The following is a 72,089-nucleotide window of genomic DNA, read 5'->3' as shown; positions in this document are numbered from 1 at the left end:
GTTTGAAATTCACTTTACAATATAAATGTGAAATTCTGACATCACTTGTTGCATGCCCTCCCAAGTAAGTGAGCTCAGAAATCACTGACATTGGGGATCACCATTGCCTTCATTTACTATCCCTGAGACACAACAGGAAGTGAGGGAAAATTTCTTCTGTGAGGTCACCAAGGACACTTGCCCTTACTGAAAGATATCCCAAGGATTCATATTCTAGTGACAAGATTTCCCATTACTTTTAGCCACAGTAACAATGGTCAACAGGAGAAAAACTGAATGTGTATTTCCCCAACAGTGACACAGACCGCAATAAAAACCTGGCAGAGGTTCAAACCCCTCACCATTCTATTGAAAAAAACTATGTTTTAACTACATATGTGCTTTATTAACACAAATGAACAAAGTAATATTATAGGAACTGGTATCAGAATGCAGGAAAAATCCCCTACTAAAACCAAAATGCTATAGTGCATTCACACTGCTACTCATAGGGGACTTCAACCACTTGCCTATCTGCCAAAACACCCCCCCACAGATACAGATATATTTTTTTACCTTAAAAGAGAAGTATGGGATTAAAGAAAAAATAACCACATACTCAACTAGGTGGATGCAGCATTGGTCCAACGCTCCATCTGTCCCCCGCTGCCTCTAAAACCGAGAACTGAGCGATCAAAGACTGCTGATCACTCAGTTTTCCATCTTCAGTAAGCAGGTGACAGTCAGTCACCAGCTCTGTCCCTCCAGTGCTCACTGGAGCTCTGGGCAGTGGAGGGGGCATGGGAGGTTGGCTCAGTCTCCCAGCTGTGGTGTGGTGAGAGACTGACCCAGCTGCCAGTCAGGGATCTGGGTGGATCCTGACATTAAAGTCGGGATCCCTTCTGAGTCTGAAGTGGCTGAGTGACGTCAGGCAACAGCAGACTTTAGCTTGCTGTTGACAGAATATGGGTCACAGGAGTGCAGAACGAAGTGCAGTCCTGTGACCCACAGGAGAAGAAGGGATAAAACAGCTTTGGCCCTACTTCTCTTTTAATTCAGTGGCCAGAGACTGGTGTTAGTTTACATACAGAGCCCTGCCACATCTGTGCATTACTGCCCCTTGCCTCTGTCCTCAGGACACAGTCCCAGAGAAGTCTATAGAACACTAATGCAGAGGCTCACCCAGGATGTGAGCAGACTCCAAAGGCCGTGGCTGTCAAATCGAGGCAAAAATGGGATTGTTCAGGTCAGGGGCAAGAAGGAGAAGTACACATCCTTTCATTTTGGAGTGACTAAATTAAAATATTTGTTGGTAGAGAAACATCCTGTCATGCCTGTCATGAGAGAAACGATTTCTAACCTCTTCTGCAAATGATAGTTGCCTGTCGCGGTGATCCCCTGGCTCCAATTATTTCTGAGCTACTGACCTGTGGGAGCAAAAGCATGCTGCAAGTGAAATCAGAAATTCTCATCTGCATACTATTTCAGTTGATTTAGAAAGCACTGAAGCCAATGGATGAGATTGCCAGGCAGGCATCTTGTGTTTTGAGACGGTCATCAAAGACATCACACATATTTCAGAAGAGGTTCCCTATTAAAAGTTTGCATATACATACACGTGTACCTGGTAACCTCTGGTTTTCTTCTTGCTTTAGCCTAGCTCACAAGGACCAAATGTCGGGCGACATTGGCTGGTTCAATAAAAACCGTGCGACATTCAGCCCGTGTGTATGGCAGCTTGTTCTGTCGAAGGCTCATGACTGAAAAAGGTCTGACGACCGGCTCCCGGTGAGCGCTCTTAGCCATTGACCGGAGTGTTCCGGCAGGAGGGGGGGGGGGGAGACCCCTGTCAGAACACAAGGCTCAGCTGGGGAGATCGTTGCACCAACATCAGATTGTTAGTACATCGGCTCCAATCGGTTAGTTTTTTTTAACCCACCGAGTTGAATAAAAAAAAACACTAGTAGTGTGTATGGGGCTTTAGAATGGCAGCATCAGTGATGAAGAGTAACAGATGAAGTACAGAGAAAGCACTGGAATTTTATAACTAACATGTGACGGACACCAGTAGAATAAATAAGAAGTGGGCAAATATTCCCAAAGGGCATACTTTGTTTAGTCTGTGTTTGTCCAGATCTAGATTATGCAATAAATAGATGTTCATGTATAAATGCTGAATTCCAGGCAAACAACTGAATACAAATATAAAGCTTTCCAAACAAATTGTAATCATGCCCAGACAGCCTTGTCTTGCACAGGTAGGTCCTTGACCTCCCTGTAGTTAAGCAATAAGCCTGTGCCTGAACAGGAGCAGGATCTGGCTGGAGTTCCTAACAGTCTTAATTAACCACTTCCACCCCGGAAGGTTAACCCCCCTTCAGGACCAGGCCATTTTTTTGTTACTTTAACTGACAATTGCACAGTTGTGCAACGCTCTACCCAAATAAAACTGATGTCCTTATTCCACAAATAGAGCTTTCTTTTGGTGGTATTTGATCACCTCTGCGGTTTTTATTTTTTTTGTGTTACAAACAAAAGACCAATGTTTTTTACTTTTGGCTATAAAACATATCCAAAAAAAACGTTTTCATCAATTTAGGCCAATTCTTGGTAAAAAAAAAAAAAAAAAAATCCCAATTAGCGTATATTGATTGGTCTGTGCAAAAAAAGTTATAGCGTCTACAAACTATGGGATAGATTTATGGAATTTTTATATTTCTTATTAGTAATGGCAGCGATCTTTAGCGGGACTGTGACATTGTGGCGGACGAAACTGACACTAAGGGGTTTATTTACTAAAGCTGATGAGGGCAAAATTAGTCACAATGCTGCAGAGAAATGAATCAGCTTCCAGGTTTTATTGCTAAAGCCTAATTAAACAAGCTGAGGTTAGAAACTAAATAGTTTCTCTTCAGAATTGTAACTACTTGTGTTCTCTCAAACCCCTAAGTGACACTTTTTGGGGACCAGTGATGTTAATACAGTGATCAGTGCTAAAAAAAAAAAAAAAGAAAACAAAATGCACTGTCACTGTACTAATGACCTTGTTTACATAGGCAGACCGCCGTTCTGCCTCTCTCACAAATAATCACTGGATGCCGGCAAACATCGGGTCCGCCATACCCGCTAATGGCTCGTGTTGTGTCCAATCACAGCGGAAGCGGCTTGCCGGTAGAGCATGTGCGTGCGCCCCAGTGCAGGAAATTACACAAGGTATGTCATTTTGCACAGGAGGGGAGCCCTGCCACAGTATATCTGTGTGGGGCCGTCCAGAACAGGTTAATGATGTATGAATATTCCCACATGCTGTTAGTACCATTGCAGGGTGCCACACAAGGAAGTCCAATGCATAATTTAAAAATCAAAATTTTGATTGTGTGCACACTGCCAGGTTGAAGCACCTAATATTTTTTTTTGGATCCCAAACTCCAATGGTATAACAGCCATGTCCTCAACCACACTCTGTGAAGACACGCACATCTTGCTGGTGGCTGCAGGCATGTTGAGCTGGGAATTCCAGCACAAAGATCCTATTTTTGGAGTCCCCAGGAAAAAAAAAAAAGAGGCAAGTGATAAAACCAGCTGACATTCACCCTAAATTGCAATATTAGTTTTGAGTGGATTAACTTCATCTATTACATATCATCCAAATAAATTCATAGAAAGTCAATACTTTGAGTAATCGACTGCGTAGATAACTGCTGAGCATGAATCGGATTCTTTCTATTTCCATGTGATGGAAGCTGATCTTGAGGTCTCCCTGTCGCGCTCGTTGCAAATTTTGCTCCTAAAGTAGAAAAAGGTGTTTAGTTCTCAGACACACATCCATTAGCTAGAAAAAATAATCATCAAATCAATTACCATATGGTTCAGCTGCTCCATCACACACTCCACTATCTCAGATTTACTCTCCAGGAGTTCAGGAGCAAACTTCTCATTGAGCCAAGCCTGGGGAGATAACAGGACACATCATGAATACACTGTTGCACAATTCTGGATAAAATAAGAATCACATTTCGTTTGCTTATAATAAAGATCACAATTCTCTCACAATTCTCGGCGCAACATCCTCAATAGAATTATACAAAAAATTGGGCTACCTTTACGGTTCAGTTTTTTTTTTTTTTTTGCAACAACTGCCATTTTATTCTCCAGGGTCTCTGCTAAAAAATATATATAATGTTTGGGGGTTCTAAGAAATCTTCCAGCAAACTACTTACTTTTAACTTGTAAGCAGCAAGTGTCAGAAAAAGCCTTAGTCTTTAACCACTTGCCGACTGCCTAAAGGCGATTTACGACAGCAGTCAGCCTCTCACAGGCAAAGTTCACGCCGCTAGCCTGTGAGGCTCTAAGGAGCAAGCGCGCGCCGCTGGAGGCTCGCTCACGGACCCCCCCCCGCGCGAGTGACCGGTGGACCCGATGTCCGCCGGTCACTCGCAATTGTCCGTTACACCGGGAGAAAGGCAGGCGGCTAATGTAAACAAAGCCACCTGTCATTCTCCCCTGTCTAACAGCAGAGATCATACGGTCCTGCTATGTAGGACCGTTGATCTCTGATCCAATCACAGTTAGAAGCACACCCCTAGGGACACCCTTAACCCCTCCTTCTCCAATAAAGTTAACCCCTTCCCTGCCAGGGTCATTTTTACAGTAACAGTGCATATGTATAGCACAGATTACTGTAGTAATGTCACTGGTACCCCCAAAAGTGTCAAAAATGTCAGTCAAGGGTCCGATCTGTCCGCCGCAATGTCGCAGTCCCGCAAAAAAATCGCAGATCACCGCCATTACTCGTTAAAAAAAAAAAAAAAAAGGACAAAAATCTTTCCCTTAGTTAGTAAACGCAATAACTTTTGCGCAAACCAATCAAAATACGCTTTTTGCGATTTTTTTTACCAAACATATGTAGCATAAAACAAATTGGCCTAAAATGTTAAACTTTGATTTTTACATTTTTTTGGGGGGAATTTCATATAAAAAAAAATATTGTTATTTTTGCAAAATTGGCGCTCTTTTTTTGTTTATAGCGCGTGATCAAAAATCGCACAGGTGATCAAATACCACCAAAAGAAAGCTCTGTTTGTGGGGAAAAAGAAAGGACGTCAATTTCATTTGGGTACAGCGTCGCACGACTGCGCAATTGTCCATTAAAGTCACGCAGTGCCAAATCGCAAAATAATCCCTGGTCAGGAAGGGGGTAAAATCTTCCGGGGCTTAAGTGGTTTAACTGCCTTTGATCTAAAAGAACAAAATGATACGATGTTTCTCTTTTATGATGTGATAAACTTTGCCAGCTGTTTTTTTTTTTTCTTTGACAGCTGTGAGCAGAGAATGGCTCTGCACTGTTACATGAATCGTGGAAATGCTGGATTAGGGTCGTGAGGGGGGCTGAATGGAGATTGCGATTTTTTAAACTATTAATCGTGCAGCTCTACTCTGTACCTACTAGAAATACATGTAAACACTGATCAGATGGAGGTAATATTTGGCTCTCCTCCTGTCTTATGGTGCAAGGCAACCCCACATACACACAACATTAAGAAGGAGCTACAACCCTGTCTGAATGAACAGTATAGTGAACAGGAATACATAAACATGCATATCCTGACCACCGCCAAGATCTTGCCAAACATTTGTGTGAATGACATCTCTAATTATCATAGAGGTAAAGCTGAACTCTGGCCTTTCCTTCAGTCTTGTACAGTTGTAGAGGCTCCTCTCCTGTACTTAAATTGCCTACTCTGATTTCATTGCACACTGAGAGCTTCTCTCAGTGTGCATTAGAAACTGCAGCAGGTCAGATAGAGACTGCCTCATTTTCCGGCTGCAGGCTGTCCAGCATCATATAGTCAGGTCCATAAATATTGGGACATCGACACAATTCTAATCTTTTGGGCTCTATACACCACAATGGATTTGAAATGAAACACACAAGATGTGCTTTAACTGCAGACTTTCAGCTTTAATTTGAGGATATTTACATCCAAATCAGGTGAAAGGTGTAGGAATTACAACACTTTGTATATGTGCCTCCCAGTTTGTGTGGGACCAAAAGTAATGGGACAATTGGCTGCTCAGCTGTTCCATTGCCAGGTGTGTGTTATTCCCTCATTATCCCATTTACAAGGAGCAGATAAAAGGTCCAGCGTTCATTTCAAGTGTGCTATTTGCATTTGGAATCTGTCGCTGTCAACGCTCAATATGAGATCCAAAGAGCTGTCACTATCAGTGAAGCAAGTCATCATTAGGCTGAAAAAACAAAACAAACCCATTAGAGAGATAGCAAAAACATTAGGTGTGGCCAAATCAACTGTTTGGAACATCCTTAAAAAGAAAGAATGCAGCGGTGAGCTCAGCAACACCAAAAGACCTGGAAGACCACGGAAAACAACTGTGGTGGATGACCGAAGAATTCTTTCCCTGGTGAAGAAAACACCCTTCACAACAGTTGGCCAGATCAAGAACACTCTCCAGGAGGTAGGTGTATGTGTGTCAAAGTCAACAATCAAGAGAAGACTTCACCAGAGTGAATACCGAGGGTTCACCACAAGATGTAAACCATTGGTGAGGCTCAAAAACAGGAAGGCCAGATTAGAGTTTACCAAACAACATCTAAAAAAGCCTTCACAGTTCTGGAACAACATCCTATGGACAGATGAGACCAAGATCAACTTGTGCCAGAGTGATGGGAAGAGAAGAGTATGGAGAAGGAAAGGAACTGCTCATGATCCAAAGCATACCACCTCATCAGTGAAGCATGGTGGTGGTAGTGTCATGGTGTGGGCATGTATGGCTGCCAATGGAACTGGTTCTCTTGTATTTATTGATGGTGTGACTGCTGACAAAAGCAGCAGGATGAATTCTGAAGTGTTTCGGGCAATATTATCTGCTCATATTCAGCCAAATGCTTCAGAACTCATTGGACGGCGCCTCACAGTGCAGATGGACAATGACCTGAAGCATATTGCGAAAGCAACCAAAGAGTTTTTTAAGGTAAAGAAGTGGAATGTTATGCAATGGCCAAGTCAATCACCTGACCTGAATCCGATTGAGCATGCATTTCACTTGCTGAAGACAAAACTGAAGGGAAAATGTCCCAAGAACAAGCAGGAACTGAAGACAGTTACAGTAGAGGCCTGGCAGAGCATCACCAGGGATAAAACCCAGCGTCTGGTGATGTCTATGTGTTCCAGACTTCAGGCTGTAATTGGCTGCAAAGGATTTGCAACCAAGTATTAAAAAGTGAAAGTTTGATTTATGATTGTTAATCTGTCCCATTACTTTTGGTCCCTTAAAAAGTGGGAGGCACATATACAAACTGTTGTAATTCCTACACCGTTCACCTGATTTGGATGTAAATACCCTCAAATTAAAGCTGAAAGTCTGCAGTTAAAATACATTTTGTTTCTATCATTTCAAATCCATTGTGGTGGTGTATAGAGCCAAAAAGATTAGAATTGTGTCGATGTCCCAATATTTATGGACCTGACTGTAGCTCTTTTTGCCCCAGCGTTGCTGCCCCTGGCTCGCCCCTTTCATTAATTGGATTTCAGTTCATGAAGGCTCCTCATTACATATGGGGGTTACCTAGGGCAGCCTGCTTGCAAATGCAACCTGCCTAGGAACACCCGGTGATGGGCTTTAATTTAATTGTATTAAAAAAAACTGCAGCCACTACAAGCTTCTAATACTACCAAAAAATGCAAACAAGGCAAAACCACTTGAAATAGTTTTACATTAGTGGTTGTGCCTTTCTATGACAGCAGCTTTAAAAGTGAATTTTGAATATTACTGTTTTTGCAACCCCTGTATGTGGAGTATGGTGCAGGGCTACAAAAAAAAAAAAAAAAAAGATCTTACCAGCCATGCACAAATGTTAACCTTACCCTACCTATCACATGGAAAAAATAAAGCATTTCACGGACAGCTACCACAGATACTAGCTACTGACTTTTTTATTTTTTATAAAAAGGGAGCAACAACTGGGGACCAGCCATATCAGTAATGTACACAGTATGTGTGACCAGTATATTTGCACCACACAAGTGGCTGTGCTTCAGTCATATTCTATTAAAAAAAACCTCTCACCTCCTCCAGCCTAAAGTGGTTAAAAGGTCTTTTACCTTCATGCATTCTATGCAATAAGGTAAAAAAAAAAACCTTCTGTGTACAGCAGCCCCTCCTAATACTAACCTGATCTCCCCCCATCTCAATCCAGCAATATGCACAAAAAGCCTCAGCTCTCCCATGTCGCTTCCTCCTCATTAGCTGAAACAGCAGAGGTAGCCATTGGCTCCCACTACTGTCAATCACAGCTAGTGAGCCAATGAAGAGAGAGTAAGGCCGAGCTCTCTGTGTGACTCGGAAGCGAACCTGCTGCTTGCTATGGGGGGCACTTGACAGGAGTAAGGAGCCAGGAGCGCTGGCAGTAAACCTAAGAAAAGGAGGATCAGGGCTGCTCTGTGCAAAACCACTGCACAGAGCAGGTGAGTATAACATTTTATTTTTTAAAAAAATATTTAAATCTGCCTTTAAAGGGATTATTAAGTCTCGGTTTTTCACCTAAAAGGTGAAAAACCTTTTTTTGCTGCAGCTGCCCCCAGAGACCCCCCATTTTTTCTACCTAAACTCACCCTTTCCAGCGAATTGGATATCATTGGATAGATTGAAAGCAACCCAAGCCATTGGCTCCCACTGCGGTCAATAAAATCCAGTGACAAGAGAGTGGGGGGCAGGGCCGAGTCCTGCTGTCTGTGTCAAAGGCGCAGCAGTGGGACTCAGGAGTGTGCCTGCACAGGTGCCCCCTGATGAAGAGGATGAGCCAGGAGCGCCGGCGGGGCACCCCAGAAAAAAAGGATTGGGGCTGCTCTGTGCAAGACCCTTGCACAGCGCAGGTAAGTATGACATGTTTGTTATTTTTATTAAAAATTATTTGAACCTTTACAACCCCCTTTAATATCACTTTAATGTGTTTTGTGGGTATAATCTTTTTGCTGCTTCCTATTAAGAATTGCCTTCACTTCCTGCCCCAGAGGCACAACAGGAAATGAGGGAAAAGTCCTTCTCAGTTGCCAGCAGAACAGGTCTACTTATGGCAAGATATTCCTGTTCTAGTGACAAGATTTCCCATGAATTTCAGCCCCAGTGACAAGATTGTGAACCTCCGGTGACTGAGACAGCAATAAAAACTTGGAGGTTCTAACTCTTCCCTACTCTGTAATCAAAGCATCCTAGTTTTTAACAGAGACACTTTATCAACATAAAGAAACAAATTAAAATTGGAGGAACTAGTATCAGAATCCAGGGATAATCTACAATACAGAAACCCAACTTAGTTTCCATGAAAGGATATTAAAGGATAAGTGTACTTATCCGTTTTCCCATTTGCCTTGACCTAACCCACCTCCCCATACAAAGATGTATGCTTGGAAATAGTTACATAGTTAGTCTGGTTGAAAAAAGACAAAGTTCAACCAATGAAAGGGGGGAAAAAAACACATACAATCAATCCCATACACACAGTTGATCCAGAAGAAGGCAAAAAACCCAGCAAAGCATGATCCAATTTGCCTCAGCAGGGGAAAAAAATATTTCCTGATCCCAGAGAGGCAATTAGATATTCCCTGGATAAACTTTATCTATAAATATTAGTATCCAGATAGATTATGTGAAGTTAAAAAATAATCCAGGCCTTTCCTAAAATAATCTACTGAGCTGGCCAGAACCACCTCTGGAGGGAGTCTATTCCACATTTTCACAGCTCTTACTGTGAAGAAGCCTTTCCATATTTGCAGATGAAATCTCTTTTCCTCCAGACGTAAAGAGTGCCCCTTTGTCCTCTGTGATTACCTTAAAATGAAAACCTCAACACCAAGGTCACTATATGAACCCCTTATGTATTTATACATGTTGATCATATCCCCCCTTTTATCTCCTATTCTCAAGAGAGAATAAATTCCGTTTCTCTAATCTTTCCTCATAGCGGAGCTCCTCCATGCCTCTTATCAGTTTGGTTGCCCTTCTCTGCACTTTCTCCAGCTCCCTAATATCCTTTTTCTGAAATGCTGCACAAAACTGAACTGCATATTCCAGATGAGGTCTTACTAATGATCTGTACAGGGTAAAATGATATCTCTCTCTAGATATGATGTTTGCCGACACCACCAGTTTGTTTTGGGAAATAAATATGGGGAACGGCTATTTCTAACCTCCTCCTGAAATATGAATGTTGGTTATATTATAAAAAAAAGAAGCAGAAATTGGTGATCAGCCATATCAGTAATGTACACAGTGTGAGTGACACGTACATCTGCACTACACAGGTGGCTGGGCCCACAGTAGTGAGTTATATTCTATTACTACAATAAACTTCTCACCTCCTCCAGCTTGTTAATGAGTTCTGCAGGCGTCAGGACTTCTTCACTGCCAGCATCAGAGGCCTCATCAGACAGGCCCAGATCCTCTTCCATCATGGACAGTGAGGACTGGAAGGAAGAAACGTACTTGTAAAGTGCCATAACAATCTACACAGTTTTCTGAAATCAGGATCAGTGTGTTAGAATACAACATATAAGATTTCTCCATCCACAGAAACGATTGCTGCGCTTTCTAACTGGCCCGGCGGCGGAGGAAGGAAGAGGGGGGGGGGGGCGAACCTTAGAGAGATTTTGCCACAGAAGTCTCACAGAAGTGATGCCGGGTACCTTTCAAAAACAAGAACCCATCCCCCCCTCTCCCTTGAAAGGTGCCAAATGTGGCACCGGAAGGGGGAAGAAGCAGCTAAGCGGAGCTTTCACTTTTGGGTAGAACTCCGCTTTAACAGAAGTTGATCAAGTGAGTTGGGACAGCCACACACCCTTTTAAATACCAAACACGTTATACTTACCTCCTCTGTGCAGTTGGTTTTGCACAGAGCAGCCCGGATCCTCCTCTTCTCGGGTCCCTCTTTGGCTCTCCTGGCCCCTCCCTCCTGTTCAATGCCCCCACAGCAAGCACCTTGCTATGGGGGCACCAGAGCTGAGTCACAGCTTCCTGTGTCCAACCAGTAATGGAGCCGCAACCCGTCCCCCCCCCCCCTCTCTCTCCTGATTCGCTGGCTGGCTGACTGACTTTAAATGACAGCAGCGAGATCCAATCGTGCCACGCTGCTGTCTCAGCCGATGAGGAGGGGAGTCCTGGGCAGCTGAGAAACTCCTGCAACCTCACTGGATAAAGACGGGCTCAGGTAAGTATTAGGCCCCTTTCACACAGGCGGACCGTTCAGATCCACCTCTCTGTTTTTTTGGCGGATCTGAACGGTCCCCCCATACATCCCTATGAGGCATCGGATGTCAGCAGAGACATGTCTGCTGACATCTGATCCGTCAAATCTGGATGGATGGAAACCCTATTTTCCATCTGTCCAGCAGATCGGATCGATTGGGATCGGATGAGAAGGGACCGACGGTCCGTTTCTATCCGATTCCCCCATAGAGTGCTGCAAATACATGTAGGGGTGTGGGGTGGTTGCAGAGGGCCGACATTTACTTAAAGCGGTTGTATGCCACTGGACGTTTTTTTTCCCCCCTGCAAGGTAAAGTCATAATCTGCTAGTATGCATCAAATACTAGCACATTATGTGAAACTTACCATAGTACGAAGCTTTTCCAGTGCTGCAGGGGCTCCCATCTTCACCTGTCTTGTCCCTGGGTCTGCAGGCTCCGACTCTGACTGGCTGGAGCTGCGATGACGTCACTCCCATGCATGCGCACAGGAACCGCTGCTCATGGCACAGCACTGGCGGCCGTTCCTTCAGAGTGCATGTGACAGTGAGGTCACTGGCTTCACGAACGGTGCATGTTTAGGAGAGATTTACACTATCTATACCTTATTATAGGCATACCTATAGGTAAAAGTTAGCAAAGGAAGTTTACTTCCTCCTTAAATGGGTCACTTTCCCTGGGTGGTAGCATTTGCTGAAAGGGACATGGGGGATAATTCCTGCTGTGGCTGCAGCATGTGTACATCCCTGGCTGCTGCCTCTGCATTTAAAAAAGGACAGGGTGGTAAAAATGCAGCTCAACTGCATTGTTTTACTGCACCCCTACTATGTCTTATTGATCGATTCACAAATAATTCATTGGTTCCTTTTTTTTTGTATGATTTAAGTTCTTGCTCATTACTCCCATGCATGCACAGTCACTTTACTGTTTAGGTCTATATGTTTATTACGGTCATAATTTGCACATAAAAAACTGGTGCCTCAGATATTGTCTGTTTAAACACTCACTTTATTATTATTATAGTGTGATTTGTTAAAGTGATACTAAAGGGCATTATTATTTTCTTTAAAATAAAAAAGATATTATACTTACCTGCTGTCTCCTGTATCATGTCTGCAGTCTCTGACCATCTCCTGTATCATGTCTGCAGTCTCTGACCATCTGCTGTACCATGTCTGCAGTCTCTGACCGTCTCCTGTATCATGTCTGCAGTCTCTGACCATCTGCTGTACCATGTCTGCAGTCTCTGACCGTCTCCTCTACCATGTCTGCAGTCTCTGACCGTCTCCTCTACCATGTCTGCAGTCTCTGACCGTCTCCTCTACCATGTCTGCAGTCTCTGACCGTCTCCTCTACCATGTCTGCAGTCTCTGACCATCTCCTCTACCATGTCTGCAGTCTCTGACCGTCTCCTGTATCATGTCTGCAGTCTCTGACAGTCTCCTCTACCATGTCTGCAGTCTCTGACCATCTGCTGTATCATGTCTGCAGTCTCTGACCGTCTCCTCTACCATGTCTGCAGTCTCTGACCGTCTCCTCTACCATGTCTGCAGTCTCTGACCGTCTCCTCTACCATGTCTGCAGTCTCTGACCGTCTCCTCTACCATGTCTGCAGTCTCTGACCGTCTCCTCTACCATGTCTGCAGTCTCTGACCGTCTCCTCTACCATGTCTGCAGTCTCTGACCGTCTCCTCTACCATGTCTGCAGTCTCTGACCGTCTCCTCTACCATGTCTGCAGTCTCTGACCGTCTCCTCTATCATGTCTGCAGTCTCTGACCGTCTCCTCTATCATGTCAGCAGTCTCTGACCGTCTCCTCTACCATGTCTGCAGTCTCTGACCGTCTCCTCTACCATGTCTGCAGTCTCTGACCGTCTCCTCTACCATGTCTGCAGTCTCTGACCGTCTCCTCTACCATGTCTGCAGTCTCTGACCGTCTCCTCTATCATGTCTGCAGTCTCTGAGCGTCTCCTCTATCATGTCTGCAGTCTCTGAGCATCTCCTCTATCATGTCTGCAGTCTCTGACCGTCTCCTCTACCATGTCTGCAGTCTCTGACCGTCTCCTCTACCATGTCTGCAGTCTCTGACCGTCTCCTCTACCATGTCTGCAGTCTCTGACCGTCTCCTCTACCATGTCTGCAGTCTCTGACCGTCTCCTCTACCATGTCTGCAGTCTCTGACCGTCTCCTCTACCATGTCTGCAGTCTCTGACCGTCTCCTCTACCATGTCTGCAGTCTCTGACCGTCTCCTCTACCATGTCTGCAGTCTCTGACCGTCTCCTCTACCATGTCTGCAGTCTCTGACCGTCTCCTCTACCATGTCTGCAGTCTCTGACCGTCTCCTCTACCATGTCTGCAGTCTCTGACCGTCTCCTCTATCATGTCTGCAGTCTCTGAGCGTCTCCTCTATCATGTCTGCAGTCTCTGAGCGTCTCCTCTATCATGTCTGCAGTCTCTGACCGTCTCCTCTACCATGTCTGCAGTCTCTGACCGTCTCCTCTACCATGTCTGCAGTCTCTGACCGTCTCCTCTACCATGTCTGCAGTCTCTGACCGTCTCCTCTACCATGTCTGCAGTCTCTGACCGTCTCCTCTACCATGTCTGCAGTCTCTGACCGTCTCCTCTACCATGTCTGCAGTCTCTGACCGTCTCCTCTACCATGTCTGCAGTCTCTGACCGTCTCCTCTACCATTTCTGCAGTCTCTGACCGTCTCCTCTACCATGTCTGCAGTCTCTGACCGTCTCCTCTATCATGTCTGCAGTCTCTGACCGTCTCCTATATCATGTCTGCAGTCTCAGGGATGAAGTGGTGACGGGGGGGATGGGACGCGGAGGGGGGGATGAAGTGGTGACGGGGGGGATGGGACGCGGAGGGGGGGATGAAGTGGTGACAGGGGGGATGGGACGCGGAGGGGGGATGAAGTGGTGACGGGGGGGACGAGATGCGGACGGGAGAGACATGGGGGGGGGGGGGGGGGAACGCGGAGATGTCTGAAGTCTCTGACCCGCTCTTGTATCATGTCTTCAGGGGGACGGGACAGGGGTGATGGGATTGGGGGGGGGGATGGGACGTTAAGGGGGGGGTTGGAAGCGGAGACAGGGGGAAAGGGGCAGGAGATAGGACACATGGGGGGAGGGGGAGGGAGCAGAGACAGGGGGGAAAGGGGCACAGAGGTGTCTGCAGTCTCTGACCATCTCTTGTATCATGTCTGCAGACAGGGAGAAAGGGGGACACGCATTCACACAACTTCTTCCACACACATCCTCCCCCCTCTGGACAGCTGGTAGAGCCGCCACACACACAGTACAATATAACAACTGACCGACACACTCCGATCACCTCCACTCTTCTCTCTTCTTTCCCGCCAGCTCGTCTACTGACGTCACTCCAAGGAGGGATTCCCCGCAGAACCCCGCCTCCTCATAAATATGGATGATACAGCCTACCGCTATAGAGCAGAGCTCCTCCCACAATGTGCTGAGTGTACAACCTAAACATAGCCCCGCCCTGTCCAATGCCAATGTCATACACCAAGGATGCAATGCTGACAAGGGGCCGGCAGATGGCAGCCGTGCAGCACGGACTATGTGTCACGTGGAGTGTGGGCTGGGCTGTCGGTGTGTACGGAAGCTGGGAGGGATCAACACCGCACAACACTGGAGGAGCAATACGAGCCTGGAGGTGCCTGGGGTGAGTGTGCTGGACACTGTCCTTTGTGTCTATTCTCTATAGTCTACTATGTCCTGTCAGTCCAAATCCTGCCTGTCATGTACTCTGCACTGTCTCCTCCCATACAGCTCATCTCACTTTCACTTTTGTGTTGCTCTGTACTTTGTGTTGTCACCTGTGAGGACACTTCCTCTGCTCATTATCGGTGTCCTGTTTAAAATCAGCTGCTGGCTGTAGAGTATGTTGCAGAATTCCTTATTTCATGCCCAACTCCACATCCATATATATATATATATTTTTTTTTAATGGTTGCCTGAGTTCCTTTGGGAAGATTTCCCCTCACTTCCTGTCTGATTGTCAAGCGTCAGACAAAACCGGAAGTGAGGGGAAATCACTCAACAAAAGTCACACAATAATGACAGTATTTAAAGTAACTCAGTTGGTTAAGAAGATGTGAAACCGAAAGATATGCAAAAGAAGAGGCTTCATTGTCACCTGTTCCACCAACTTCTCTCCACCCACATCTCCTAATGTCCCACCACTCACTCCCACCAACATTCCTCCGTCCAAGACCTCCCGATGTGCCACCAACATCTCCCGATGTGCCACCAACATCCCTCCGTCCAGCACCTCCCGATGTGCCACCAACATCCCTCCGTCCAGCACCTCCCGATGTGCCACCAACATCCCTCCGTCCAACACCTCCCGATGTGCCACCAACATCCCTCTGTCCAACATCTCCCGATGTGCCACCAACATTCCTCCGTCCAGCACCTCCCGATGTGCCACCAACATCCCTCCGTCCAACATCTCCCGATGTGCCACCAACATCCCTCCGTCCAACACCTCCCGATGTGCCACCAACATCCCTCCGTCCATCACCTCCCGATGTGCCACCAACATCCCTCCGTCCAACATCTCCCGATGTGCCACCAACATTCCTCCGTCCAACATCTCCCGATGTGCCACCAACATTCCTCCGTCCAGCACCTCCCGATGTGCCACCAACATCCCTCCGTCCAACATCTCCCGATGTGCCACCAACATTCCTCCGTCCAACATCTCCCGATGTGCCACCAACATTCCTCCGTCCAACATCTCCCGATGTGCCACCAACATTCCTCCGTCCAACATCTCCCGATGTGCCACCAACATCCCTCCGTCCAACATCTCCCGATGTGCCACCAACATCCCTCCGTCCAACACCTCCCGATGTGCCACCAACATTCCTCCGTCCAACACCTCCCGATGTGCCACCAACATCCCTCCGTCCAACACCTCCCGATGTGCCACCAACATTCCTCCGTCCAACACCTCCCGATGTGCCACCAACATCCCTCCGTCCAGCACCTCCCGATGTGCCACCAACCTCCCTCCGTCCAACATCTCCCGATGTGCCACCAACATTCCTCCGTCCAACATCTCCCGATGTGCCACCAACATTCCTCCGTCCAGCACCTCCCGATGTGCCACCAACATCCCTCCGTCCAACACCTCCCGATGTGCCACCAACATCCCTCCGTCCAACACCTCCCGATGTGCCACCAACATCCCTCCGTCCAACACCTCCCGATGTGCCACCAACATCCCTCCGTCCAACACCTCCCGATGTGCCACCAACATTCCTCCGTCCAACACCTCCCGATGTGCCACCAACATCCCTCCGTCCAGCACCTCCCGATGTGCCACCAACCTCCCTCCGTCCAACATCTCCCGATGTGCCACCAACATTCCTCCGTCCAACATCTCCCGATGTGCCACTAACATCCCTCCGTCCAACACCTCCCGATGTGCCACCAACATTCCTCCGTCCAACACCTCCCGATGTGCCACCAACCTCCCTCCGTCCAACATCTCCCGATGTGCCACCAACATTCCTCCGTCCAACATCTCCCGATGTGCCACCAACATTCCTCCGTCCAGCACCTCCCGATGTGCCACCAACATCCCTCCGTCCAACATCTCCCGATGTGCCACCAACATTCCTCCGTCCAACATCTCCCGATGTGCCACCAACATTCCTCCGTCCAACATCTCCCGATGTGCCACCAACATCCCTCCCTCCAACACCTCCCGATGTGCCACCAACATCCACTGCTCGCTTGCTCCCCCAACGCATCTCTGAAATCCCACCACTTGCTCCTCTGTTGTCTCACTGCTTACTCCTCTGATGTCCTATCATCCTCTCCTTCTACATCCCACTACCCAACCCTTCGGCATTGCACCACTATCCCCCCCGTAATATGGTGTTTATATACAATGGAAATTTCTACATGTATACTTGTATATGCACATACAGTGGGTATAGAAAAGGATCACCGCTTTTAAAATAATCACATTTTGTTTTTTTGCAGCCTGATATGAAGACAGATGGTTTGTGATTTATCCAGCTAATTTCAAGAACAGAAAATCACTAAGCTGGGAAAAAGATCACCCCCCCCCCCCCTAAAATGACTTGTAAACTCAATCAGGTGGAGCTAATCACCTTCTCAATGGCACACAAAGCCATTTGACTTTCAACTGTGATCAGCTGTGGTCATTTTAATAAGCTCATTATGCTTTCCTGGAGCATTTTAGTCCCTAGTACTGAAACTGATGCAAACAATCCACTATGGGTGGCAAGGCACTGTCAAAAGATATCCAGGGTAAAGTTGTGGACAGGCATAAGTCAGGAGATGGATGAAAAAAAAAATTCAAAGACTTTATTGATGCCTAGAAGTACAGTGAAGTCTATTATTAAGAAGTGGAAGGGATTTGGTACAACACAGACCCTCCCTGGATCAGGACGTCGCTCCAAACTGGATGAAAGAGCCAGGAGGAAACTGGTCAGAGAGGCTACCAAGAGGCCTACAGCAACTCTTAGGTAGTTGCAGGAATTTATTACAAAGAGTGGTTGTTGTGTGCATGTGACAACAATATCACAAATTTTCCACAAATGTGGCTTGTATGGGTGGGTTGTAAGAAAAAAAAAACATTCCTCAAGAAAGGCCACATGGAGTCACAACTGAGCTTTGCCAAAACACACCCTGAAGATTCTGAGGCCACATGGAAAAAAGGTGTTCTGGTCAGATGAGGCTAAAATAAATAATTTTGCCTCAACACCAAATGATATGTATGGCGGAAATACAGCTCACCATCCAAATAACACCATTCCTACAGTAAAGCAATGGAGGTGGTAATATCCTGGTATGGGGTGTTTCTCTGCAGCAGGGACTGGAGCACTTGTCAGGATAGAAGGAAAAATGTATGGGGCAAAATATCATTAAATTCATGAGAAAAATTTGCTGCCCTCGGCCAGAAAATTGTCAATGGGAAGAAGGTTTACCTTCCAACATGACAATAACCCCAAGCACACAGCAAAAATGAGCGCACAGTGGTTGAAGGATAAAAAGGTGAATGTCCTTGCATGGCCTAGTCAGAGCCCAGACTTAAATGGTAACTCCACTTTCGTGGGGGAAGAAAAAACAAGATAGCGTATACAATTGCGACACAAATCATATTATAATTTGAATGTTATTAAAAATGACCTTTTCTTAATCTGCAGCCGCTGTAATTTTCTGAAAATGCAATGCAATATGCCCACCTGGAGGTGTTCTTTACACAGAATGTACTAACCACACCCCAGAAACATTTCCTGCTTCTGTGATTGGCTCACCAACTTTCCTAGAAGTCTGCACTAAGATACAAGACAGATTTCTGGCATCCCCTGCAACAAAAATGTCATTTTTGGTTCCAATAGGAACACGTCTAAAGGGATGCAGGCCCAGCAGCTTTCCTCATTAGAGCCCTGCAGCTGTCATAGCTGATAGATAATTATGAAACCACTCCCATTAGACCCACTCAGCACAGAGGAACAGGCAATGATTTCTTCAGAAAAATAAAAGGAAGGAATCTGCAACAAAGTTTGTTAAAATCCCTGCAATGTACAGAGATCACCCAGAGGGGAATGTTTTTTTTCTCAACAAAAGTGGAGTTACGTTTTAAACCCCATTGAAAATCTGTGGAATGACTTGAAGACTGCAGTCCACAAGCGGTCACCATCAAATTGAACTGGACTTGAGCAGTTCTGCAAAGAAGAGTGGGAAAATATTGCAAAGTCTAGATGTGCAGAGTTAGTAGAGACATATCCCAACAGAGTAAAGGCTGCCATTAAAGCAAAAGGTGCTTCAAGAAAATACTGACACAAGGGGGGTGATCCTTTTTCCAACTCAGTGATTGTTTTTAATTTTTTTTTTTTTCAGACATGTTGCTGTTATATCTTTTACTTGGATGTTATAAGTTGCACTGAGTAAATACAGCTGGATAAAACAAAAAATGTGTCTTCAGGCTGCAAAGCAACATATGTAACTATTTAACCACTTTACCACCGGAGGATTTTGCTGTCTTACGTCCAGGCCACTTTTTGCGATTCGGCACTGTGCGATTTTAACTGACAATTGCGCAGTCATGCAACGCTGTACCCAAACAAAATTTATGTCCTTTTTTTTTCCCACAAACAGAGCTTTCTTTTGGTGGTATTTGATCACCTCTGCGCTTTTCATTTTTTGCGATATTAATTAAAAAATGCGACAATTTTGAAAAAAGAACAATATTTTTCTACTTTGACAGTTAAAAAATATCCAATATATTCAATTTTTGTCATATAATTAGGCCAAATGTATTTAGCTACATGTCTTTGACAAAAAAATTCTCAATGAGCGTATTTTTAACCGCTTTGACCAGAAGATTTTACCCCATTCCTGACCAGGCCATATTTTGCGATTCGGCACTGCGTTACTTTAACGGACAATTGTGCGGTCGTGCGACGCTGTACCCAAATTAAATTTCTGTCTTCTTTTCCCCCACAAATAGAGCTTTCTTTTGATGGTATTTGATCACCTGTGCGATTTTTACTTTTTGCGCTATAAACAAAAAAAGAGCGTCAATTTTGAAAAAATAACAATATTTTTCACATTTTTTATACGAAATTCCCCAAAAGAAAAATTTAAAAATCAAAATTTTTTAACATTTTAGGCCAATTTGTTTTCTGCTACATATTTTTGGTAAAAAAAATCGCAATAAGCGTATTTTGATTGGTTTGCGCAAAAGTTATCGCAGCTACTAACTACGGGAAATTTATGTCATTTTTATTGTTTTTTTTTAACTAGTAATGGCGGCGATCTGTTTTTTTTTTTGCGGGACTGCGACATTGCGGTGGACAGATCGGACCCTTGACTGACATTTTTGACACTTTTGGGGGTACCAGTGACATTACTACAGTAATCAGTGCTATAAATATGCACTGTTACTGTAATAATGACACTGGCAGGGAAGGGGTTAACTCGGTGATCAAGGGGTTAAATGTATGCCTGGTGCTTACTGACGTGTGTGGTTGGAGGGGACTGTGTGACACAGACACAGATCGCAGGTTCAGCTATGCTGAATCCTGCAATCTGTCCCTGCCTGTCACATAGGAGATCCGCCCGCTTTGTTTACACAAGCGGGCAGATCTCCTCACTCGATCCCCGACTATCGGGGAAGAGCGGCGATGATCACCGCCTCTCCTCCCCTGGCCCGACTCCCGCTGTGTCTGAATACAGCGGGGGCGAGCCTCCGGCGGCGCGCGCGCGCCACCCACAAGGTGGACGATAACGATCCGCTTTGCCGTAGTACGCTCCATGTGAGCGGTCGACAAGTGGTTAAAGGGGGGTGATTTTTTTTTTTCTCTATACCCTTTGTAAAAGTACACATGTACATATATGCTTTGATATATAACTTGCATCATTGAATTATGGGTGTGTTTGTTCTCTGCCTCACTACAGGACACACCACAGCAGACGGAGGGGGATGTAGGCATTTCACACTTCTGGAAGTGTGACCCCTGTGAAGTTTCTACAGGCCATCGCAGGGGAATAGGTAAGTCTAAACCCTCTTGTCTTGCAGCTCTTGCTTTGCTACATCTTTTACACCAAGCGACAGTCACTTTAAACCTAACGAGGTTTTAAGAGTAAAAAATAAATTACTCTAAATGTTCCCTTGGCATTGTAAATTGAAGGTTAGTTCCATGCATACCTAATATTTAGATTACAGTTTGCAGCTGTCTTGTATGTGTGAAAGTGAGGTATTATCTCTCACTAGGTGAGGTGGTTTACTGCACTTAAAGTGGATGTAAACCTGATTCATGAAATTTGACCTAGGCACATATATCTGCAGTGTTTTCTTATATCTCTCCAAAGCCTAAAGTGGGGTACACACTAGTAGAAAATCTGCCGAAAATTCCCATTCGAGGTAAAATCGTATGATTTTCGGCTAGTGTGTACACAACTTTCCGCAGCCGATGACGACATTTTCAACGAAAAAAAACGGAGGGACAAACACCAACATTTTTATCGTCCGTCCCCAGAAGACCAATTTTCTTCTAATGTGTATGCAGTACATTTGCGAAAAATCGGATACGAAAGACCGCACATGATCTAAAGTTGCAGACGATCCAGAAGTCTAGGAACAAACAAAAAAAATCGGACGAGAAATTTCGTGAATATTATGCACTGTCAACTAAAAACGGTTATGATCGCTGAGCATGAGAGAGAAAAATCAGAGGATATTTTGTCCGATTTTCATCAAGTGTGTACGAGCCTTAAGTCCTGTGTGTTATCAGCATGATAACTTCTGACAAGTTCTCCATCAACAGAGATAAAACCAGGCCGAATTTTGTGTTGGGTGGGGGCTATAAATAGATTAGCAGAGAGCTGGTCTATTTACAGCACATTCCTTCCTTCCTTCCTCTGCCTATGTGAAGGGGGGGGGGGGTGTGCCTTTCTTCCAATCAGCTGTCACACAGTGTATGCCAACACAACACTCCCAGTGCTGAACAGGAAGAGAAAATTTTTAACACAATGTGCACTTTTTAAAGAATATAGCAAGCGGAAGGCAGCAGATATACATGTAAAACTTATGTAGGTAGATTTTTCTCATCTCTGTGTATTATCTGAGCCTGTTCACTTCACTGGGTATATGTGATGGTTTACATCCACCTTAACCTTTAAGTCAGACTTATGCCCCATACACACGTGCAGATTATCTGCAGACTTACCAAAACCATATAATATGAGGTCAAACCTAAACACTTTCAATTTGTATGCAATCCGGCAGGCCCTTGCACTACATAGAAAAGGTAAGTCTGCAGATAATCTGCACGTGTGTACGGGGCATTAGTGTTTAAATGTTCATTTGACACCAGCCTTACATCTATCTGCTCAGCAGCGGAGTTTTCCAGGAAATTATTTTTAGAATCAGTCCACGTTAATCTGATGTCTCCATGTTTAGTAGCTACTCCAGTAGTGAGATCTCTGTGCTTTTTGTTCCCAGATGTGCAGACCTGCTGCAGCTATTATGAAAAGATCCATTCTCCCTGCTGTGTTTTTCACATATTCTTAAGCCCCGTACACACGTACCGATTGTCGGCCGTAAATATTCGGCCGACGACCGATCGGCCGATTGTAGGCTTGTTAGTATGATGCTGCCGACAGCGCATTTTCGGGCGAAGAGAATCTGTCGTGCAGGCATTAAAATTTTTGTTGGCCAACACCAGAACGGCCGATTGTTCGCCAGTCAGTACAGATTTCGGCCGACAGCCAGCAGATTAGCAAAACTGGGCATGCTCCAGAAAAGAAAAAAGACAAGGAAAGTTAACCATCACATGACATCACTTCTGCAGTCGGCTGCTGTTGGCCGACAAAATTCGTGTGCAGTCTTTTGCAGTTTTCAACAGACACGACAGCCCTGGACAAAAGACGGCCGATCGTTCGGCCGACGATCAGTACGTGTGTACGGGGCTTTATGCAAGGAACTGTGGCAAGGAGATTTCTGCATTTGGTTCTGTGGGGGCTTTAAGAAGCTTGTGTGTGAATCGGCTCCGCAGACTCCACCGAAATAAAAACTCTTCTTTGTAAATAGTAGCATTCGTAACCTACATTTTTTGTGTCTGTATATACATTATCTCACAGAAATGAGTACACCCCTCACATTTTTGTAAATATTTTATTATATCTTTCCATGTGACAACACTGAAGAAATTACACTTTGCTACAATGTAAAGTAGTGAGTGTACAGCTTGTATAACAGTGTAAATTTGCTGTCCCCTCAAAATAACTCAACACACAGCTATTAATGTCTAAACCACTGGCAACAAAAGTGAGTACACTCCTTAGTGAAAATGTCCACATTGGGCCCAATTAGCCATTTTCCCTCCCTGGTGTCATGTGACTCGTTAGTGTTACAAGGTCTCAGGTGTGAATGGGGAGTAGGTGTGTTAAATTAGGTTTTATTGCTCTCACTCTCTCATACTGGTCACTGGAAGTTCAACATGGCACCTCATGGCAAAGAACGCTCTGAGGATCTGAAAAAAAGAACTGTTGCTCTACATAAAGATGGCCTAGGCTATAAGAAGATTGCCAAGACCCTGAAACTGAGCTGCAGTACGGTGGCCAAGGCCATACAGCAGTTTATCAGGACAGGCCCCAATCAGAACAGGCCTCACCATGGTTGACCAAAGAAGTTCAATGCACGTGCTCAGGGTCATATCCAGAGGTTGTTTTTGGGAAATAGATGTACTATTGCTGCCAGCATTTCTGCAGAGGTTGAATGGGTGGGGGGTCTGCTTGTCAGTGCTCAGACTATACACCGCATTCTGCATCAAATTGGTCTGCATGGCTGTCGTCCCAGAAGGAAGCCTCTTCTAAAACTGGTGCACAAGAAAGCACGCAGTTTGCTGAATACAAGCAGACTAAGAACATGGATTACTGGAACCATGTCCTGTGGTCTGATGAGACCAAGATAAACTTATTTGGTTCAGATGGTGTCAAGCGTGTGTGGCGGCAACCAGGTAAGGAGTACAAAGACAAGTGTGTCTTGCCTACAGTCAAGCATGGTGGTGGGAGTGTCATGGTCTGAGGCTGCATGAGTGCTGCTGGCACTGGGGATCTACAGTTCATTGAGGGAACCATGAATGCCAACATGTAATGTGACATACTGAAGCAGAGCATGATCCCCCTCCCTTCGGAGACTGGGCTGCAGGGCAGTATTCCAACATAGCAACCCCAAACCTACCTCCAAGACAACCACTGCCTTGCTAAAGAAGCTGAGGGTAAAGGTCATCGACTGGCCAAGGATGTCTCCATACCGAACCCTATTGAGCATCTGTGGGGCATTCTCAATGGAAGGTGGAGGAGCGCAAGGTCTCTAACACCCACCAGCTCCGTGATGTCGTCCATGGAGGAGTGGAAGAGGATTCCAGTGGCAATCTGTGAAGCTCTGGTGAACTCCATGCCCAAGAGGGTTAAGGCAGTGCTTAAAAAAAAAAATGGTGGCCACACAAAATATTGACAGTTTGGGCCCAATTTGGACATTTTCACTTAGGGGTGTACTCACTTTATTTGCCAGCGGTTTATAGATTAATGGCTGTGTGTTGAGTTATTTTGCGGGGACAGCAAATTTACACTGTTCTATAAGCTGTACACTCACTAATTTACATTGTAGCAAAGTGTCATTTCTTCAGTGTTGTCACATGTAAAGATATAATTTATTTACAAAAATGTGAGGGGTGTACTTACTTTTTTGAGACACTGTAAGGTCTAGAGGCAAATGTTCAGGATTGTTTGTTTTTTAATCAGTAATGTTTTTCTCCATCTTCAGTTTAATTACACACCCCAATCTTCTATTGCCTGTTCTTGTTAGGTCGGCCCCTTAATCCACAGTGAAGATGGCTCCGCCTTACCCCACCGACTGGGATGATGATGAACGGATGTCATTTCTATTCTCTGCCTTCAAAGGGACGCGAGATGTGAACAGCGTGGACTGGGACAGTAAAATGACATTTTGGATGCCACTGATTTTGCAGCATGCCAAGGCTGAAGGAATGGTCAGGGTCACACTGCGCCAACTGCAGTCACACTTCACCCGCAAGGGCAGCACTCCATTGGGTTTGGGAATGGTGATCCAAGAGATGCTCAGGTGAAGATTGCCTAATTGTTTGTATTTGGACTGGAGCGAACGATTAAAAGAGTTTTCATTTTGACCTTTTAAGATATGTGTGGGGGAGGACCTGTTAGATTATCAATGGAAAAAATGTTAATGAAAATCTTTGCGCCAAATTTGAATCTCCAATTTGCAGTAACCTGTGTATTACTGAAATGCAGGTAACATGCATTGCTACGTTGCAGAGCCATTCACTTTGAATAGCACCCCAATGAGATACAGTGGTTGTAAAGGCAGAATGTTTTTTTACCTTACTGCATTTTATGCACTAAAGTGTAAAACCTTTTGCATGCAGCTCCCCAAATAAATTCCTGAGCCCGCTCTCGATCCGGCGATGTGCATGAGAGCTGAGGGTCTCCTCGGCTCTCTCTCTACGTTGGCTCCCTCTTCTGTCAATCAGAGCCAGTGACTGCAGCAGGGGCAGGCCGAGCCCCACTCTATCTTATGGACACACAGTGCAAGGCTCAGAAAGGAGTACGCATGAGTGTCCCCATAGCAAGCAGCATGGGAGGAGCGGCCAGGAGTGCTGATGGAGAACACGAGAAGAGGAGGTTCAGGGCTGCTCTACACAGAGCAGGTAAGTATAGAATGTTTGTTTTAGGACAGGCATGTCCAACCTGCGGCCCGGAACCGCAGGCAATGCGGCCCATTGCCCCCTGACAATTTTTTATTTTTTTTTTCTGGATAGGAAGGAAGTCGAGTCGGGGCCACGGCCACAGTGGCTTCCAACTAACTGTAGGCAGAGGCTGCCTCGGAGGTTATCATCCACTAGTTGTGTTAAATTAGTGCTGGGGGGGGGGGGCGCAGCAGCACGGCAAGGTTTTATTACTTAAATTCCTTAACTATAGTATATATTTTATATGCGGCCCGAGAAAATTTCTCTACACTCAATGTGGCCCAGAGAAGCCACAAGGTTGGACACCCATATTTTAGGAGAAAACAAAAGTAAACCTTTACAATTACTTTAAGGCAATATATTTTAGTATGTAGCAACACATCATAGCACATTGTGTTATGAAAAAAGTGACATTCTGTACAATTTTAGGCCCATTGATTTGCATTGGCAGCCCAATCAGTTTGAACAGGCTCCATTAAAACAGTAAACTTTAACAATTGACATAATGTTCATTAACTTAATTGTGTTAACACACCAAAAAAAAATTAAAGTCCCCAATGTACCGGTCTTACCTACAGTATAGTTTTAGGAACATTCATCTGAAGAAGAAAACGGGTCCAATTCCATATTTACATTTCTGCTTGGTCATTTTGGTCTGATAAGGTATGTTCACACACCACTCCTAATTTCGCTGTTGCTCATACCAGTGATAAAGGCGAGCCTCAGTCCTGGCTGCTGGTATACGTGCAGAAGTGGAGACAACACCACCTATGAGCCAGGTTCATGGGGCTCCACCTGATACGGGAGGCTTTAGATGGATGGGCAATTCTTCAGAAGTCTCTTGAATATAAATTGCTAATAGTAATGTTACTAGTTTTCCTCTTTCAGTTTTTACTTCAGGGGTATTGTAAAACGATTTGACTCAAGCTGGCCATACACTGATCACGTTTGACATTTGCTCAGTGAGTGACCCTATCCGGCACCCTATTGACTGAGATTCCTTGATTAAAAGAAAATCGAATTAGCTGGGTGGAAAATGATCTGCTCAATCAGATGCAACCACTATTCAGGTATTTTGACCACTGACGGGGCCGGCTGTCAAAATACAATAGCGATAGTGGGAGACTTGTCCATCCATGCTTTATAGCGATTTTGTTTTTTTTTTCTTCTTCATGTATATGTCTGTATTTGTTTTTTTTTTTGCTAGTATTTATTTCTATTAGACAGGAGAAAAGGAAGCAATTTTTGGATATTAATCTGTGACCCTCCCCGCTGCCTGTTACAGCAATGTATGAATATTTCTGATTTTTTTTTTTTTTTAACCTGAAACCTTTACATCGAAACCTAATTTTAAAAATGCATGCACATATAAAGCAGACCTTTCAATAACTTTATTGGATTATTTCAGTTTGCATGAACAAGTTTCCAATTTGTCTCAATATAAAGCACTAATATAAATTTTCATTTTTTATCATTGCACTATGGGGTAGAGAAGGATTAGCAACCCTGATGGATTTTTACTCTAGGGAGATCGCCCCTATTTGTCCTCTTCCAACTTGCATTGTCAACCAATATAATACTGCACCCAAAAGAAGCGTTCCTTCGAATGTGCGTGATTGCTTTTAGGGATGCACCGATATCGGTATCTGTGCCGATACTAAGCATTTAGTGCAAATGCTCCGATACCTGAAACCTATTCCTTTTGCGGTGTGATTTGAGCCCATACAAAATTGAATGGGCTCAAATCTCACTGCAAAGCATCGCATGCGATTTGAATAGGAATGCAGTGTGATTCCTGTCCAAATTGCATGCGGTTTCCCACACCGCTCCTGTGCGAACCCAGGCTGAAATCGCCATAACAAGCCTGGGCTCACACAGGAACAGTGAGGGGAAAACCGCATGCGATTCAGACAGGAATCGCCCCACATTCCTGTTCAAATCACATACGATATTTTGCGATTTGAGCCCATTTATTTTGTATGGGCTCAAATCACACTACAAAGATACCCGTACTTGTTATCGGCAAGCATTTGCCCAAAAGTATTGCTACTCGCCTGTAAAAAAAAAATATTGTAGATTCCTCAATTGCTTTATATCTGTCCACAAATCATTCCCAGTCTCATGCTTAGAGCAGCAAACCCACAGCATCATTATATAAACTAGCAGGCTACTTGCCTTTCTAGGCAGAATAAACCCATGCTCAGGCTAATGGCAGAAATATCTACCATTATCTAATTATTGATGGAGATCGAAGCTTTCTTTCCTTGGGGTACAGGTTCTATTAATGTAGAAGAAATGGCTGCACTCCAAGTATAATTAAAATTCAGGTTTATTGACCGAACATCCCAATGTGGCAAACAACGGGTCGACTCGTTTCACACACTAGAATGTGTGCTTAATCATTACTACAGGTTCTATTCAGCAGAAAAAAAAAAAAGGTGTTTGTCTTCATTTTTGTTACTAGTGCAACAAAGATTTTTCCTATTCGAGCATAACAGACAGAGCAGTGTTATATCATTTTCTTATACCCAACTGCCAACTTTCCATCCTAATACTCTGCAAGAGATGGAAAACATGACCTGGCATGAAGACTAGTCTGGGGAGCAGGAAGACAGGTTCGCCTTGGCAAACGGCAAAGTTTCGCTTTTAAGTTCTATCTTGCTTTCAAACATTGACCTCAAATACAGGATCTAGTTGACAAAGTCAATATTTCAAGTACGGTAATTATGTTTATATATAGGGCTAATGTCTTTTTATTTTCCTGTTCTGTTGTGGCAGACGTGGTTGCCTGCAGCAAGAGTCGGATTTTGTGTCTGGAGTCTCCAGCGGCTGGGTTACGTGGGGCATGAGGCAAATCGTCATCAAACCTCTACAGTGGACCCTTAATGCGTTTCTAGGTGGTCAGATTAATCCAGATGAGCCATTCATCATTCTTGGTGCCTTAAAGGTACATGGTTATATTGACTTCCATTGTGTGATATAGCATTTTTGGCTTCATTGTTGTAAAGGCGATGGGTTTTCTAAATTACCAGTTTGTTTAGCTTCTCTTTGTCATTTTTTTTTTTCCTAAGTTTTTTTTTTTTTTTTTTTTTTTTATTCAGAGTTTACAGGTATAAAACAAAAAAAAAAAAAAAAAGCACAAAACAAACAAGCCAAAACCTAAAATCACGCTGTCAATTTCATAGTCAAAAGACAAAGATGGCAGTAGGTAGCATTTAGGTTTACATACTTTCACGCAAACTTTTCGGTTCTTAGTGCATAAGTTATGAGTACTTGTTGGTGCATTCAACTGTAAGTACTTTTTATAATCTCAATGTTGGTTCCTGTGTGCCTAAAAAAGTAACCTAGACCCCAGGTCCAGGCTATGTATGGAGCAACCATTTCTGTCCAAGCAGCACTAAGTAGAGAGAACAGAAGAAAGGCACTTAAGAAAATGGAGAGTAGAATGTGTGTGTATATATGTATGTGTATATATATATATATATATATATATATATATATATATATATATATATATATATATATATATATATATATATATATATATATATATATATATATAGCGATATTGAAGAGAGACTGATGGGGGAGAAGAAGCATAGGGTTCTGAAGATGTATAGGGATAATAGTGATCCTTACTAATATACATCATGGTATACATTAATTAGGACTAATTTCAAACATGGTTCTCTATTTGTATAAGTTAAGCTAAAATGGCTGCTTGAGCTATGTAGTAAGCAACTTTTTATCGTAAACAACTTAGAAGGAGATTTTCTGAGCATTTTGGGCACCCCAATGTGTCATTTTCTATGTGTGTTGTGTGAAAAGAAACCATTTATAAGGAGGAGGCTCTGACTGGCATGCCAGAGCACGTATTGAACAGCGTGTTATGTGTGTGTGCTCTCCATAATAACGTAATAAATGTTATTTGGAACTTGATATGATAGAAACTTTAAATACATAAAGGGAATCAACTCGGTAAAGGAGGAGAGCATATTTAAAAGAAGAAAAACTACCACAAGAGGACACAGTTTTAAATTAGAGGGGCAAAGGTTTAAAAGTAATATGAGGAAGTATTACTTTACTGAGAGAGTAGTGGATGCATGGAATAACCTTCCTGCAGAAGTGGTAGCTGCAAATACAGTGAAGGAGTTTAAGCATGCATGGGATAGGCATAAGGCTATCCTTCATATAAGATAGGGCCAGGGACTATTCATAGGATTCAGATATATTGGGCAGACTAGATGGGCCAAATGGTTCTTATCTGCCGACACATTCTATGTTTCTATGTTATCTCGCCTGTAAGTAATTCTACAGGTTTCCTTCAAATTAAGGAACTTGTGATAACAAATCTCTATTCAAGGAGATCAGTGACTGTAGATGGAGTGAAAAGGGGTAATAATGAATGGGTTAGAGAACAGAGCAGGGAGTACAATAAATAGGCTATTGGAATAAAGAATGGCTCCAGAACCGGGCAATGACACTTAGAAGAGCAGAAACCAGGAAATGAAAGCCCGGGGAGAAGGAACCACTGTGGAAGTGATTGCAATACTGAGGATGAGAAGGAAGGGGCAATGAATGGGTCACACAGGAGGAAGGCTTCATTCTTGTGCTACATGCTCTCTCAAGGTGTCAAGCTACAGTTCAATCCTTCAATAACACTGTCAGGCCAAAAGAAGTGCCCTCATAACTTAGAGTAAAACTACGACCTCCCATTTGAAAAGAAAAAACTGTGTTGCAGCAATTATAAGTGTATCTGCACTTAGTTTTCTCTTGGTCCCTCTGCGATGTCCCACAATTACCCGTTGATCCTTTCAGTGAAGTCCACCCGCAGCTTGCTGTCATGGTGTGGCAATGATGCTGCACTGCTCCTGAATTCAGAGCAGAGTTGCCACTCTCAGTAGCCTGTGCTTGTTTGCACTCCAGTGGGATGAGAAAATGTTACAGGGGGCACAGCTATCAGCATTGTCACTGCTGGTTCACATGCCTGTAGCTTGCCAGTCCGCACCTGACCACACCTAGTTCTATCCACTGCTTACTGGATTGGCAGAACTGATTGTGCTTTTGAAGCCCTCCTGCTGTGAGCTGCAGTGTCTGGGAGGGGCGGGGGGTGGGTGGGAGATACAAATAAAGGAAGATTTGGCTTAGTCAGGGGAGGTAAAGGAAGTTTTTTTTCTTTTTTTGATGCTTATGCATCCTGTGGTACCTGGAATTGGCACTTGTGTAAACAGTCTTACAGGAACCATAGTTGTACTTTTAATGTGTGTGTATGTATGTAACAAAATGGTATTTCTGAAATCATTTAAAACAGCTCAGTACAGGGTGAACCTTGCTTTAAAGTGGAGCTCCAGCCTATTTTGCAACTTTAGTGATTCCTGGAGTGATCAACAATTGGGCATTTTTCAGGGGTCCCTTACCTTATTTTCAGGGCATTTTTGATTGTACTTCTCCTTCTCCCCCCTCTGTGGCCGCGGCCACCGACATCACTTCCGCCTTTGCATTGCATCCTGGGAGCTGTTTGTCATCATTCCCAGGAGGCAATGGGCAGTGACATGGGCGGCCGGCCGCTCCTCTCCTCTATGCCGATCGCATAGTACAGCGCATGAGCGAGATTGCCAGGTGCATTCTGGGTTGCCAGAATTAACTGGAATCAGGAAGAAGGACACAGCAGATTACACTGCGGCTTCAGATGCCCACATCCAAGATGGCCGCGCTCAGACAGCGTTTTTAAAAGATTTTGACTAAAATCCAATACTGTACACCTTGTAAGTATGAGAATAGCGGTTCTGTAAAGGGCGATGGATTAGTATTATAGGGGTATTTTTAGTTGAAAAATGTATTTGAGGCTGGAACTCCACTTTAATAGACTTTTTTTGTATTCTTTTTTTCCCAGGAGCAGGCAGAGCTGGTGGTAAAGAAATACCAGTCCTCTCCACTGAGTTCTACCTCCTTGTTGTTAGATGATGAAGTATACACACTCTGCAAGGATCAGTTTCCAGAAAGGTCTACCTTTAATCTAGTTTTATTACAGCTGCAGCGAGATAAGAAGATCTGTGTTTTACAAAGACATGGGGAGAAGGTAAACACAGCAATTCAGTACTATCTTGCATAGGTGATTGTACCCTTCTACTTCCCCATTTATGGTTTTGTTTATTCTCTTGTAGCTTGTGAAGTTTGTACAGGGTGGAAGCCCTCAGGTGACCCCAATAGCAGAATCTGATTTGGGCATTTATGAGTTGCAAAAAAGTCAGAAGCTGCTTTCAGAGAGAGTCCAAAAGACGAGTAAGGAGTCTGACCAGTAAGTACTGACGTCTGTCTGCCTAATACTTTCATTGAGAGGTGGAGAGCAATAACCCACAGTAGCTTCAGCTCAGTTTTCTGATATTGCTTTCCACATCCAGAAAGAAAGTAGTTCTTACTTTTTTGTAATACCCAGCAGAGTGATGACTTGACCAAAGATTAAAGCATAAATTTAGGAAAAGAAAATTGCTCCCTTGCAGTGGGTTAATGCTTGTTTAGGTCTAGGGGGACAGCAAAAGGTGTTTTTAACTGTACCATACGCCTAACAATATATAGCCAGCACACCACAGATCTTCATGTGAACACATCACAGTGGTAAAGTACAACATTTCGGGGATTGCAGGACCTCTTTATCAGGCATATGCAAAGTGCATAATACATAGTAATGAACATTTAAAGTGTCATTTAGCAATCGAAAAGCAGCATAGGAAGCCACTCCCTGACCTCTGATGTCATATGATGTAAAACGGGAGACTGTAGACAAGAATAAGTACCATTGAAACAATGTTTGCATGGGCTGTCCGTTTAATACAATGGGAACATAGATACCTTTATTGTATATTTGAAAAAGTTAAATGATTCAATGGAAAATGTACACAATTTTAGCTGCTCCCATTGATTTAAAGGACTTCTGGTCAAACACTGTACCCTGGCTACATCAATAAAAGTCAACAACAGTGTGACCTTTTGACTTACAGGGGATGATTTACTAAAACTAGTGCACTCAGAATCTGATGCAGCTGTGCATAGTAGCCAATCAGCTTCTAACTTCCAGCTTCTTCAATTGAGCTTTGGCAATAAAACCTAGAAGCTGATTGGTTTCTTTTGAGAGCTGCACCAGATTTTGCACTCTCCGATTTTAGTAAATAACCCCACAGTAAGTGACCTAAGACATGAATGATAATACAGAGCCAGCTAGAGTTTGGAATTATGCTTCTCATCTAAATTCATGTAGAAAGGAAGAGGTAAAGGTATGCACCCACGTGGGAATGGCTAAGCTTAAGCTAAAAGAGTGACTCCATAATGCTAAGTAATGTGTGCGCCAGAGGGACTCCATAAGACCAAAGAAGATTGTGTCAGATGGGACTTCACCTTGGGGTGACACTAAATCTACACTACAAGAGAACCTGATTTCATGCAATCCATGAGTAGCCTGGATTCCTGGTTGCCTACAGTGAATCTTCTATAAGCTCAAGCTAAGTGACTTGTTAGTGTATACCTATAGCATACAGATGATTGGCAATGCTTATTTGCAAGGAAGGTTAGATAGCGTATGCATGGGTGTTTTTTGCATATTTGTAGTATTCTGTATGTCTTGTAATGTTTTCCTGCAATTGAAAGTAGTTTGCAGCATTCTTGATTAGTAAAAGCACATTAATATACCACAGGGTTTTTAATATCTTTAAGAAAAAAACAGGGAGTGGAAATCTAGATAATGGCTTGAACTAAAAAAGTTCCGATCAGAGACCCATTCATTTGCAATATGCAAAAGAGTGGTACTCATATGGCCAGAAAAAGACTTCTAAAAAAGACAGGGACAGCAAAGAAAAGGAGTTGCCCCAAAGCGCCATATCTGAGTAACCGGGGTGTCAGTATGCTAAATTTCCAAAAAGAATTACCAACTCAATACTGTATAAAAAAATATTTTATTAATTCAGAAATCAAAAAACAGTAGGTAGTCAAAAAAAAGCAAACCAACCCTTCCACCTTGTCACCATAAATAGATTACGTAATTGTTAAACACATGCACGCCAACCTATGCTGCTGTAACGCACCATAACAGCATAAATGAGGTAATGTATATAATCACCAAAAATAGTATGTCAATGTGTGAACAGCTAAGTGCCGATATCAGATATCCCTCCACAAACAGGCCGACAATAGAGGCATCAAAAATCAAAAGCCGCAGGGCCCGTGTGGTAATCCAATGCGATATCGGTATATATGCAAGTCGCTAGCCGCCACAGATTGAAGGCACACTGTTGAGGAATCAATGAATAACAGGGCACTCTGAAAATTTCCAGTACTATGGGTTTTTCTTTTATTTGCTCTATTACAAAGAGCCTGAAAAGATATCTATCCATCCATCCATCACTTTTTCAGACCAAATGCTGGATGCGTTACATTGATGACATCTTCCTCGTTTTGGGCTAGTAACGAGATTGAATTTTTCTAAATAACATTTTTCCTGGGATAGTGCTTAATCCAGAGGTATCATTACAGAGCATTACTTTTTCTAGATTTCCAGTGTTCCAGCTATCCAACTGTTTACAATACTTTTGGTGGGTTTTTATGACATGTTACGAAATCAGAGGTCAGGGAGTGGCTTCCTTTTACTGGTTTTAAATTGGTGGATGGCACTTTAAATGTTCTTAGCATTGTATTGTGCCCTTTTCACTTGGCTTATCGCAGCATGATGAAGGGGTCCTGTGTGACCCCAAAACGTTGCGCTTTACCACTGTGATGTGATTACCTGAATCACCTGGACATTTTTTCAAAGTTGCATAGTGTGCTGTCGATATATACTTTGCCTCAGTAAAGATAACCACAATGATTTTGTTTACCTGACCCATTTTTAGATGAATTACAAGAATTACATTTGTCAGCTGTCTGGCTGTTCAGTGTAGAAATGTTTGTAAATCAGCCGATTGTCTATTCAGAATTATCAATCCTTTGGCATATTTGCATTTCAACTGTGTATTTGGCACCTGGAGTGCTCCTACTCCATTCCCAATTTTGGCTACTGTTGTAAAGCGATGACCAGAGACTGCAGAGTATTCTGGTCTGTGCTCTTGTTGTGCCCCTAAAGCAGACCATACATTAAAGCAGAACTTTTCCCATAACAACTTGATTAAAAATATTCTTTATTAAGGAACGTACACTCACCAGCCACTTCATTAGGTACACCTGTTCAATTGCTTGGTAACACAAATTGCTAATCGGCCAATCATATGGCAGCAACTCAGTGCATTTAGGCATCTAGACATGGTGAAGACGACTAGCTGAAGTTCAAGCCGAGCATCAGAATAGGCGGAAGAAAGGGGATTTAAGTGACTTTGAATGTGGCATGGTTGTTAGTGCCAGGCGAGCTGGTCTGAGTATTTTAAAAACGACTGATCTCCTGGGATTTTCATGCACAACCATCTCTAGTGTTTACAGAGTATGGCCCTGAAAAAGAGAAAAAATTCAGTGAGTGGCAGTTGTGTGGAGGAAAATGCCTTGTTGATGTCAGAGGAGAATGGGCAGACTGGCTTGAGATGAAAGAAAGGCAACAGTAACTCAACCACTTGTTACAACCAAGTTATGCAGAATATCATCTCCTGGATGCACAACACATCGAACCTTGAAGCAGATGGGCTACAGCAGCAGAAGACCACACTGAATGCCACTCCTGTAAGATAAGAACAGGAAACTGAGGCTACAATTCACACAGGCTCACCAAAATTGGACAATAGAAGATTGGAAAAACATTGCCTGGTCTGGTCTGATAAGTCTAGATTTCAGCTGCGGCATTCAGATGGTAGGGTCAGAATTTGGAGTAAACATCATGAAAGCATGGATCCATCCTGCCTTGTATCAACGGTTCAGGCTGGTGGTGTAATGGTGTGGGGGATATTTTCTTGGCACACTTTTGACCCCTTAGCACCAGCTGAGCATCGTTTAAATGCCACAACCTACCTGAGTATTGTTGCTGACCATGTCCATCCCTTTATGACTACAGTGTACCCATCTTCTGATGGCTCCTTCCAGCAGGATAATGCACCATGTCACAAAGCTCCAATCATCTCCCCACTGGTTTTCTGAACATGACAATGGAGTCACTGTACTCCAATGTCCTCCACAGTCACCAGATCACAGTTCAATACAGCACCTTTGGGATGTGGTGGAACGGGAGATTTGCATCATGGATGTGCAGCCAACAAATCTGCAGCAACTGCATGATGCTATCATGTCACTTTGAACCAAAATCTCTGAGGAATGTTTCCAACACCCTGTTCAATCTATGCCATGAAGAATGAAGGCAGTTCAGAAGGCAAAAAGGGGTCCAAACCGGTACTAGCAAGGTGTACCTAACAACAAAGTGGCCGGTGAGCGTACATTCCACATTCATTTTATGCAACTGTGCTGTAAATTGCCTCAAGCATTTCTCCAGTTTCTTCTTGCTGGAGGCTGACATTTTTCTGAAGCCCAGAGCCCCTGAGCGGTAAATCATAAGGCTGCCTTTACTCTGAGGAGTTTTTCAAACACTTTTGCATTAAAGCGCGTAAAAAGCTCAAGAAAAATGTTTCCCTTTAAAATCAATAAATGTGATCACACTGGGCAGTGCACTTTCTTTGCAGTGAAAAAAAAAATGTCCATTTCGGAGCATGTTTGGGGAAATAAAAAAAAAAAAAACTGCACCGAAACGGACCTTCCCATTGAAAACAATGGAAAACGCGGTAAAACCGCACCCGCAATGTGTTTTTTGAGTCACGTGTCCTTTAAAAAAAACTGCACCGCAAGCGTGGTAAAATCGCAGCAAAAGCACGTAAGCGTTTATGCAGCGGATCGGTGTGAAAGCAGCCTAAAGCGGAAGCATGGGTTGTAGGAAGGAAAATTGCTCCTGTGATTGAAGGGAAAAAACTGACAGGCCTGGTTGTACTTCAATGCCACCCATACATGGATGGATATTAGGGCTGTTATTTCAATCTGTCTATGGCCGGCTTTGTGCCTGTAGTAGATGATAGAAAATAAAATATTTGATTAAAAGACCTCTGACTGTGCAAGGGTTGAACTTTTATCCAAATGGCGTTATGATGGGCTTTTTGTTCAACATTTACAGGTTGAAGGAAGAGGCAATAAGCTTTAAGAGAGCGGGAAATAAGCAGCAGGTATGTATAATCCTTTTATGTATACTTTGCTGTCCTAATTGTGAACCTGTACTCTATTTTTAACTTTAAAATGAATGTTCCATGGAAGAACAAATACCACAAAAAGCCCAGGTTTATCCCAGATAATCCTCATGTCCCTCCCTTTGGACTCATTCTTGAAGGCTTTAGTTTGCTGTGTGAACAGCAAGCTTTTACAAAGAATTTGCAAAGCTTTCAGCAGACTTCCAGCAGCTTTTTTGAATCATTTAAAGCAAGTTTAAATCATATTTCCACTTTTGCAGTCAAATTTGAGAAAACCCCCATTCCCTGACAGCCTCCAAGAAAGATTCTGCCTGTAATGTTTTCCCATCCACACAGCCTACCTTAAAGAGGAGTTCCACCCATTTTAGTAACTTTAGATGTATGTAATCCCCTTTAAAACTACTTTTATCAATGGAAACCTTTTTTTTTTTTTTTTTTTTTGCTAGTAAATACCTTATTTTCTTCTTCATCCTCTCCTTCCGTGTCCAGCCACCAATCGGCGATTACGTCATTCGGTGATTCGCAGGGGGTGCTGGGATGTATCTCAGTGAGCGAGGACTGAAAGCATTATATCCTCACTGAGAGGAGGCAGGGCAGAGCACGGCCTAAATCCAATACATACAGTACAGCTCACTGAGAGGAGGCGGGGCAGAGCACGGCCTCAATACAAACAGTACAGCTCAGGACTCCTTTGTAATAATGCGAGATTTCATGCCATGAGCTACATCCCAGCACCCCCTGCGAATCGCCGAATGACGTAATCGCCGATCGGCGGCCGGACCCGGAAGTGAGGAGAGGATGAATAAAGAAGAAAATAAGGTATTTGCTAGCAAGAAAAAAAAAAAAAGTTTCCATTGGTAAAAGTAGTTTTAAAGGGGATTACATACATCTATGTAATCCAAGTTATTAAAAACGGGTGGAACTCCACTTTAACTAGATTTAAGAAAAATAAATAATAGAATAAAAATGTATAAATCTATCATTTTTTTTCCTATTCTAGGTGTTTGAAGCAGGCCTCGGGCACACTGCAAGCCACTCTGAACCATTTGTAATGACTGACAAATGGGGACATTACCATACAATGAAGAAGCCCAGTTTCTAGATCATTAACCTTTTGTAAGGGCAGACAGGGTTCATATCTAGTTTGCAACTGATTATGAGATCTGCCAGCACAGAATAGACAGTTAATTATGGTAATCATTAACTCCCCAGCCCCCTTTGCATAGCAGAGGAAAACTTCAGGAGTTTTTATAAAAGAGCAAGTAAATTGTAAGCAGCAATTTTTTATGTTACGTTCTGCTGTATGAAAGAGAACATGTAAGAAATATAAAGAAGGTGTTATTCAAATTTGGCTGCAATAATGGAACTTTTCTTTAACACTATTTTACACAGATCTAAAGGTGGTGCTGACTGTCACTATGTACAAGCTGCTAGCGGGATTCAAGTAGTGCTGAAGCCTGCTAGGCAGCTTATTTAAAGTGACAACCAGCTTGGTACACTTAAGCAGGCATCATGGTATCCACTCTTAGGCAGGAATTAGAACAGCTTATATGGAGTGTAGGTTCCGTTTAATTTGTATGTTAATTTTTTTTTTTGTATTCTCCTTAATATAATGAGTTGTATATTTATCAGTAGAGGAAGTACTTGTTGGATCTTAGTAATTACTCTTCTCTCTCGCTTTCTTGTATTTTTGTGAGCTAAATATGAGTGAGTATTTCACCAGACAATGGACCTCAGGATTCCTTTTCACATCTTTACCAGGCTAACTATAACTGCTTTGCTGAAATAAAATCCTGCTTACAGAGCTTGTAAAATTTAAGTTTCCCTTCTAAAGTACCTATTCTTAGAGACCTGTACCATTAAGAACTTTCTTCAATATATGTTGGAAACCCAACCATGTTCCCAGCTTAATGCCTTATAGCTCTTTCACTAACTCTGTCTTTATGTTCTAGGCTCTGCGATGTATGAGACGCATGAAGTTGTCAGAACGACGGTTGTCAGAGTTGCAGAATAAGCTGGACACTGTGCAGAGCATCCTGGAGAGAATATCAATGGCAGAAACCGACCGCATGGTAAACATTGTGACCACAAACCCATGATACCACCTCATAGAAATTAGATCAGAGGACACACATTAAAGGTGGACCTCCCCCGCTGAGCTGTTTTGAATCTGACTTAGAGGCTGCCAGGGAGCTGGGAGCCTTATTGGCCCCTTTACAACTGTATAACACATATATGATGTCCAGGAAGGATATCTGGAAGCTGGAAGCACGCTCGATCACACACTCCCAGTACTGAGACCAGGCTGTTACCAACAGCTCAGGGTCTCTTTCTAATTACAGCCAATCACAGTGATCGCTACTGTAATGACCCGCTCCTGTGCAGTTTCTCCTCTGTGATGCATTGCATCTTTTCTTCCTTGCTAGAGGAGAAGTCTGTATATAAAAAAAAAAAACAAAGTAAAGATTAACTAGGTCAAGGCTTGGTCTAGTTTAGTTAGGCTACATTCACATCAGCGCAGCGATCGCGGGCAGAATCACTGCGATTCTGGCCGCGATCCGGAAATCATTGCAAAATGCTGTGCGATGTTGCCGCGATTTCTGCCTGCCGAATCACGGTAACATCGCGCAAAAAAAATCGCGGGACTCGTGACGCACAAAAAAGGTACAAGAGCTTATTTGGGGCGTAATGCGTCCCGCGATTTTTTTCTTTTGCACGATGTTACCGCAAATCGACAGGTGGAAATCGCGGCAACATCGCACAGCATTTGGGGTGCTATTGCAAATCACGGGCAACGTACAGGTGTCCCGCGATTTGCAATGATTTCCGGATCGCGGAACAGGTGTCCCACGATTTGCAATGATTTCCGGATCGTGGGCAGAATCACGGTGATTCTGCCCGCGATCCCTACGCTGACATGTGAATGTCAGTCTGTCATGTTTTAGTGGAACAAAAACAAAATGCCCACTATTATTTCTTGGCCCTACTACGGGTCCAAAGAGCAAATAATACACACATATGGTATCACCTGGATTGTCGAGAGTGGGAAAATATTCTGTGTTTTGCTGGGATTTGTTTTTTTTTTTTTTTCTGTTTTTGCTATTTTGGGCCAGTTTTCCTTCAATAATAAAAACAAAATCTGGAGATATCCAGTAATATTAACCACCCTAATTAGCAAACCCAATCTGTCCTGAAAAAGGTATAATCCACCCGAATTCACTAAGTAGTTGCATTGATATGTACAGTTTTACTAACCCATGTCAGAGATGTAAAATTGGGTTTGAGTGTTAAGGTTTGTTTTGATCTTGGTCATGAACGGGTTAAAGAAGTATTTTCCCAGTGACATGTAAATGTAGTATAGAGAATTGGCCACTGACAATATTCAGCAAGAAGGAAATGTCCAGTATTCTGATAGGAATAGAAAAACCTTCTTAACCTACTCCAATCTATGTGCGGGAAAACTCCCTGCCATCTGCCAATGTGAATGCTGATGTACAAGGGGGCTGCAGGAGCTTGAGGGGTTAAGGTAAAATGTAAAAAACCATTTAGGCATTGTAATGAATGTCTAGCTGGATTAAATGTAGTCTCTTATATCTGCATATATTTAATTTATTTTGTTCATCCGAACCACTTTGGATTCAACGGACCTGTGTGAAATCATTTTTAAATATTCAAGTCACAAAATTAGTAATCAACCGATATAGCTTTTTAAAGCCGATACCGATATTTTGGCCATTAAATATCGGTATTGGCCGAAATCTTTGTACATTTTAAAAATTATTTTTTTTTTTCTTGACAGGTACTGTTGTGGAGGGACTGGGGGTCTAAAATACCCCAAACCCCTCCTTTGCACTTAAAAGCATTCAAAATGCCAAGTTTGGCTGTTTTGAATGCTGTCATTTTTTTTAATTTGGCACTGAGTGCCCGGAAGTGACGTCATGACATCACTTCCGGATTTTTACATGGAGTCCCGATCAGAGCTGAATGCGGCTTTGATCGGGTCTTTAGCGGCCGTGCAGGATGGTTGCCCGGGTCTCCCGGTGGGATGGGAGACCCAGGCAAGCTGCGGCAGGAGGTGGGGAGGCGTCCCTTCCCGCTCCTTGTAATGACAGCCGAGTGGCTTCTCAGTTGCATCGGTTTTCATTACAAGACAGCTGACCATCAGCTATGGACACCGGTATGCCTCTAGCTGCAGGCACCACTCCAGTACAAGCACTTTCCCGAAATCTCAGCAATATTGGTAACCTCAGGGGCCGATTCCGATATATATCGGGGAAAGTGCATATCGGCCTTCCGATATATCGGCATTGCCGATAATCTGTCGATCCCTAATCCAAATGCACTACTTGTATTTGAGGACATTATTGCCAGTTTTGAGCGGCTCTGACGTTTATTTACAGCTTGTCCTCTGCCATTGTTTTTGTTTTATACATTTTACATTAAAATCCATCCTTTCTATCATTGACAGGTGGTATCTGCGTATCAGATGGGGGTGACAGCTCTGCGCACTACACTGAAGGATGTCAGCCTGGAGAAGACAGAGAGCTTAGTAGATCAGATTCAGGAGGTAATGCAGATGATAATTCTTCACCTTGTGTTTCTATAGAGAAATGTTTAAAAAAGCAGGAGAATCCTGGCACAGTAGGGAAACCAGGAGTGACCTGCACTCCCAACCATTTGCTAAGATTGTATTTGCAGGAAGTTAAATTCAAAATGAAAATTTGTTTCGTAGAACATTGAACTTCAGACCTAAAGTTTAAAGTATAGCGTTGTGGACACAGCATGGCACTGACATTCTATTGACTGCCTTTTGCTCTTTCTTGCAGTTCTGTGACCTTCAGGATGATATTAGCCAGAGCTTGGCTGGAGTAGTGCCTGGGGATATTGGTAAGTAATGTTCTGTTTGTGTACCTTGGGAACTGTCATCAAGTGTGATCTTTAAGGGCTCTTTCACACGGGCGGACCCGCCTGTCAGTTTTTTATGCAGACCCGATCGGATCATCCATTGCCCTCTATGGAGTGGCAGGTGTCAAAGGACATGTGTTTGTTGACACCCGCCAACATCTGATCCTATCTGCTAAAAACAGACGGATAGGGGATTCATTTGGGTCAGATGTAAATAGACATGCAGATCTTTTACATTAGACCGCCTATAGAGAAAAGTGGGCTGTGTCTGCTCTGCATAAGCAGAGCAGACACAGACCTGTCATCCGCCTGCTCAGCAGGGATTAGCAGGTGGATTCACTGGCGGAGTCCACTTGTGTGAAAGGGGCCTAAAGCTGAACTCCAGGCAGATTTCAAAGACACAAATTATTACAGTTTTGTATTAATACATCCCTAAATACAGGCAGTGTAAATACTTCATTTGATTTGGTAACCGTCTCTTGCAGTCCGCTGTACAGCAGAGCTCATGTTGAGGGAGGGAGAAGCCGCTTAAGGAACCAATCAGTTGTGCTGCATTGCAAGGAGCATGCTGACATAAGAGAGCAGAATGATGAGATGAGCTCATCAATGTGCTTATTCTCCTTTTCTGTAACAGACTAGGGGGAAGATCAAGACCTGTAAGTGTTACAGAGCTGCAGCAGAGACAAAATCAAGTCTCTAGCTCTGCCAGACAGGGTTGCGCTGTGTGGCAGAGCTGTGTAAATCCCACAACTGAATGGATACAAAGAAAAATCCTTTGGCAGGGAGTAAAACTGCTCTCTTATATATGTACAATATTTCAGCTGTGTATTTTGCTTTGTGTTTGGGGTTCACCTTTAGGATGGCCGTGCGCAGAACATTTGACCCCTAGTATGGGAGATCGTATTCTTTTCAGTCTACCCTCGCTGTCTGACCTGAAAGATCCCATAGGTTTCTGAACCATTCAGAGGTGGATGCGGTCATGTTATATGAGGCAGAAAGACCTAGTTAATCAACCAACTAATGGGAAAAGTGAGGAAACTTTACCATTTTGTGGCTTTGTCTAGGAACAATACAGCAGGGAATCAGGGAAACGCAATCTTTTATTGTTACGTGCAAAGTGGTGGGATGGAGAGGAGGAGAGTGGCTTTCAGCTGCTTCATGGATAGCCATGCAGAGAGATTGGTTCTTCTAATTGCCCTCATCTGTCAGATTCCCCCTGCCGTGGGTTTTTCCTGTGCACAGTTCACCTGCGGAGTGGTAAGGAAAACTCCAGCAGTGTTGTAGATTTCTGCACTGTTCTGCACAGCTGAGGGGAAGTGTGAATGGGGCACATAGAAAACTATTGTTTTCTGCGTGCCCTTGCAGAGAGCCATGTTTTTCCTATGCAGAAAAACGCAGCTTTTTGCTATAGTGTTATCAGGCCTTTTATGTAGCAGATTGCTTTGCAGAAAAAAAAACCTCACAGCAGTGTTCTAGTGTAAACAGGGCACATGGGAAACAATGGTTTTCTTTGTGTTCTTACAGAGGCCTTATATAATATTTATGCACGTCTCTGCACATGGTGTGAACAAGACCAAAATATTCTATGCTAGTCAAACCTGTGTGATTTTTTTTTTTTTTTTGTTTCCAGTAATTTTTCTGCACATATGGTGTGAACAGGGCCTTAAAGAAGCACAGTTTTAGAATTGTCACTTCTTTTACCTGACATATTCTCTCTCCGCAGATGTGGACACAGATGAGCTGGAGAGAGAGTTGAGCGAGATTCTCCAGGAGAAGGAGGTGGACCTTCCCGAAGTCCCTACTGGACCACTCAGAGTAGGGATCATCTCCCCGCAAAGGCTCCCTACTTTGCAGATAAAAGGAGGTGACTATGCATTATATACATACACTGAGTTTGGCAAATTTTGCAGCATATTTCTAAGGTCCCATTCACACTTCTGCGCTTTAGTGAAGTTTGTTGTAATATCCACCTGTTCCCAGACTATGAACCATAAAATACAGGTTTGCTTTTGTCATACCTTGTACCCATGCTGCAGTGTGTGGGTGTGACCACAGGTTCTATAGAGATGAATGATGGACCCGAGACAGGTCAGCACTGTATCTGAAGACCTTGAGGAGGCACCCTAGATTGAAGAGGGAACCCATAAAAGTTTTTAATACAAAAGAGAACCTGCACTTGAAAGCAAATCCTCCCTGACCCCTGTAGCTGCAGGCACGAGAGAGTTCATCATAAGATTTTGAAATCACAGTTCCTCTCCTAGTAAATGGGGCAGAAGGTACTTGGCAGACTTCTAATGTAAACAAGCAAGAGTTGTAAACGGTTTGAACCCAACTGCAATCCAACTTCAGAGCCAGAGCATGGTCTTCCCCAATTAATTTCTTTGGAGTGCCTGCTACTAGAGAGTTCAGTTAGGGCTTGATTTTTTTATTTACTGTTTGTATTAGATAGAGGGGAGAAGGATTAGAACATGTCAGGTTTGAATTGCAGTCTTTGTCCCAGTCAGAAAGATTCCCCTCATTTTTTGTCCTGGTGACAGTTATTGATTAAAAGTGAAAGAAAATCCCAAATTTTGGGTGGTCACCAGAACAGGAATAAAGAGAAAATCTTCTAGTGCGGACACTTGTTCCTATGACCTTGGTGACTACCAGGAATTTTCCTCACTTTGAAGTAATTGCTTCGACTCTATTGTGAAAGAGAAGGGGAATCTCCCAATGGGATACAGTTGGCACAAAAAAAAAACTGACAAGGTCTTATAATCCTCCCGGATCCTCCTCTATCCAAAATAAAAAGGTCTTTCAGCTCTACTTTAAGATTGTGTAAATGTCCATATTTTGGGCACAGGTTAATTAAAAAAAAAACTACTTGCTGCATCTGTTGCAATTTACCACTAAATCTCATTGCATATGAATGACAGGAAATACATTAACAATACACAGCAGCTAAGATATGAAAGGGGTTTTAAATGTCGTTGAGACAGATGTGTTAAAACTGAATCTGAGGGTGTGTCCCTGCTGTTGTAGAGAGTGTCGCACTACTCGGATCCTTCACAAATTAGCTGTGGGAATAGTGTTTGTGAATGGTAACACTCATTACTGTCACCCAGCTGAAGACAAACCAGCTCTTAAGATTGCCTGCATAAAGCCAAAGAAAGTCAAGCACTGGTAGCTCAGTCCAAACATTCCACAGATACAGCACAGCACCAGACCTGCACTTCTAACACGAACTACAGACTCCAAGGATGCTTGTTCAGAGAGCCTGTCTCTGCTCACCATCAAAGGACACCAAGGAATAGGTGTCATGTACAAGTCCACTCTTCCAAAAGATTGTTTATTCGGCTATCAGTAATACAGCTGAATCTATTCTGTCTCCACCCAGGGACCACCCCTCCTCAACGCGCTCCACTCTCAACAGGCTCGTTAGCAAGACATAGGGGTGGTTAGAGAAGAAAAGTAACCAAAGGCCCCTTTCACACAGGCGGACCGTTCAGATCCACCTGTCTGTTTTTTTGGCGGATCTGAACGGTCCCCCCATGCATCCCTATGGGGCACCGGATGTCAGCAGAGACATGTCCGCTGACATCCGATCCGCTCTGATCCGTCAAATCTGGACGGATGGAAACCCTATTTTCCATCTGTCCTTATCTTTTTTTTTTTCCTCTGTTAATCTGAAAATCTGCATAACCACCTGCTGACTGCCCTCTATTAGTTTTACTGCTACAGGGCGACAGCTGGATCACACACACATATATATATATATATATATATATATATATATATATATATATATATATATATATATATATATGTGTGATTTGGCATTTCCACCAGCAGGGGACACGCACCGCTTCTGCTGTGAATATTTACAGCAGAAGCTAATCTGCGAGTACCGGGCACTCAGTGTTCTCTGGCACCCGCCGACCGTTGGTAAAGAACACAGAATGGCGATCTGCAAATGTAAACAAGGCAGATCACCATTCTGACAGGGGTAAGGGATGAATTCTGTGTTCCTGCAAAACAGAGACTAGAATCCATTTCTTCCCCTAGTAAAAAAAGCACACAGTGTACACCAAAACACTGGCTAGGCACACATTTAACCCTTTGATCACCCCAGATGTTTAACCCCTATTCAGCCAGTGTTATTAGTACAGTGACGGTACATATTTTTTAGCACTAATCACTGTATTGGTGTCACTGCTTCTCAAAAAGTGTCAGTAACATCGCCGCCATTACTAGTAAAAAATATTAAAAATTCCAGCATATATCCCATAGTTTGTAGATGTTATAACATTTGCGTAAACCAATCAATTGTGTTTTTTATTGACTTTTTTTTTTTTTTTTTTTTGTTTATAGCTCAAAAAATTAAAAAATGCAATGGTAACCAAATACCACCAAAATAAAGCTTTATTTGTGGGGGGAAAAAAAAGACCGGGCAATTGTCACTTAAAGTGACCTGGTCATAAAGGTGGTAAATCTTCCGGAGGTCAAATGGTTTATTTTACTGATCCATAAACACCACAAAAATAAATAATAAAACAAATGATATTTCCTACATTGGTGAACCTCAGCAGGTAATGACTGCACAGCTGAAGGAGGATGTTTTGGTGAGGATTGCTTTACCAGCAAACAGCACTTTCAGCTTTTGACCTGGAAATCAGGTCATGAAAATCCGCTTTTTTTTTTCTCTTTGTGGACTGCAGGTCCTAACTTTTTTTTCCTGTTTTTCTCATACAATTAATTCTCTGTTAATTTCAGCTTTTGACATGGGTCAAATGGTAGTAAATCTCCCAGATGTTCCCATCACAGCACCCAGGGCTCAAGATCCCGTTCCCAGTCTACCAATCACTCTCTCACCAGAGAGACACAAAGGTGAGTCTCTTCTCATGGTAACCAAGTACAGGTTGTTATGTATAAGGCCCCTCTATAATGTAGTGCTCCCACCTATTGCCAACCAGAATTCCTGTATCCTTAGCCCAGATATGATGGAATAACCTTGGAGAGGAGCTCCAGATTCCATGAGAAAAAATAAAAAGTCAGCAGCTACGAATACTGTATGTCAGCACACGAGCAAATGTTTAAATCGGCTCTTGGGTGCTGCCGCCGCCACTTTGGGTAAGGGAAACCGGCAGTAAAGCCTTGCGGCTTCACAGTCGGTTCCCTACTGCGCATAGACAAAGTGTGGCACAGTCACACAGTTGTGGCCACAAAGTGACCTGGAAGTGGGAGCGGGTACCTGTCAAAACCAGATACCCGTTCCCCCCCGAAAGGTGCCAAAAGTGGCAGCTGAGGGGGGGGGGGGTGTAGGCAAATAAGCGGAGCTGCCCCTTTTGGTTGGAGCTCTACTTTAAGGTGCCAATGCACCTAAAGTGGAACTAAACCCTTGCATCGTTTTCAGCCGAGGAAGCTGCCATCTTGGCCTCTGTTTAATCTTCAACTGCCATGGTGCTGCACGTGTGATCATTTATGACACCAGACATTTGATGGTTTGACAGTTTGGTTGAGAGCACAACCAATGTGACAGTTACATTCCTGACACGTGCCAGAAATTTAAATGTTTTTGAAACTGTTAAATCTATGGGTTTACCTCCGCTTTAACCATTTGTGATTGAATAAAATACGAGTGATCATAAACAAACGATCTATTATCAATTGTAATATCAAACCACACACCTGATATTGTTGCACGTTTGGCAATTGACTGAAAATATCAGTCATAAAAGTAAAAAATCAATCAAAAACGATTGCCTTATTCCTCTGAATTATGATCAGTGTTTTTTTTCAATAAATATATATATATATATATATATATATATATATATATATATATATATATATATATATATATATATATATATATATATATATATATTTGCTAGTTTCAGCTTTTGACATGAGTTGGAGAGCTGTAGATGTCTCCAGAGCTCCAGACACACTCTCTTATGCTAATTGCAGTGCTCCAGACGCTCTCTGATATATTAATCTCAGAGCTCAAGACACTCTGTCATACGCTGATTGCGGAGCTCCAGACGCTCTCTCACGTGCTGATTGCAGAGCTCCAGACGCTCTCTCACGTGCTGATTGCAGAGCTCCAGACGCTCTCTCACGTGCTGATTGCAGAGCTCCGGGCGCTCTCTCACGTGCTGATTGCAGAGCTCCGGGCGCTCTCTCACGTGCTGATTGCAGAGCTCCGGGCGCTCTCTCACGTGCTGATTGCAGAGCTCCAGACGCTCTCTCACGTGCTGATTGCAGAGCTCCAGACGCTCTCTCACGTGCTGATTGCAGAGCTCCGGGCGCTCTCTCTAACGCGTTGATTGCAGAGCTCCGGGCGCTCTCTCACGTGCTGATTGCAGAGCTCCGGGCGCTCTCTCACGTGCTGATTGCAGAGCTCCGGACACACTTCTATGCACTGATTGTAGAGCTGCAGACGCTTCTCCATACACTGATCATAGTGTATACTCTTCCATATGAATACTCTTCCATATGGTGATCACAGAGCTCCAGATACTCTTACATACTCTGGTCACAAAGATCATTTCACTGTTTCCCCTAAGAAAACTGGTGAGTCCATTCTCTTGGTGAGCCTGAATCGGTTGTTGTACACAAGGCACATTTATGCTTCAGACTTACTGCAATTTTCCCTAATGTGGTGGGACTGCCAGAATAAATGGCATCCCACTTTCACCGCATTCATGAAATCTAGTACGTGAGTCAGTGTCTCCACCATACAGCAGGAGGAGCCAAGCAGTGGAACCAAAGTTATGGTTGTTAGTCTATTTTAGTCCCTAGGATTGGCTTTCGTTCTTCCCTGTTGGCTGCTGTTCTCCTCTGTCTTTCCACACTCTTATCTGTCCACAATTTAATCATTTTTGGGTCCTGCGTTGCTCATTCGCTCTCCTTTCCAGCTCAGGACTGTATATTCTCAGTAATTTTTTCAAGTAAACCACCAGTTTTCTTTCTTGTTGGCTGTGGGTCATGTTTCTGCTGATTGTTGAACTACTGGATTTATAAACATCTATATATAGGATTTTCTGTATTAGGTTTGTGTCTACAATATAACAGCTTGTAATAAGTAGCAACTGTACCTGTTTGTTTGTTGTGGGTTATGTCATTGCCAAACCTCCTGCAGAAAATGCTTGTTGCCTGGCTGTTTCTGGCTTCAATACTTCCTAGCATTGAACATGTTGGGTGAAGTCATTGTAATGTCAGAACTTTGGATTGGCAAGACTATTGAGCCAGTGACTATAATCAGTAGGACAACCAGGCAACTAACCTTTTCACATGGAGAGGTCAGACATTGCAGCACCTGCAAACCTCCATCATCCTCTTATATTTAGGAAACTTTAATAATTTTGGATCTGTCTTTGCCCCAAAAACCATTACCCACCCCCCCCTCTTTCCTCTCTCCCCCTCCCCTTAAGCAGCAAATTACATAAGGATAGACAGGAAAATATGCAAAAGGAGTTTAGAGTTTCTCTTGCTAGCTGGAAATAAAAGTACACCAAATATGTAATATTTCATATATACTGTATTTGAAAGATTTTGTTTCATGTAGTATTTATTTTTTTTTTAGTCCCGATTATTAAATATGTAGAAAACTATTTTGGATTCTGTTTTTAAAGCAGAAATAAACCCTTCTGTCCTTTACAACCAAGGAAGGTTATCTGTTTGATCTGCAGTCTCTATGGTGTTGCACATGTAATCAGCTATGACATCAGCAATTTGGTTACCTGACAGTTCAGCTGAGAACCCAAGCAACTGTGAGAGTTCTCATGCACACCATGCCTTGAATGTAACCTTTTTTAGGAATTGAGGAATGGATGGGTTTAGTTCCGCTTTAACAGAGGAAATGTGTTTCACAGAGCGCTGTATAGTGGAAAGCAATTGTTGATCATTCTTATCAGGACATGTATATGCAATCTAAAGATTTCTTGATGTAAAGGAAGAATATCCTTTTTTATTTTTTTGCCTTGTTCTTGATTGCAGATGCTCCACCCCGGACACCATATTTATTACCGCAGTGACCACCACCAAGTCCTGATGATCCACCTAACCGTGATATTGACTGTTCCTGTACAGGAAGTAGCTCAGCAGATTATTTCTATCCAGGCTCTGTCATTCTGCTGTTGTACTGTTCTCTGCCCACCAAGTAGCCTTTAAGCTATCCTTCCTTACAGTACAACTTAAAGTAGATGTAAACCCAAACTGCATGTCATTTTTTGCTTTAACACTGTGTATCATAAATTTTTTTTTTTTTTTTTTCTGCTTTTTTGAAAACCATGATTAACCTATTTATTTTTGTTTTGCATCTCAGTGCTGCTGACTTCTTGCAGCCTCTTTGCAGTCACCTTCTGTGCACATGCTCCCCAACAATAGCTGCAGGGTAGGTTTTCTGATGGTGACAAAGATGGAATATGCCTGTACATTGAGCATCTGCACAGCTGCTGATAGTCTTCACTTAAAGCTCAAGTGACAGGGTGACAATGCAGGGGTTCAACTGGGACATGGGTTGAGAATGTTGTCATCACATAACAAATACATTCATTGCAGGATCAGTGGGTATTATTTAAAATAAATCTGTAGACCTAAAATAATTGAAAGTAACTATTAACCACTTGTCGCTCGGTCATTTTACCAGTAATTACACGTGTTAACAAACATCACATGTTGCAGCTAGTGTTCTGTTTCCTACAGTGTTTGGCACAATAAGGGTCCTTTCACACGATGTGCTGTCCAACGAGGTCCGTTCTCTGCTCAGCGGGGGATCGATCCGCCGATCCCCACTGAGTAGGCGGATGACAGCTCCGTCTCCGCTCTGTGTGCAGAGACGGAGCTGTCAGATCCCCACTGTCCTCTATGGGGAGAGCGGATGAGAACGGACCGCCTGTCCGTTCTCATCCGATCCAATCCACCAGACGAATGGAAAATAGGGTTTCCATCCGGCCGGATTTGACGGACAGGATCGGAATCTGATAGCAGCGGGTGTCAGCGGACATGTCTCTGCTGACATCCGCTGCCCCATAGGGATGCATGGAGCATCTGATCCCGTCCACCTGAAAAACCCTGTGAAAGGCCCCTAAGAAACTTTCTGTGATCTTTTATTTATTTTTTTTGTTAATACAGTGTCACTAGAGCAGCCAGCCAGTGTCCCTGATCACTAACCACCCCAGTAAAGTGTCACTATGGTGACACTCCACTGGGGAGGCTAGAGATCAGGGACGCTGGCTTTGCTGATGACACTGTAGATCCCTGATCACTAGCCACACCAGTACAGTGTCATTCTACCAGTACAGCCAACTACAGTGTCCCTAATGATTTCCACACCAGAGCAACCAGCCACAGTGTCCCTTATTACTGCCACACCAGTCATAATGTTGCCAGATCAGTACAGCTAGCAGCAGCATTCCTAATTGCCACCACATGAGAACAGTGCAGCCAGCAACTGTGTTCCAGATCTCCGCCACAAAAGTCCCAGTGTCCTCCTACCAGTGTAAGCCGGTAACCGTGTCCATGATCGCTGCCACACCAGTGTCAGTGTCACCAGACCAGTGTGGCCAGCAACAGTATTCCTGATCACCACCATACCAGTCCCAGTGTTACCAGACCAGTGCAACCAGCAGCAGTATTAGTCCTGATCACTACCACACCAGCCCCAATGACCCAAACTAGTGCAGCCAGCAAGTGTTCCTGATTGCCGCCACATCAGTACAGTGTCGCCAGTGCAGCCACCAACAGTGTTCCTAATCGTCTCCCCCACCAAGTGCACTGCTGTTTCTGCCTGTACTGACCCTGTCCATGTTTCTGCCTGCCGGCTGGACCAATCCTTTGCCTGTTTCTGCCCTCGTCTCTTTCTGCCGCCTGAACTGACCAATCTTAACATAACACTGACAACGTTCCTGCGAGACACCAGTCTCTGCCATCCAGTGTGGACACCTGCACTCCTGGAACCACAGGAACTCTTTTATTCAACCTTTTGTTCAGGCTTCTGTACTTCCTGGCCAGTAAACATAGCATGCTTGGGGGCAGCTACATACCAGTAGGTTAGGCTTGCTTGGCCTTTAAGAACAGGGACTGCTATAGGTAATGCTACGCTAAGGGAGGCCCTAGACTATTCAGTGGGTCGTAGGAAAGAAAATCACTTGATTTCGCCCATCAACACAGTCACTCCCTCCTGCGAACCTATTGTGTTAAGCCAGCAGGGAGCCTTCCTGGCTGGCAAAACACAATGACTTTTGCTAGCAGCTATAGCCGCCCACAGTAGTCGCATCCGAAAATACTGACAAGCTGATTGTGCTTAAGTCAATCAATGGATTGACTTTAGTATAACCAGCCTGTCCATGGATGGATTGAATCTCAGCCGGTCTCTGCTGAATCAAGTGAGATTTAATCCATCCATGGCTGGCTTAAGGTATATTCCCTGACCACTCATACAGAGGTGACCATTTTTGATGCAATTCGGTTGATTTTTGTGATATACAAGATGCAATGGGGTTGATTTACTAAAGACAAATCTACTGTGTACTTAGACGTGCAGTTGCTCTAGATCTGAGGCGAAGCTCTGCTGATTTCTATCATCCAATCCTGGGCAAGCAAAAAAGCATTTTTTTTTTTATTTTATTTATTTTTTTTATTTTAGTTTTATATTTTCCTTGCATGTTCCTCTCAGAACTATAGCAACTGCACTTGCAGTGCTCAGACTATTTACCTTTAGTAAATCAACCCCCAAGGTCAGGTAGATATTCAGTCCTAAGATTGAAAAAGTCTCGCATATGTGGTATCCCAAAACTAGGGAGGAGTAGCAGAAAGTGATTTGGGGAGTAATTTTAAGTAATAAGTGCCCATATTGTGTGTTAGAAATATCTTCTTAATTGACAATTTTTATGTTAAAAAAAAAAACTTTCCTTTTTATACACCACTTTAACCTCCCCCACACAAGACTCTAATATATAATTCAATGGGAACAAGACTCAGGGAAAACATTTGACCTTCCTGACTCAAAGATCTGGCAAACCGCATCTACATTCTCCACCAATGTCCTAGCCCAGGAGAGTACTGTTCCGCTGGTACATGACCCCCGAATGGATAGCAAAATTTACACCCTCAGCTTCATCCTGCTTTTGTGGGTGAAGGGTTCCTGGAACCATGTACCACATCTGATTGCAATGTCTCAAGGTCCTGAGATTGTGGAAGAGAAATGATCTAATCCAAACCCTTCTTGACAAAGACCAAGCTTAAAATCCATGGGACATGTTATTGCACACACCTATCTCTGACCTTCATAGATCTGAAAATAAACTAATATCCTTCATTTTTCTAGCCACACACCAAACTATTGCTAAAGCATGCAGATGACCAACTTTCAACTTCATGGAGGTGTAGCAACGGATTATGGGTAACATGATTCGTAAAGAGCTTACTTCTCTACTTCATGACATATATTCCAAATTTCTGAAGACCATGAATGGACCCATTGGTTGGAATATAACCGACATCTTAACCTTAATCACTCACTTCTTTGACTACATAAGGGGCTGGATATTAGGATACATCTTGCTGAGCAGCATACGATTATCTTTTTCACTACTCATTTTTCTACTTCCTTTCCTGTGTCACTAGTATCATCATTCTCGGCACATCGGTGCACCTCTCATTTTTCCCTCTTTCCGAGTGTTTTCCCCACTCCCTCAAACACTACAAGGCTCTATTATGGGATACCAGACAATGCCGATTCCTTAATTAAACGCATCACACAGGCAGCATGGGAGGCCTCTTTCACGCTCCCATGCCTGACTCTCACTTTACATCACATCCTCTTCGCCACCTGAAAATCCTTTATGTGTGACTGACTGTATTACTTGCACTATGTTTTTTGTGTCTGTATACGTACATGCATAGAAAAGCCCTGTCTTGGTATATAACTTTTACTTTGCATTCAATGTACTGTACTCCTCAATTGCATCCTCTTTTTACTTTCACATGTTCTAAAACTTAATAAAAACTTTGTGAAAGAAAAAAATACATTTTAATTCCTGCATTTTCTGAAAAATTCTGGCAGAAAAATGAAATCTCCAAATACTCTCCATGCCGCTTAAAAAATACTTTGAGGTGTTTGCTTTCCAAAATGTGCTCATTTTGTGGTGCTTCAGGACAAACGTGGTAGACAGTCAGGAAATAAGATCCTTGAAGGCTTAAAGGTGCTCCTCAGATTTTGGATCTTCTATGCAGCTAAGCTGCAAACAAGCCTCACATGTGTGGTATTCTCATACTCTGGAAGAGTAGCAAAATGTGTTATGGGGTGTAATTCTAAATCTGCCCAAACTCTGTGTAAGAAATAGATTAGAGACAACTGTCTGTAGGAAAAAAAAAAAATTTTTGTTTGTTTTCTCATTTTCGAGAAAACTTTTGACAAAAATGGCCCCTAATTAAATACCTTGGAGGGTCTACTTTGCAAAATCTGGTCTTTTGTGGGGGATTACTTCTGTCTGGGAACTTCAGGGCCTCATGAAATGTGGGAGGTAATCAGGAAATTGTATGCTGTTCGGGAAACTTGCGGGATGCCGCGCTTTTTGCCCTATGATCAGCTTATTCTACATGCCTGTTACCATCTGTAATGTGTAATTTTCTTAATAAATATTGCCTATAATTTTTTACGGGATCACGCTATGGGCTTCTGTTTCTTTTCCACATATTCATTTATGGCTGATGGAACTAACGGAGGAGTACTAAGCCAGACATCCCTTAATCACATTGATTTACCACTTATCTGGAGAGGTGGCCCCTCTTATTTGGGAAATAACCACGGAATTCTGAAATACCTGGATCTAACATCTGACCATACTGGTTTGGTTATTAGCTGGGAGAGGCTGACTCATTCATTTGAGCAGCCACGGAATTTTGGTAAGCTGCTTATTATACCCGATCACAGAGGTCTCCCCTTCTCACACTTTCCCTTGGTGTCACTGGAGAGAATCCCTTCCTTGGAATATCCTGTATGCGGATTCATTTTGTTTGCACTTATTCTTGTGGGACTTATTCATTAATTTGGACACTACCCATTGTATATATCTCTTTAAATCCTGCATGCGGATTCATTGTTTTTTTGCGGATTGTATTCATTAATTTGGACACTACCCATTTTTTCATATTTTTTATGAATATTTTAATTTGATTTATAATTTGTATTCATCTAATTTTAGCGCTGCACTTTCGAGTTACAATTTACGTTTGAATCACTGTTAGTTGATTTTGTGCCAGCTGCTTTTCACCTAATCTTTCACTCATCACAAGGTCATATTAGCGCGGAAATTTTCTATATATAATTTTGACTGTATTACTTGCACTATGTTTTTTCTGTGTCTGTATACGTACATGCATAGAAAAGCCCTGTCTTGGTATATAACTTTTACTTTGCATTCAATGTACTGTACTCCTCAATTGCATCCTATTTTTATTTTCACATGTTCTAAAACTTAATAAAAACTTTGTGAAAGAAAAAAATACATTTTAATTCCTGCATTTTCTGAAAAATTCTGGCAGAAAAATGAAATCTCCAAATACTCTCCATGCCACTTAAAAAATACTTTGAAGTGTTTGCTTTCCAAAATGTGCTCATTTTGTGGTGCTCCAGGACAAACGTGGTAGACAGTCAGGAAATAAGATCCTTGAAGGCTTAAAGGTGCTCCTCAAATTTTGGATCTTCTATGCAGCTAAGCTGCAAACAAGCCTCACATGTGTGGTATTCTCATACTCTGGAAGAGTAGCAAAATGTGTTATGGGGTGTAATTCTAAATCTGCCCAAACTCTGTGTAAGAAATTGATTAGAGACAGCTGTCTGTAGGAAAAAAAAACATTCGTTTATTTTCTCATTTTCGAAAAAACGTTTGACAAAAATGGCCCCTAATTAAATACCTTGAATGGTCTACTTTGCAAAATCGGGCCTTTTTTTGTGGGGGTTACTCCTGTCTGGGCACTTCAGGGCCTCATGAAATGTGGGAGGTAATCAGGAAATTAGATTTAGATACTTTTTGACAGCCTGAAGGTGCTCCTTTAATTTTTGGCCCATCTATGTGGCTAGGCTGTAAAAAAGTCATACACATGTAGTATCCCTATACCAGGGAGGAGTAACAAAATGTGTTTTGGCGTGTAATTGTGCCTAATACTGTGTGTGAGAAAAGACAACTTTGTAAATTAAAATAAAATACATTTTTAAAATTACAACTTCAAAAAGCCCACTATACCTCTTACTAAATTACTTTGGCCTGTCTACTTTCCAAAAAGAGATCATTTAGGGGATATTTGTACTGCCTTGGCATTTTAAGTCATCAAGAAATGAGGTAGGCAGTTTTTTTAATATTTGCTTGTTTTTTCCTTTTATATAATAAATGGGAAAAAACTGTGGTGGTAAAATAACTAATACCTAAAATATGTCTAAAATAACAAAAAAATATATATATATAAAATTAATTTGGGTTTGATGCTGCATGACTGAGTAATTGTTAGTCAAAGTCTCACAGTGTTGAAAATTGACCTGTACAGGAATAGGGTTTAACATTCTGTTCTTCAAGTAATTAAAATTACATTAAAATATTAAAGAACATATGAGGAGTTAGCAAAATGGGTTTGCATCTACTTTAATTTTTGCTAGTGCAAGGTCTAAATGCATAATGTGCGGTCTCAGGGTGACCGATAATCAATTCTTTTTTGTTCTACCTTGAAAGAACGATGAAGGTGAAATTTGGTTGCAGTGGGGTCCTGCATCATTGCTGCAAAACTCCTATTTCTCACAAATGTTTAGTTGTCTGATCTGGCGCTCCTCCCATAATGCCTGCTGTCAACTAGCAGCCTGATGTTTAATAAGGAGTCATGCCACGATGTATGCACACACATTAGGGCATTGTGCACTAGCATTTGTCAGGAGTGCTATATACACATTGTTCTAAAAGCTGACTGTATCTCTTTTAGGTATGTGTAAAGGGAGCGCTGATAAATGAATCGATAAAAAAGCTGCAACTAAAATCCGATTACCCAGTGAGGATAATAAAGTGTACAAATAATTAAAATGTGTAGTGCGCTAATTCTGTGAAAATTATAAACATAAATATGTAAACAATGGTGACACCAATATCAATAATAAATAGGATGGGATCTAAAACATAAAAGTCCATAAAATTCATAAAAAGTCCATATATGCAACAGTTCACATAGGTCCTTGAATGAAGAGATCCCAATACCAAACAAGTGATTTCAATGAAAACAAATGAGGGAAAGGTGTTTCAAGTTGCTTGTTAAAGTGCAGGTATTCCCCTTACCAGACGGGTGAAAAATAAAGCCCCGTACACACGTACCGATGGTCGGCTTACAAATGTTCCTCTTTTCTCCCCGGGATGTCGGTGTCTGCTGAAAAGTGCAAAGACAGCACAAGGACAGCACAAGAATTTTGTCCGCCGACTGCAGAAGTGATGTCATGTAATGGTTAACTTTCCCTGTGTTTTCTATTTTCTGAGCATGCCCAGTCTTGCAAATCTGCGGTCTGTCGGCCGAATTGTGTACTGACAGGCGAACAATCGTCCGTTCTGGTGTCGGCATACAAATATTTTCATGTTTGCACGAAAGACTTTTGTCCGCGGATTGTGCGCAGACATCTGTCGGAGGCACCATACTAACACGCGTACAATCGGCAGATCCTTCGTCCACCGACGTTTGTATGCCGACGATCGGTACGTGTGTACGGGCCTTTAGGTGCAATATATCTCCAAACAAAAAGATGTGTGCAGTGATATAGATAGCCCAGCTCTGCCCACCTCGTGGCCGGTTTGAGAGTAGATAAGACTCTTACCAGATGACATAAAAGTTAAGGTGTATGGATAACTTCTGGATATCTTTCAGCCCAATTGTAATGACCGTCCCCCAAGCTTATAAGGATAATACACTTTTTTACTTTCTGCTATAAAAACACAGCCAATTAACACATTAAAAAATACGATTTTTTCATCATTTTAGGCCAATATATATTTTGATACATATCTTTGGAAAAAAAAAATCCCAATAAGTGTATATTGATTGGTTTGCGCAAAAGTTATTGCACCTACAAACTAGGGGATTCATGGCATTTTAATTTATTTTTAATTTTTTTTTACTAGTAATGGTGGTGATCTGGGATTTTTAGCGGGACTACGGCGGACAGATCAGACCCCTAACTGACACTTTTGAGTGGACCAGTGACATTACTACAGTAATCGGTGCTAAAAATATGCACTGTTACTGTAATAATGACACTGGCAGGGAAGGGGCTAACACCAGGGGCGATCAAAGGGTTAAGTGTGTCCCTAGGGAATGCTTACTAACTCTGTGGGGGGTGGACTCACTGGATGAACACAGATCTGTGTTCCTAAATGGCAGGAACACCGGATCACTGTGTTCGTCTCTGACAGAACAGCGGTCTGCCTTGTTTACATGGGCAGATCACTGTTCTGTCTCCCTGGGGAGTGATTGCGGGTGACCAGCGGCCATCGAGTCTGCCGGTCCTGCTGATTGGCTTCCCCTCTGGCCAATCGGCGCATGTGTGCGCCCCTACTGGCTATTGCACGAAAGGACATACAGGTATGTCGTTTCGCGCAATGTAGCCAACTTGCCGCAGTATATGTACTGCTGGCGGTTGGCAAGTGGTTAAAGTACATTTTTCTGGGTTTTTTTTTCTTTTTACACTTTCTTTATGCTGTATTTACACTTGTGTATTGTGGTAACATGCGTTTATTTTAAATGTCACACCAAAACACAAAGGCATTGCACCTGTATTGTAGTGTTGGGGTGCGTTGCGTTAGAAAAAAATAGGGTCATGTGTTGCCTAATGCCACTTTTCCGATGTCTTTGAAGTTGTTTGATAGGAATAAGCTGGCCCAAACAAGCTATTTATTTTGATGAACAGATGCAGCCCCAGTCAGCACTGTATAAACTGTATGTAGCATCAGCTACGGTACTGCACTGTGTTCTAGCACGAGGATGGGGACTTCTGTCCTGTTTCTGGACCAGTGTACAGCGCTGTGTTCTGGTAGTGGGATGGGGGACTTCCATCCTGTTTCTGGACTAGTGTACTGCACTGTGTTCTAGCTCCAGGATGGGGACTTCCGTCCTGTCTCTGGACCAGTGTACAGTGCTGTGTTCTGGTAGTGGGATGGGGACTTCCATTCTGTTCCCGGAACAAAGTCTTGATGGGCGAAGTGCTGCTCAACCTTTCATAGGAAGTCTTGTATTTTATAAATAAATACAAAGCTTCCTCTGATTGGCTGAAGTGAATATCATTACATTATCCATCCACCTCTACACCTCAGCCGATCTGAGGAAGCTTTGTAAACCCAGAGTTGGCGCTACATTAAGGCACATAATGGGGTTGGTTTCCTAAAGGAAACTTGTGCACTGTAAAGGTGCAATTGCTCTAGATCTGAGGGGAACATGCAAGGAAAAAAAAAAAAAACAGCATTTTTGCATGCACATGATTGGATGATAGTAGCAGAGCTTACCCTGTTTTTTTTTATTGTTTTGTTTCTTGTTTTTATATAGAGTAAGACCCCTTTCACACGGAGCGGACTGTATTGCGATCCGCTCCGGCACTTTTTTTTTTCACGGACATGGATGACATTTGTGTCATCCGGTCCGTATGTCCGCATATCATCCCATCCGTTTGCGGATGATATGCGGACATAATGTAAGTCTATGGGGATTGCGGATGTCAGCGGATGACACCGCTGACATCTGATTTTGCATCCTTTCCGTTTTTTAAACGGAAGAAAAAATAGGGTTCTATTAGGGATATGCATTATGTCCGTATATCACCCGCAAACGGATGGGGTGATATACGGACATACGGAGCGCCCGTGTGAAAGGGGCCTAAGGGAGGATTATAATGCCTGTCAGTCTTTTTTCGCATTCTGTTTCCCATTGGGGAGATTTCCATTTACTTCCTTTTGCATAGCTATTACAGGAAATCATTGTTCTGGTGACAACCTGAAATTTGGGATTTACTTTCACTTTCCCTGATAAAAGTAAATAGGACAAGCACAGAAGGTGAATCTCCCTAATGGGGACACAGGCAGCAATAAAAAATGGTGTTACCTCTCCACCGTATCCGAATCTCAAAGTCTGGCTGAAAAAAAGTGGCCTAAAGATGCCATTTAAGTCAAGGAATCATGTTGAAATAATAATAAAAAAAAAAGGTGCACTTGGCCTCAAAAAACAAACAAAGTCAAAAACTGCTGCAATCAAAAAATCCTTAAATAGTGAGCAAATAAGTGTGATGAATAAATAAGATGCGCTCCAATTTGACTGTCACAAAAAAGGTGTAAAAATATGAACGCTTCTCAGTTGAAGTCCTATTGGAGGAAACGCGTCAGCAGGGGAGGCGTGCCGTCACGACGTCACTCGCGGTCCGTGCTGCAGCCGGACGCGAGTTCTACACAAAATTTTCTCTGCTAAAGATCATCTGTACCACTCATTAACAGCATACTCATGTAAGTGCAATCTGTATTTGTCAATAAACGTCATCAAGGGTAATACACTATCAGCCTCCTATATATCTTTCATGCATATTGGAGCCAAACTGTGGAAACTGAAAAGCCACCTGCCTGTTATGAGGGAGGAAGGAATATCGTTTTCAGCTTTATCGCAGTGATTGCTGAGCCTGTTTGCTGTTGATTTCTGGTAAGAGGCCAGGTTTGCCTGTGTTTCACTGGAGGTTTGTTCACGTTTGAAGGTGACCCAGTTTAAGATTCTAATGTTGGGAACAGTTGGATCATCTTTTAGCACTTACCTTCTTCCGTCGGGTAAGGAGGAATTTCACTTGGTGGATGGACACTTTATTTATCTTCACCACACTTCTCTTGAAAATTTTGGACTATTACCACATCACTGGTTTTGGTTGATTCACTCACCTATACTCCAGCAAGAGGAGTTTGTCCTGGTTCACGAACTGTTATATGATTTCTAAAAAAAGTATTTTGGGGCTCTTTCACACGGCCGCTCTGTGTGAAAGCTCTGCTGCGGTCCTTTTTTTTTTTACGGAGCGGATGACATTTGTGTCATCCGCTCTGTATGCCCGCATATCATCCCATCCGTTTGCGGATGATATGCGGACATAATGTAAGTAATGTAAGCCGCTCCAGCAGACGTCATTTGACGAAACGCGTAGGGCGGGTCCATTGCGTCATTACGTCACTTCTGGTCTCGGACTTGGCAGCCGTGGAACGCGGAAGCTTCCCGGCGTTGCTCTACACCGATCCGAGGCAGCTTCACCGTGAGTTATTACTACTTCCTATATTGGCATAACTTTGCAAACTACTTGATGGGGCTCCCCTCTCCTTTCTTTTCGTGAGATTACCAGTCGGTGCCTTGCTGGATAAAGAGAGGACCCCACGATCTACCCCTCTTGGGACCACTTCATGTGAACAGGTCGTATATACCTCACCTAGTGGTCATCGGGGGTACTACAGCACCTACACCTCTAAGGAATACAGCACTTCAGTATTTACTTTTGTTACATATATCCATCACTTCACCACCAGGGATTTATATATTATATATTGTTCGAATTGCACTGTATCACTATTGGAATAAACCCACTATAATATTTGCTCACTTGTTTGGCACTATTATTATTTACAGATAAAACTCACCACACATTAACAGATCATATCGGTTGTGGTTACTGAGAAGGAAATGTGTGGTTTTTACCCTTTGAAAATGTAATCAGTATTCACATATTTATTATTTGCCGGTGTCACCCCCCCTTTTTAAAGGGCATCTGCACACTATTGCACTACAATCAGCACTCAATCACTTTTCAGGTAGCGCCGTTTCAACCCCCTTTGCACATTTCACTTTATAATGTAAGTCTATGGCATTGCGGATGTCAGTGGATGACACCGCTGACATCCGATTTTCCTTCCTTTCCGTTTTTTGAACGGATGAAAAAATAGGGTTCTGTTCCGTTCCAAAAAACGGAACAGAACTGAAAGGAAGAAAATCGGACTGCCATAGACTTACATTATGTCCGCAAATCATCCGCAAAAAAATAGGATGATTTGCGGACACACGGAGCAGCCGTGTGAAAGGGCCCTTATTAATTTATGGACTTTGGTTTTTATCACCAGTTAATTTGTTGTGCTTTTTTGAGTCAACATTTGGGAAAAACTCGTATGTTATCCCATTCACTCTCATTTCAGTTCATACATCCCTGTTAGGTGATTTTTATTTACATAGAATAAGCGCACTTTATATTTTACACAAAATTTAATTCATTCCAGTTGCAGCTATTCACATATCAGCACACCCTTATTTCTTTAATATAGTCCATTGAAGCTTCCTTTACAAATAAAGCTAACTGAAGCAAAAAAAAAAAAAAAGAAAGTAAATCGTTACTGTATTTTAGTGTGGTGAAGATTTAGATAATTATTAACAGAGGAGACAAGGAAGTAAGGTGAAAATATACAGATGAGCGAATTTGCTTTGTTCTGACTGACTGTCGCTCACACACTGTGCAGACCAGGATGGAGAGAAAGTGTCCAGAGTTCCCCTTTGGTCAAACAACCTGCAGTTCCTTCTGGAGATCACGGACTTCTCAGTGCCTCATGATCATCCTACTGCTGGTAAGTGTAAGAATTTCCATCACTAAGCAGACACTGCACTGCATAAGGAAAGACTGTGCTCTGGGTTCTCAGCAGGAATCCAGATTTAAAGGAGACATTTAAGGAAATATGGAGGCTGTGATCGAAAAAGATTCATTTCCCATCTGTCTTGTGAATTAAATTAGACCTTTTCTTGATCTGCTTGGTTGTTCCAGAACAGTATTCCAAAATATCGAAGCCAGAGAGCTATAGTTTCAGAAAATGGTCTGTAACAGTCAGCATCCATTCCCTGATATTTTCCTCAACACAGGTTTTCTTTAGGGCTAAAACACACCTTTGCGCTGTGGTAACAAAGTTAATGGGTTACAATAACCTAACGCATGCTGATGCGCAGACTTGTATAAAGTACTCGAAATTTCTTCTTGAGTAAAAGTACAAGTGCTCGATCAAAAAGTGACTTGAGTAGAAGTGGAAGTGCTCGCAGAAAAAGTTACTTAAGTAGAAGTACTAAAGTATTCAACATTTTTTTTACTTAAGTATTGCAAGTAGTTTTTTCAAAAAATTTGCTACTTAAGTACTAAAAGTAAAAAGTACCAGTAGTTTTGAAACAAAATTTCTACTCAAGTACTGAAAGTAGAAGTACAAGTACTGTGTTATGTAGTTATTAAAGAAAGAAGTCAAAAGTTTGAACATCATATTGTTTATTATTATTTCAAATGATTTATTCAAATGATTAACCTGTGTTTGTTAGTAGTTTCTTGATGCACTTTAAGCGCTGTAGCACCATTTATTTGTTTGTTTCATATTTTCTTTTTATTGGAAAGATTTGGTATAGCAGCTTTTATTATACACAGCCTTTATTTTCGTATGCGCTGATTTACAAATGACATTATACACATTTTTTGAGCTTTATGCAACCTGCCATCTACTGTTCTGGCAGTGGTAATTTTTTTAAAAGTAACGAGTAACTATGCAGCACAAAAAAAAAATATCGGAGTAGAAGTATCGAAATCATCGAAAAAATGTAGTGAAGTAAAAGTAGAAGTAGGAGAAAAAAATTCTACTCTAGGAAAGTACAGATACCGCATTTCGGTACTTAAGTACAGTACTTAAGTAGTTCTACTTCGTTACTATACATCTCTGCTGATGCGTGACACAACAGGCACAAGAACAGGCAGGTCTAATGAGGCCCTTAGAGACAGTAAGGAAAATTAAAATTGAAATTATTTTAGTACACATAGCCGATTACAAATTTATGGGAATATTTGCACTTAATGTAGCAAAATATTGATCTGCGTGCATTTTATTAGGCTACATTCACATTTGTTTTGGCCACACATTAATATTCCCTACAAATGCTATTATATCATGGCACTTCACACACCAACATTTTGGCTACTCCCTTAAGGCCCTTACATACGTAGCGATTGTCGGCCGTAAATATTCGGCCACCGTCCGATCGGCCGATTGTCGGCTTGTTAGTATGATGCTTCCGACAACCGACTGCGACTTTTCGGCCGAACAGAATCTGATGTGCATGCTTTAAAATTTTTGTTGGCCAACATCAGAACGGCCGATTGTTCCTCAGTCAGTCCAGAATTTGGCCGACAAACAGCAGATGAGCAAGACTGGGCATGCTCAGAGAAGAAAAAACACACGGAAAGCTAACCATCACATGACATCACTTCTGCAGTCGGTTGTTGTTGGCCGACAAAATTCGTGTGCAGTCTTTAGCACTTTTCAACCTACACGACGGCACCGGACAAAAGATAGCCGATCGTTCGGCCGACAATCGGTGCGTGTGTACGGGCCTTTACTCTATCTAATGTTTGATGGACAGAGCTACATGCATTTGAGCCACTTGCACTGAGTCGTAGTTTACTTCTTCGGGATCATGTGATTCTAAAAATCCCCAGGTATGCTCATAGTCATTGCTCCTTTCCAATTACTTTAGCATGTTTGCAGACAGGTAAAGTTTTAAGCTGTGCCAGCTGTAATGGCCCAATCACATCACCTGTGATGCAGTAACCACTGGTATGCACACGTGAAGCTGGCCAAAGATGGTTCAAAATTCTCCCAGTGACTGGCTGAATTTCAATCTGGCGAGAGAGAGCAGTTGACCTACTGATGCACTGTTTATGAATAAGCTTGCTGGAAAACTTTAGTCCAATCAACCAAAAGGCTGACTCCTCTGCTGTCAGAATACAATGACACAGCAGGGAGAATTCCTCCATCCAGGTCAAATGCGTGAATGGGGGAATCTGTTCAGATTTTTTTTTTTGTTCCACCTGCTGGTGGAACAAAAAAAAAAAAGAAAATGGACCCGTTATAGTTAGCTTTACATGTCTTGGTGTATTGTGGTGCCATTCCTTGTTAATGGCAACTTTGCAACACCCGTTGACTGCAACCAGAAACCTCTGTGTGGTGTTGTGTTAAAAGAGAAGTATTGTGAAAGCTTTTTTGGCGATACTACTCTTGTGGGCCAGAGGATTGCAAGCTAAAGTCTGCTGTCAGCTGACATCACAGACCCGCTCCAGGCTTTGGAAGGATTTTGATCTTCAAGGATCTTGCTCTTGATCTTGAAGGATCATAGTTTTGGGATCCAGCCAGGTGCCGATTGACAACTGGCTCAGCCTGTGGCCAAAGTCAGCTATGCTTGCCCTCTCTCCTGCCAGGCACTCCACTGAGAGTCACCACTCCCTGATACTAGTAAACCAAGAGCTGAAAATCCGCAGTCACGTGATCACTCTTGGAGCCAATGTGGGGCTGCTGCATCATCACACAGATGCTGCAGCATAGAGATGAGTAAAGGTGTTTTGTTTTTTTTTTTGTATTTTATAAATCCCAAATCTCTCCTTTAAGTACAGCAAACCTAGTTGACTCTGGAGTTGATGGTAATAGAAGAAAATGAGTGGTGGTGAGAGAAATTTGTACCGCTCTTTAACTGCTCCTCCTTGAACTGCTCCTCCTTAGGCTGCAAAGGCACTGGATGGGGGTTTGCACATGCTGCAGCCCTGCCAAAAATGGTGGCAATACTGCCACTGACTCTGACATATTACAAGTGATTGGAGGAGCACCTCAACCATAAGCCAAATGCTGGGCTCAGGGTTGTAGTGTAGTATTCTCATTCAAAATCTCATTCAGCTGTCCAAAAAAACACGCATTCTAGAGGCCATTGTATCACCGCCTGAATGCTTGTCAGCAGCGCCTGCACCACTCTGTGAAAAGCAATCCTCCATTGATCGCTCATCAGAGAGTGACCTGAGTGTAAATTAGCTGCAAATTTGGCACTTAAATAGTTGTTACTAATGCCCCAAGGGGAGACAGAGCAGAGTTTCCTGTTGTTCCCCCAAACTCCAAAAAAAAAAAAAAACTCTTGTATGGTAAAGAACATTTTCATAAGATTTTAGACTGCAAAAAAGTTATAAGCTAAACAATATGGAGTCTGTAGCTGACATTAGTCTTTAAAGGGGAACTTATCCAATATTGTATGCCTGTGAAGGTTCTCATTTATCCAGTTAATGTCATGTCAGGCCATATAGCTCACAGTAAATAGTCACATCTAACTGGAATTGCTTTGGGATGTTGGAAGACCTTTCACCACTCAGTAGTAGTTTTAAAGTTTAAATGTGATCAGGAACATCAGATGCCGTAAGGAAGCATGATGAAACATCGTCAAGATGACATCCTGGCGACGAAACACGTAGGGGGCGGGGACTTCCAGTAACACGCCACATCCACCTAATGGAATGCATGCTGGCACGAGGGAGCTACGGAGCAGTGGCATCCATTTTCTGTGAAAGGGCAGATAATTCCCAGTGCCAGGACAGGCCACCATCTTTGTAAGTGGACATACTTTTTATACTTGTTATTTAAATAATAAATGAGAGTTACGCTATGATGCTTTCCTTGGTCTCTCTCCTTTTCTGAGTTATTGAGATGTGGATCCATTGTTCCTGGCTGGCAATGCAGAGGTAACTTGAAGCTAGGTTGACCTACCTTAGTATATGCTTAGAGGGTCTACAGTAGTGGGTGAGTGCATATCCTGGTGGGGGCACAGAACACTTTTTTGAAGATAACCCTATAAGTACAGAAACAGCTGCACAGTCACTATTGGGACTTTGAATATATATTTGATGGACTTTTAATGCACTTTATGGATTTATTTGTGCACTTTAATCAGTAATCAAGGTACTTTATTTACACTGAAGTCTTTATTCCTGTGTATTGCTGTTTGCACACACTATAGTACTTTGCACATAGATAGTGTAAGCAGCTTTTTCAATAATCCATCATCAAGATTATAGAACAAGTCTAGCTTAACGAGACTAATTACCACTAGCTAATGTAAATTATTGTATGTTTTTTTTTAACTCTTTTTATTGACAAGATAAAAAAAACAAAGTAAAGCAACCATTACACTCAACATGAGCATGAAGCAATACAACATCCGGTACACAAATATCAAGTAAAATTCATGTTTAAACTGAACATATATGGCAAAGGGAATAATACAATGACACAGTACTTTCATTTAGGGCCATGTTAGTAACTGTATAGGACCACATAATACACAAACTTGTATATGTTATGATACCCATACAATAGATGTATACAATATACCTCTCAAGTATTAGTAATAGTGAGAGTCGAAGAGCACCAAATGTCCCACACTTTGTTATATTTGTGTGGACAACCCCTATGCTCAAAAATGATTTTTATAAAGATATTTTTATTGAAAGTTTTGTGTACAAAAAAAAAAACCCAACAAGACAGAACAAAAAAAAAATAGTCAGATTAACAGAACAACATACATACAATTAACATTGGTGACAACTGCAACCAAACTGTGCCTTCCATATTATATAAGTAATAGACATATGATGGAGGAGCCTGCCGGCGTGTCAAACAGCTCAATCGGATGATGCAGGAATGTCAATAGAAAGAAGGTATATGTACATGTCAACAGGAGCTCATTCACCCCACAGCTCAGTCACCCGAGTCCCTTGGCACTAAAGTAAGAGGGCTGGACACCCAACTGCCCCACAGCTTATCAAAAAGGTGTGGGCGTTGTCGTAGTTCAAAGGTAAGTTTATACAGGGGCAGAGTATTATTAACAAGCTGTAGCCAAGTAGTTACTGTATAGAGGGTTGAGAGGACCCCTTCCAACACAAAAGAATCGTTTTTTTGGCATAGAAGTACAGTATACATAACAAATTTCTAACATCAGTAGAGAGTGATAGGTCGCCAAAAATGCCTAATAAACAATTATTAGGGTGGAGGATATTGGGAACCCCCAAAACAGTGGATAAGAATCCACTGATCTCTGACCAAAATACTAAAACCACTGGGCAGGACCAGAAGCAGTGCATAAAATATAAGTTTTTCATAAAGGAGTTTCTGGTTCACTATATATATCCACTGACAAACAGATGGGGGAACAGATGATTCCACTTAAGTGCAATGGCTTTACGGGCCAGGAATAATGTTTCCCAAAGTAAAATTCTAGGCCAGTGATTGCGAACCTTGGCACCCCAAATGTTACTACATTTCCCATTATGCTCAACTACACTGCAGAGTGCATGAGCATCATTGGAAATGTATTTCCAAAACATCTGGGGTGCCAAGGTTCGCCATCACTGACCTAGGCCATTGTTCCTCATCCAATATACCCAGCAGACAAATCCGTGAGGTACATGGCACAGGGACAGAAACAATGTTAGATAATAGTGTTGTCACTTGTTGCCAATATCTATCTATCACAGGACATGACCACATCACGTGAGCAAAATCTGCCCTTTGATAGGTACATCTTGTGCATACAGAAGTTGGTATATGGTGCATGGCATGTAACCGCACTGGGGTAAGATAGGACTGATGGAACATGTAAAGTTGAATAAGTTTATTGCTAATAGTCGGTGAGTCAAATAGCCGGTGAGTCAAATAAATAGGAAGAGCATGCCTCATCCCAGTCTTCGTCTGATAAATCAGGTATAAGGACTTGGCACTTATCACGAACCTCCAGGGGATTTTTATTGATTGAGATAGATAATAAGTGGGAGTATACAGTGGAGATTAAGCCCTTGGGGCCTTGTGAGCTGAGTACACCGATCAATGGATAATCAGAAAACAGCCCCAGAAACACCAAATTGGGTTTGCAAAACATGGCGAAACTGAAGATATCTATAGAAGGCATTATGTGAAAGTACACACTTATTTTGTAATTCAGTAAAGGAGGCTAGAAACTGTATGTTTTTAAAACTTTGTTCTTATATAATATTTGAAATTATTCATGTGAATGAAGATAGTTACATTTGTTCAGTACACTTGCAGGCTCTTCTTCCTGCTTAGTAGTCCCTTACAGTGGTTGTGCTTTACTGTTTCCTTTTTCTCAGACTGTCTGAATACAGGAATCCTTATCTCAGCAGTCACAGCAGCTTTGGTCCACTAGAGAGAGAAACTAATAGCATGTTCATTAATTAAAAAACATTTTTTGCAGCTTCTATAAAAAGGTTTTAGTGTGTTTGTAGTGCTTTTTTTGGCAGAAAAGTTTCCTTTATTTGAATATTTTATTTTCTAAGCTTCATTTAAATGCGTTTTGCATGTTTACTTGTAATCATGTACATTTGCTGTGCATTTGCACTTGTTCATGCGTTTTTGCAGTGAGTTTCAGTGCAGAAAAATCTAGCATGCTGTACCTTTTTTTTTCGATCATACATTAAATGTATTCATTTTTTTACATATGCATTTGTACTGCATTTATGCTGCGTTTAAAATGCACCTGACTGCATCTGGTATAAACAAGCCTGTTAAGTGTATCTAAACCCAAAAACAAAAAATATATTGCAGTTTACCAGTTCTTACACTGGTTTCTACTCACTCCTCCATTGTATCTATGGAAAAGCAACATTCTTGGACAGCATCATTGCCAACCTGTAGAGTGATAGTGTTAGATGGACTATACAATTACATGGACTCTGGGACTAACAAATTAAAGCCAAATTCCAGCTAACACTGTAAGAAATTAGATACATATTTTTTCTTTTCTTTTGGGATAAAGTGTCAGAAAATATCTACCATATGTCTGGCTAATAGAAATGTGCATTCTCAAAGAATGGCTAATAGAAATGTGCATGCTCAAGGAATGGCTAATAGAAGTGTGCATGCACGCAGAACTTTTGGCAGAATAGTGACTAGGCGCGCGCATGCGCACAGGGATCCACACGGGCACGCGCACGCTCAATGCATGTTGGCACCAGACGGACTACTTAAAGGGGCTCCTGCTGATGCTCCAGTGCTGACTGGTCTTTCACCTGTTCCCCTTTGTCCTGCTATTACTCTGCTTGTTCACCTATTGCTAACTTGGCTTGCCATTGACCTAAACTTGAAATCTGCTTCTGCTGTGTCGTCAGTTCCCGACCCCAGCTCCGTTCTTTACTAAATCTCTGTTTTATGTCTCGGTACCTCATTGCCCGCCTGCTGTTGACCTCAGCTATCCCTGTGACCATGCTGTTGTTGTCGGCATTGCTCTCACATCTGGGTTGAGTGCCTATAAGGCTATATCAGCTCTGCTCATTACAGCGAGTTCCTGTCTCAAGCCTTCTAGGAGCTCTGACAAACCTTGTAATTCCAGTCTCCGATCAGGTAGGTGACATAAAAGTACAACAGCTGATCCTTTTGGCATCCCCGGCAGCCTTAAATCTTTTGTCTGAACCCTTGAAAAGTGTCATTTTACTGGACAGCTTGGCATGATAAAGGAAGTTAAAAAATAACACACATGTGTATATATATATATATATATATATATATATATAACAGGACAGTACAAATATCCCATAAATGACACCTTTTTTGGAAAGTAGACAGTCCAAGGTAATTAGGTAAGGGGTATAGTGTTCTTTTTAAAGTAGTACATTTTTTTCAATAATTTTTGGAAAATATTGTAAATAAAAATGTATTTTATTTTAATTTACAAAGTTGTCATTTCTCACACACAGTATAGGCACAATTACACCCCAAAACACATTTTTCTACTCCTCCCCAGTATAGGGATACTACATATGTGAGGCTTTTTCACAACCCAGCCATATAGATGGGCCCAAAATTAAAGGAGCACCTTCAGCCCTTCAAAAAGGACATAAATCAAATTTCCTGACTACCTATCACATTTCAATTACAAGCAAACAGATCACAGGTGAGGATGGTTACCTTTAATAGCTATTGAAACCCCTTTGTGTCAACATGTGTGCATATTATCAGGCGAAAATCACCAGGGTATGTAAACTTTTGATCAGGGTCATTTGGGCAGTTTGTTTCTGTTGTCATTATGATTTAAAAAGAGTAAACACAGTTGATTGATAATAAATAGCTTCAGCCAAACAATAACCATGAGTGAAAGAAAAGTTTTTGTGTTATCATTCAGATTCTATGAAAAATGGCCAAGAAATCATCATAAATTCTGCCAGGGTATGTAAACTTATGAGCACAACTGTTTTTACAACTTTGTTGTTCGGAGGAACTCAGAAAAACAAAAACTGCCGTGTTACTGCTATTGACAGACTGCATCATATATACCATTTTCATCCATAGTTCCACGTTAAATCCCAACTCCAGCATTTTAATTTTTCCTTTTAAAAAAATCTCCCCCCCCCCCCCCCCTCTCCTCTGTGGGGAAAAAGAAGCTTACAAAGCACTCATCTGTTACCCATGTCCTCTGCCCACACTGTCTGCAAGTTCTGTTCCAGATTAAGACACCCAGCGTCATTCACCCCACTCTACTGTGAGCCCAGACTGTCATGGACATACACACAATCAAGATGGCCAAAGATGCTAAACCTAGAAAAAGATCTGGCAAAGATGCTGGCGCCAGTGAGGGAGTTGGCAGACGTCACATCGCAGGAGGGAACGTGATTAGAATCCCACTTTAAGATATGTATGCTGGATAATCCAAAGCTTTTTTTTTTTTAAACCTACTGTATGTCAGAGTCTTAGACCCGGTTCACACTACTCCGACTTGTCAGGCGACTTGGTCTGTGCAATGGAACAGTTCTAATCAGAGCGACTCAAGTCGTTCCGACTTAGAAAAAGGTTCCTGCACTACTTCTGGGCGAAGTCGGAGTGACTTGCATTGACTTCTATTATGAGAAGTCACTTGCAAGCCGCGATTAAGTCGTGCTGCACGGGCGACTTCAAAGTCGGGGCGACTTTGAGTCGCCCTGGTGTGAACCGACTCTTATTTCTGACTTATGTGTCAGCAATGAAGGAGTTTCCCCTGATTTTTAAGGAATACAACAGGACAGGATTATACTTTCTAGCTTTGATAGTTATCCGTAGAACTGGTTTTCTAAAACTTTAAAACTTACCCACTAAACCTTTTCTCTATGATGGCCAATATAACAAATTTGACATTTCATCTGGAAGATTTTGCTGAACGCAAATTATTATTATATTAAAAGCACACTTTATATGTTCTCAGCCACGTAATTTTTTTAAGATGAAAGTTCAAAATTCAAGGAAATGTTCAGATACAGAAATTTGCAAACAAGGAAGACACTTTTGTAACATACAGTAAACACAATATAAAAAGGAGCAATAAGGAAACAAATCTATCGTTTTATCATTTTATGCAAAGTGAAGTGAAGGAAACTATTGGAGGGAATTATATCTATGGGTTTATTAAACATTTTTATTACAGTCTTCTGTAACATGAATGCACAGAATTAACCTCTGCTTTACTGAATGTATGTGTATACTGTATATTACCAAAAGTATTGGGACACCTGCCTTTACACGCACATGAACTTTAATGGCATCCCAGTTTTCGTCCGTAGGGTTCCATTTAAG

The 72,089-nt window shown here is 42.5% G+C and overlaps 2 protein-coding genes across 2 annotated transcripts in view; one reads left to right on the top strand and one right to left on the bottom strand.

Moving 5' to 3' along the window:
• Positions 1-10,459, bottom strand: part of GINS4 (GINS complex subunit 4) — a 16,544-nt gene extending 6,085 nt beyond the window's left edge. Inside the window, exons 1-3 of the mRNA XM_082255948.1 lie at positions 10,356-10,459; positions 3,841-3,927; positions 3,653-3,766 (exon numbers count right to left, since the gene is read on the bottom strand). Coding sequence (XP_082112074.1) covers positions 3,653-3,766; positions 3,841-3,927; positions 10,356-10,451 — 297 coding nt within the window. The 5' untranslated portion in view covers positions 10,452-10,459. The remainder of the gene's footprint in view (positions 1-3,652; positions 3,767-3,840; positions 3,928-10,355) is intronic.
• A 4,450-nt stretch (positions 10,460-14,909) lies between these two features.
• CHMP7 (charged multivesicular body protein 7) lies at positions 14,910-49,879 on the top strand. Its single transcript, XM_082254564.1, has 12 exons — positions 14,910-14,931; positions 24,625-24,900; positions 28,319-28,487; positions 31,434-31,619; positions 31,705-31,838; positions 36,663-36,711; positions 38,685-38,804; positions 41,201-41,299; positions 41,559-41,619; positions 43,361-43,501; positions 46,390-46,503; positions 49,618-49,879. Exons 2-12 carry the CDS (start codon positions 24,650-24,652, stop codon positions 49,653-49,655), a joined length of 1,362 nt encoding a protein of 453 aa, XP_082110690.1. The 5' UTR covers positions 14,910-14,931; positions 24,625-24,649; the 3' UTR covers positions 49,656-49,879.
• The last annotated feature ends 22,210 nt before the right edge of the window (positions 49,880-72,089 follow it).

The sequence above is a fragment of the Pelophylax lessonae genome (genome assembly GCF_965119305.1).
Source record: "Pelophylax lessonae genome assembly, chromosome: 4".
NCBI classification, from domain to species: domain Eukaryota; kingdom Metazoa; phylum Chordata; class Amphibia; order Anura; family Ranidae; genus Pelophylax; species Pelophylax lessonae.
Note: the sequence above shows the minus strand (reverse complement) of the source record. Positions and strands in the feature narration are given on the sequence as shown.

Excerpts from the sequence above, each read along its gene's own strand:
- CHMP7 (XM_082254564.1), top strand. The coding sequence starts at position 24,650 with ATGGCTCCGCCTTACCCCACCGACTGGGATGATGATGAACGGATGTCA. Across the intron at positions 31,620-31,704 it reads TACAAAGACATGGGGAGAAG|CTTGTGAAGTTTGTACAGGG; the intron begins GTAAACACAGCA and ends ATTCTCTTGTAG. Across the intron at positions 36,712-38,684 it reads GAGCGGGAAATAAGCAGCAG|GCTCTGCGATGTATGAGACG; the intron begins GTATGTATAATC and ends TTTATGTTCTAG.